This window comes from Rosa rugosa, chromosome 1, assembly GCF_958449725.1.
Source record: "Rosa rugosa chromosome 1, drRosRugo1.1, whole genome shotgun sequence".
Classification (NCBI taxonomy): Eukaryota; Viridiplantae; Streptophyta; class Magnoliopsida; order Rosales; family Rosaceae; genus Rosa; species Rosa rugosa.
Window position 1 is genome coordinate 54255968 of NC_084820.1, and position 71658 is coordinate 54327625.

The 71658-nt window shown below is 39.4% G+C and overlaps 5 protein-coding genes and 3 long non-coding RNA genes across 9 annotated transcripts; 6 read left to right on the forward strand and 2 right to left on the reverse strand.

Annotated features, from left to right (window-relative positions):
* The first annotated feature begins 21359 nt into the window (after positions 1–21359).
* On the forward strand, positions 21360–24944 carry LOC133730652 (putative inactive disease susceptibility protein LOV1). Its single transcript, XM_062158206.1, has one exon. It carries the CDS (start codon positions 21360–21362, stop codon positions 24942–24944), a length of 3585 nt encoding a protein of 1194 aa, XP_062014190.1.
* Positions 24945–33499: 8555 nt separating this feature from the next.
* LOC133725485 (uncharacterized) lies at positions 33500–42509 on the reverse strand. 2 transcript variants are annotated; one of them, XR_009854477.1, is made up of 3 exons: positions 42159–42509; positions 41934–42048; positions 33500–33837 (listed from the first exon to the last, which is right to left on the reverse strand). It is a non-coding gene; the product is annotated as an uncharacterized LOC133725485 (long non-coding RNA). The 2 variants fall into 2 exon arrangements; XR_009854478.1 differs by lacking the exon at positions 33500–33837 and having other exon boundaries at positions 41852–42048.
* On the forward strand, positions 34312–37186 carry LOC133725484 (uncharacterized). The gene has a single exon (XM_062152764.1). The coding sequence runs from the start codon at positions 34423–34425 to the stop codon at positions 36445–36447; it is 2025 nt and encodes a 674-aa protein (XP_062008748.1). The 5' UTR covers positions 34312–34422; the 3' UTR covers positions 36448–37186.
* On the forward strand, positions 37892–41693 carry LOC133725483 (putative inactive disease susceptibility protein LOV1). Its single transcript, XM_062152763.1, has 2 exons — positions 37892–41421; positions 41590–41693. The coding sequence occupies exon 1, from the start codon at positions 37907–37909 to the stop codon at positions 41339–41341; it is 3435 nt and encodes a 1144-aa protein (XP_062008747.1). The 5' UTR covers positions 37892–37906; the 3' UTR covers positions 41342–41421; positions 41590–41693.
* A 1438-nt stretch (positions 42510–43947) lies between the features above and the next one.
* Positions 43948–46627, forward strand: LOC133741416 (uncharacterized). The gene is made up of 3 exons (XR_009861906.1): positions 43948–44814; positions 45478–45553; positions 46586–46627. It is a non-coding gene; the product is annotated as an uncharacterized LOC133741416 (long non-coding RNA).
* Positions 46628–51213: 4586 nt separating this feature from the next.
* LOC133741423 (uncharacterized) lies at positions 51214–53887 on the forward strand. Its single transcript, XR_009861914.1, has 3 exons — positions 51214–52080; positions 52744–52819; positions 53852–53887. It is a non-coding gene; the product is annotated as an uncharacterized LOC133741423 (long non-coding RNA).
* Positions 53888–61928: 8041 nt separating this feature from the next.
* Positions 61929–64294, forward strand: LOC133741430 (protein NODULATION SIGNALING PATHWAY 1). The gene is made up of 2 exons (XM_062169328.1): positions 61929–63708; positions 64021–64294. The coding sequence occupies exons 1-2, from the start codon at positions 62065–62067 to the stop codon at positions 64021–64023; spliced, it is 1647 nt and encodes a 548-aa protein (XP_062025312.1). The 5' UTR covers positions 61929–62064; the 3' UTR covers positions 64024–64294.
* Positions 64295–65642: 1348 nt separating this feature from the next.
* Positions 65643–68483, reverse strand: LOC133741441 (E3 ubiquitin-protein ligase SPL2). The gene is made up of 6 exons (XM_062169336.1): positions 67933–68483; positions 67740–67841; positions 67487–67648; positions 67266–67387; positions 66732–66851; positions 65643–66155 (listed from the first exon to the last, which is right to left on the reverse strand). The coding sequence occupies exons 1-6, from the start codon at positions 68305–68307 to the stop codon at positions 65861–65863; spliced, it is 1176 nt and encodes a 391-aa protein (XP_062025320.1). The 5' UTR covers positions 68308–68483; the 3' UTR covers positions 65643–65860.
* Between the last annotated feature and the right edge of the window lie 3175 nt (positions 68484–71658).

Genomic DNA, 71658 nt, shown 5'->3' on the forward strand with positions numbered 1-71658 from the left:
GGAAAACAAATATTATTCATCATCGGACTCCTAGAAGGAAAGAGTCCAGCCTCCAATTACCTTTCTTTTAGGAAAGTGGTCTTGGCCCATGAAATTTATTATGCCTTTCTCATCTTTTGGTTTCACAAGACATCTATCTTTCTCCTCAGAAGTCAATTTTTTAATTTTGAGGGAAAGGAGCTTGTCTTCCTTCAGAGTCTTTTGATATGAGAAATCATGTTCACGACCTCCTTATTTTCTTGCAGAATAGATTGATTGCTTCAAGCATGTGGTAGATTAATTCTAGGCTTCCTGGTTAGATTATGTGCCTGAGAGAAAGGAATGGAATGAAGATTGCTCTATAGGCTTGCTGGGTCGAACTCTCTATTGCTTGGTATAGGCATCTCCTTCCTCTGCTATCTCTATCTTTCTCCCTTTTTCTATTTTAGCAATGACAATAGCTGTGTTATAGCGTATTTTGGTTCTTGCGTTATCAATTTGCTACTGTGATTACTTGTTGCTTCAGCGACATTGATTTGTTGTTGTGATTGATTTGCTGCGTTTCTCGTATTTTGGTTTTTGCATCAATTTGCTACTGTGATTGTTTGTTGCTTCAGCGCCATTGATTTGTTGCTGTGATTGATTTGCTACGTTTCGCGTATTTTGGTTTTTGCGTCAATTTGCTGCCGTGATTGCTTGCTGCTTCAGCGATATTGATTTGCTGCTGTGATGTGAAATGCTCAATAATGTCAGCAACTGACTGAATGAGAATAACTCTTGATACTGCATTTAAATTTCTTGTCATCAAGCCCTACCACTTAAATATACCATCTTGGAAACAAAACTGTGAACTGGTTAGCTGGAAATCCAGAAATTTTATGCTTCCTCTAACACTTTGTTGATTCACTTCACTCTTACATATGGTTGAATTGCTTGACTTTGATTATAGGCATCACTTTGTATAGTATGCTTTGCTGTGGCTGGTATTTTTTAATGCCATGCTTGCAATAAAGCATGATGCAGCATAGTATTAAATTGGCTTGGTTTACCCTGTAAATTGTGTTGCTTAGCTTGGCTTGGCCATGGTAATTTAATGGTTTTAGTTTTGCTTGGTTCTTTGCTTGAAGTATGAATGGCATGTAGCTTGGCATGTATAAAAATCATATTTGATTATCATTGACTTTGTTTAGCAATACCGATGATGAATTGCTTGACTTGCTCGGCCTATAGCTTTAGCCTTGATATAAGTCTGTCCTTAGCTTCTGCCGTAACCAGACAACAATTTTTTTTTTTAATATAGCTTCAAGTTAGCATGTAAAATTTTTCTTTGCATGGCTTTGATTTTTGTTTTTAGTTTTGCTTGCTTAGAGGCATGTAGTAGCTTTGCTTGGGTGTGTGCTTTGGTAGCTTGAGCTTGTGGTCATCTTAAGTATTTTTAGAGGGAGTCAGTATTAAAAAGAATGAGCTTGGTTGCTTGGCATGGCCCTCATATGTTCTATGATAGATGCACGACCTTAAGAGAGGAGCTTGGCATGGCTTGTGTATGCATATCTGATGCTTGTATGCTTAAATTACTTTTGCTTGGCATAAGCTTGTTTAAGTATTGGCATGTTTCTCTTGGTCGTGGATCTGCTTGGCTTGAGCATGAGCAAGTGCTTGGCATGATGTTTGAGTGGCATGAGCACATGCTTGGCATTAGCATGGACTTCGCATGATATATTTGTTCATAGAGTTAGACTAATATGCCATGTATTAAGCATGAAATTTCTCGTGATTGCTACCTTACATAGGGTTTAGACATATTTGAGCTCAGATTTCATTGATTTCTGTTGTGAAATTTTAATTAAAACTCGCAAGCGCACGAATCGTCGTTAGTATAGTGTGCAAGTACGAGGTCGTTCCAACTGAGGATTGATAATCAATTTAAATCCTAACCTAATTAATCCAAACACAAAATCACATAAACAATCAAGCAAAAGAAGATATGGTTTTAAGATTTTTCGAATAAAGAAATAATGTGAAACAAACAAACAAACAAAATAAAGTTTATAAGTTGAAAAGCAAAGATGATAAAACCTAGGGTTTCGGAATCAACCACTAACAATCCTATTTATGTTTCGATGTAATTAACAGATTCTTTTGTTCATTTGATGACAATTCCCGTATCTAAGTCCAGGTACGGCACTTAGACCATAGTTTTCCTTGAGTGTATGATTCTCTCCAGGTACGGCAGAGGTCGTATATCCTAACATGCAGTTTATCCAGGTACGGCATAAATTTAACACTTAGGACTCATTACGTTCTAGAAAACAAGAGAATCATACAAGCCATTACTTCAGGTACGACAATAATGTAATTCACAACTCTTAATCACAATAAGCTAATTTGAATTATATTGCAGGTACGCCTCAAATTCATCTTCTAATTACTAGATGCAAAGCCCTAAGGTGATCAATCAAAGAACTTAAACATAAAGCATCAATTCAAATAGTGACTAAGAATTCATCATAAAGAAACTATAAATCCATCAATAAATCATCAAAGTACATAAACAATCATGATAGAGCATCATCTTAACCCTAGAAAAAGGTTTAGCAAAAGATAACTAAATAAAACATAGGAAAGACATAAAAAGAATGGAAGGGAAAAGATGGGAAAGATGGATGAGTCGTCTCCGCTCCTTAGGCGTCTACATTGTGCTCCGAGACTCTCCTCTCATGTAAATTCGTGCTCCCTTATATAGGGAAGATTTCTGCTCATCTTTGGCATGAAGTTTCCTTGTAAGACTTGGATTTGGATTCCTTTCTTCATTTGGAATGGGAAAACCTTGAAATATCTCTTGTAGAAGTAGGAATAAGTTCATCATTGAATCCTCATCTGAATTAACTTCCTTGAAACATTAGGATTGATGATCTTGTGCCGCGAAACTTGAGTTCTCCACGAATGGTTGTAAATTCCCGAGCAGATTTCCTGTCCGACCTATCTTCACTCAAACAATCATAATTTTCTCCAGAAGTATTGAAATCAAGATCCGTAAAATTCTACAGAAAATAGACATCCGTAGCTTTCCAATGATATAAGGCACATTGTCTGATTCGATCTGGATAACTCCCAGTAATTCGGCGAAGTCGGGTGTCCTGCACAGACAGATTCTGGGACCTGGGCGTCTTTCAATCCTAGTTAGCTCCTTTTAGCTTCTTTTCTTCTCTTTATGAGACAAACCTACAAAAACACTAAAACAACATAAATGACTCGAAATAAGGAGGACTAAGAATAAATACTAAGATTAAGAGGCAAAGAAATATAGGAAAATATGAGCACATCAATTTCTTGTTTGCATCTACACCTTATAGATCCATCTCAGCAATGATTTTTCTTCTAGAAAATCAGGTATGATTTTCTTTGTGATGCTTCAAGAGAGAAATTAATAGCTTGGGTTCAAGATTTTGGGCTTTTAATTAGAACTTGATATATACAGGACATTTAAATGGTAATACTTAATGTGAAGAATGGGCACTAAATTTGGTGAGAGATTGGATATGTAGATGCTTGATGCTAAAGTATGGCTGTAGATGCTTATGTAGAGTACTGATGGCTTAGAGTATGACTTTAGTTGTTGAAGTTTGTATGGGTAGCAATATTTGGATCTGTATATGTATTGGTGTTAGAGCAAAAATCTATGGCAGGTTGGAACTTGAGTTAAAAGTATGCCTAATGTTGAAATCATAGCATGTAAAAGTTTGTATAATGCTTGCTGGATCGTAAATGCTTGCGCTTATGACTTCTCCACATTTTTTTTTTGGGCTAAATACTGTTTACCACCCTGTGGTATGGACCTCACATCAATTCAGTCCCTCGACTTTCAATTTCATCAAAAACACCCCCACACTATCATTTTCTCGTCCAATAGGTCCATCCGTTATGATTCCGTTAATTTCTGCCATTAGTTGCTGATGTGGCGATCCAACTCAGCACAGGTGGGCCCCACATGGAAGTGAAATTCCTAAAATGACTCTGGCCAATCTGAAATGAAAAAATCCAAAATAAATCAACACTTTGCGTTTGGGGAGACTCGAACCCACGCAAGTGGGTGTGATAGTGAAAGGCCCAACCAACAGAACACATGCATGGTTCTGATATATACCAACAAATTTAATATATATTTGTATACCCAACCGGATATGAATTAAATCCAAAATAAATCAACACTTTGCGTTTGGGGAGACTCGAACCCACGCAAGTGGGTGTGAAAGTGAAAGACCCAACCACCGGACCACATGCATGGTTTAGATATTTCCCCACAAAATTAATATATATTTGCATACCCAACCGGATATGGATTAAATCCAAAATAGTCTCCCCAAACGCAAATATATATTAATTTTGTGGTATACAAATATATATTAATTTTGTGGTGAAATATTAGAACCGTGCATGTGGTCCGGTGGTTGGGGCTTTCACTTTCACAAGCACTTGCGTGGGTTCGAGTCTCTCCAAACACAAATTGTTGATTTATTTTGGATTTAATCCATATCCGGTTGGATATACAAATATATATTAATTTTGTGGGAATACATCTAAACCATGCATGTGGTCCGGTGGTTGGGTCTTTCACTTTCACACCCACTTGCGTGGGTTCGAGTCTCCCGAAACGCAAGGTGTTGATTTATTTTGGATTTAATCCATATCCGGTTGGGTATACAAATATATATTAATTTTGTGGAAATATATCAAAACCATGCATGTGGTCCGGTGGTTGGGTCTTTCACTTTGACACCCATTTGTGTGGGTTCGAGTCTCCCCAAACGCAAAGTGTTGATTTATTTTGGATTTAATCCATATCCGGTTGGGTATACAAATATATATTAAATTTGTTGGTATATATCAGAACCATGCATGTGTTCTGTTGGTTGGGCCTTTCACTATCACACTCACTTGCGTGGGTTCGAGTTTCCCCAAACGCAAAGTGTTGATTTATTTTGGATTTTTTCATTTTAGATTGGCCAGGGTCATTATAGGAATTTCACTTCCATGTGGGCCCACCTGTGCTGAGTTGGATCGCCACATCAGCAGCTAACGGCAGAAATTAACGGAATCATAACGGATGGACCTATTGGACGAGAAAATGATAGTGTGGGGGTGTTTTTGATGAAATTGAAAGTCGAGGAACTGAATTGATGTGAGTTCCATACCACAGGGTGGTAAACAGTATTTAACCCTTTTTTTTTTGCTTCAGATGAGATACTCTGTGATTAAGCTCTGACTTGATAAAATTGATTACGGCAGTTTTTGTTAGTAGAGGCCAATGACACAGGATATGAGAGTATCAATTCCAATGATAAACTAGATGTAAGTAAATGGTGGAAGCTTTGAATACAGCAATGAAGTGAATTTTAACTTGATCACGGTAACTGAAATTTTTTTTTTCTTGAATTGTTTAGCTTGCTTTTCCTTCATTGTCATGGATTTGCATTAGCATATCTGAGTCATATACATTTTTTTTTGCTGTATCGTGCTTGGTATTATCTTCTGGATCAATAGATGCTTTCATGTAGAATTTTCATTTGTATAGAATTTCTTTGTGGCTTGGATTTGGCTTGCTTACTTATTTGAGCATGCTCTCTGTGGATTTGTATGACTTATGGTAGCTGTGGTAACGCATTGACCACACACAACCTTGACTTTATTGCGGTGGTGCTAGCTTTGTCGTTGCTTTGATTGGCTGCTGGAAATTAGCATACTGGGCTAAATCGCTGCATTATGGTTCGTCATGATATCTAGGTGAGCATAAATACAAGAATCTTCTCATGAGATATGCTTGCATTTGATGTTTAAAGTTTTACTCTCAAATACAATTGAAACATCTGTTGATCTTTCTCCTGGTGGTGAACTGTTTAAGCTTACTGCTGGGATTTGAATTTGCTCAATAATCACAACGATTGATTGACAGTATACAATATAGATATTGCTTGTCAAGAATTGAATTTAGCAGTGATATAATATGAATTTGCATGGCATGTTTTGCTGTGGCTTGTTTTAATTCTTGCAGTTATCACATAACATACTTTGCTTTATTGCTGGGATTGTGATGTAACCTAGCTTTGTGAGCTCTTTTTTGCAAGCCGTTTGTGAGCCTTTTCTATTTTACTGCTATAATTGTGAAAATGATATAGCATGGCATTGCTTGGCTTGGCATATATGTCTTGATTAATTTGTTGTCATGTAAGGAATTTGGCTTGATAAGAGCATGAGCTTGTATGATGTCCGCCTTGCTTGTTTCGGTTTGAATAGATTCAATTAGTGACCATTATGCTTGGGCACATCGTAGGCATGTGCTTGATGTTATAAACTTGTGACTTCCTCAAGCTTCTTTAATGGTCAAATGAGAGTGCATTAGTGTTGGAAAGCATGAGCTTGGATGTATTAGCTTGGTGTGACTCTCATTTGTTTTTCGATGCATATACGATCTTGCAAGATAAGAGCTTGGAGTGACTTGCATTCTTATGCTTCTTGTTAGTTCTTTAATGGATGCACGACCTTAGAGAGAAGCTTGGCATGATTGGTGTTTGTATGATTATATGCTTAAGAATATTTTTTGGTTGGCGTAAGCTTCTTTAAGTATGGCTTGTTACTCTTGGCCGTGGATCTGCTTGACTTGAGCATGAGCTTGGCATGATGTATGAGTGGCATGAGCATGAGTTTGGCACTGTGTAGATGAATTTTTGATAATTCGAACATCATAAGAACTTAAATTTTTTTTTTTCAAAGTCATGATGCCTTGAATGAGCAGAAAAGTGAATAGAACTGATCCAGCAGTAGTGTGCTTTGGAAGCCTTAAATTCTAGTTCGTATTTTCCAGTGAATCAATAGACCATGGGCCTATGCTTTTCATCATGAATCATCTTTCACCAAGCCCCCAAGTATACCTTACTTCAAGCAAAACCAATCTTTTGCATGTAACACGGCAGTGACACAATACCACATATATGCATGCATTAAAGCTGTCATGTTTGCTCGCAAGTCGTGATTCTTGCTTGAGTTAAATAATAGAGATTTAAGCTCAGGTCTATAGCTAGCATGTTAGGGCTGTATTCTCATGTCTATCGATTACTTGTCGACTAATCACTAGCTTGGCATGGCTTGAAATTGTTGAATTAGGATTTAGTAGGAATTGCAGTTGCTGTATGAACTTCTGCTGGAATTGCTTTAGTACAAGCTTTAATGACATGTATGTATGCTCGGTTGATTATGATGATGAGCTATTTTGGCTTAGAGGGAATAAAGACAACAGGTAATGAAAAATGGTTAGAAGTGTTTATTTTTTTCATCTAGAAAATGAAAGAGGATGACATTAGATGTCTGATTATAAGAATGGATGGCATTTTGAGTAAAAGGGGGTAGACTTAGATATTGAAAGTATTATGGTGTAAAGTTTGGTTTGAAGTGTATGCTAAAAGTTCAGTGTCACGCCCCTGATTTTACACACATGAAAATCGATATATATAACCCCATAATTATATATCGATTTTCATGTGTGTAAAATCAGGGGCGTGACAGTTTGGTATCAGAGCGTAAGGTACATATTTGGTGATAATCAGTACTATCCGAGTGATGGCCCGTCTGCAGCGGATCCCCATCTGATGCTCTTCAGTATTGATATAATCATTGGGTATGTAGGAGTGTTGGTTGTGAGTTAGAGTGTAGAATTGTCAGAGCATTGGTTTGCTCTGTTAGTGAAGTTGTGAACCTAGGTGTTGGTTCTTTGAGTTGCAGTCATTTGAGGAATGAGCACCTTTAGATTTAACTCGGGATTGACGTAGGGGATAGAATTGTATCTTCTGACGTAGTGTTGCGGTTAATTTAGTCATAACGTTGACTTATACTTGTGATTGGGAGGAAATGAGCGTGGTTTGGGATTCTCCGTAGGGCGTTAGAATGGCATCAAACATTGCTTGAGGAAGTCTTGTTTGATTTAATTTGTGTAATGGAACGCTAGTTGAGAATCTAAGCATGAGGCTGTAGTCACCAGTCGACTTATGTAGGCACGATATGGAAGATTATGGAATTGATGGCCGTAGGTGTGAGCTATGTGTATATCGTGTCTAGGTTGAGGTGACTGATCACAGATGGTGATATATTGAGTCACAGATGGTGACTGATCACAGATGGTGATATATTGAGTCACAGATGGTGACTGATCACAAATGGTGATATATTGAGTCACATATGGTGACTGATCACAGATGGTGATATATTGAGTCACAGATGGTGACTGATCACAGATTGTGATATATTGAGTCACAGATGGTGACTGATCACAGATGGTGATATATTGAGTCACAGATGGTGATATATTGAGTCACAGATGGTGACTGATCACAGATGGTGATATATTGAGTCACATATAGTGACTGATCACAGATAGTGATATATTGAGTCATAGACGGTGACTGATCACAGATTGTGATATATTGAGTCACAGATGGTGACTGATCACAGATGGTGATATATTGAGTCACAGATGGTGATATATTGAGTCACAGATGGTGACTGATCGCAGATGGTGATATATTGAGTCACAGATGGTGACTGATCACAGATGGTGATATATTGAGTCACATATAGTGACTGATCACAGATGGTGATATATTGAGTCATAGACGGTGACTGATCACAGATAGTGATATATTGAGTCATAGACGGTGACTGATCACAGATTGTGATATATTGAGTCACAGATGGTGACTGATCACAGATGGTGATATATTGAGTCACAGATGGTGACTGATCACAGATGGTGATATATTGAGTCACATATAGTGACTGATCACAGATAGTGATATATTGAGTCATAGACGGTGACTGATCACAGATGGTGATGTATTGAGTCATAGATGGTGACTGATCTCAGATGGTGATCGAGATTGAATCACAGATGATCACAAATGGTGACAAAGGCACGTTATCGGTAATCACGTCCTTGGCCGGACGAGTGGTTACAATGTCAGTCAGAGTTCTTGTCTGTCTGCCATAATAGTTATGGGAGTAACGGTTGAGGTTGCTGGAGACTCATAGGTATGTAGTTTATAGGAGAATTCCGAGAGTATTCTTCCTTTATTGTCTGGATGAGACTTGAATTGCTACTTGATGGTTAAGTTAGCAAATAGAACATTGTCACCGCGGTGACTTATGTTGTCCTTTCGGTGGAAAGGATATGGAGAGTTAGAAGGTACCTTATCTATTTCTACTTGGGTTGCTAGAATGATGTGTGATAGTTGTGTACTTCTTTCCTTGTGTTGGGTTTTCCCTGTTGTCTAAAGTTAGACTTTGAGTGTGGTTTGTGGTGTGAGGCGTCCTTCATTGTTGTAGTAGTAGAGGTCACTTTGATTGTGATTACAATGACAGGTGATGATGTGTGTGCGGGTTAGGCGAGGCCAGACCTTAGCTTGATTTTGTGTTCCCAGGTTGGGTAGACACTTATTAAGTTGTAATGCATAGTTCGAGGTGAGTTGAAATGAAGGTTTCATTTTCAATTCTTGTAATGCAAGGTTTGCATTATTGATGATATGATGCAGATACTGTTGTGATAACAGGATTCTGGACTCTTGTGTGATCTGTGTGTAGCGCTGCAGTCACAGAATCTTTGTTGGATAGTGTCCGAGGATGAGATCCATGAAATGATTGGGTTACCACCGAGCGGTGTGGTAAAGATTCCTAGAATTGTGATACTAGGTAGGGTACCTGTATCCGTTATTGATCTAGGTATGTTGTACGAGGAGACAAGAACAGGTTGTTGAGGAATGAGAATTGGATGTGGAAATGATTTATCCGTACTTGTTGGAGTGGTACGTTTAAATTTCGGGACGAAATTTCTTTAAGGGGGGTAGAATGTGATGCCCCGGAAATTCGTATTTATTTTCCGAGGATTTTCCGGAATTTAGATTGTGGTTATTGGACGGTTTCGTGGCTCGTGGATGGAGCGGAAGTGTTTCGGGCGAATAATTATTCGAAAAGTATGACTTTAGGGGGGTTGCTAAGGTTGACTTTTGATACGTTGGGATTCTCCGAAAACTTCCTTCACGAAAGTTGTAGAGCGCGTCGATACGAGTTCGCGGACATGTGAAACGCGTCAATCGGAAGAAGTTTCCGTTTTAGTATAAATATGGAAAATCAGAATTTTATTTCATTTTCCTCATTTCCATTTCCGGAAATAATTTTCCTCTCTCTCTTCTCTCTCGTCCGCGCCTTCAGAAACGAAAATCTTCGACTGACCCGACCCGAACCCGATCGATCCGACCCGACTTTTCCGGCGAGCTCCGGCCATCTCCGGCGACGAGACTTTCCAGATCAGTTCGCCTCCTCCGTGCGCTCCTCCCTGTGGTGTTCTCTAGCGCCGATTCTCGGTGGTGACGGCGATAGAAGGCGGTGCAGATTGGAGTTTTCGGACCCGGTCGGAAATCCTTGTTCCGACGTCGGCAAGGCTTCGAGTTTTCTTGGTTGAGCTCAGAGCAGCCTCGCCGATCGATCCTTGGTGTTTGTTTGGATCGATTCACGTGAAACTTCGATCAACTCAGTTGGGATTACTGTTCACGGCTTGTGAGGTAGTTTTCGATCCCTTAAGCTTGTTTTCTGACTTCGAGCTAGTTATGAGAATCCACAAGCATGCTTAGATGAAGCTTTTTGATGTTGGGAGTTTTGTGAAATAATGAGTTTTGGCCGGTGGCGGTGCTCCACCGTCTGTGGTGGTGTTCTGGCGGTGTTCCGGCCACTTAAGGAACTGTTTGTGGTATTATATATGTTCTACTCGTTGATACGAGCGTTTCGATATATAATATGCAAATTTTGGAGTTCGTATGGAATTGTTATGATTTTTGCAGTTTCATACCGATCGATTTATTCGATCCGTGAGGATTCGAGCGTCCGGTCGACATGTGGTTTGGTCACATCGATCATGGACGTATTCCGGAGACTTTGGGAGGTCTTGGATGTGGTTTTGCCTCGATTGGCACCACTTTGGGGATTTTAGTTCAAAACAGGGGTTTCGGACTTAAATCGTTTGTGAATCGTTACTGATTTGAGGTCATTGGTGATTAGGTGCTTCTAAAGGTGAATTGGACGAGTTGTTGGTGATAGTTTTGGTTCGGTTCTGTATAGAAGACGCAGCGGGAGTTTCGAGGTGAGTAATCTCACAAGGTTCATTTTGGAACGGAACACCTTATCGTTTTGTGAGTTATTGATTTAACTGCAAATTATATGTTTTAGTGGGTTGTGGATTTATGAAAACAATAGGCATGAATGATGCGTTTTATTGTTTTGGGTTGTGGCTTTTGGAAAACAAATGACTTGGAATTGTTGATTCGATTTGTTTTGAAAAGCGTTGAGATTTGTGTATGAAAACAATATGCATGAAATGATGTTTTTTTTATTGTTTTGTGGCTTTTCGGAAAACAATGATTTTGGAAATGTCGATTTCGATTGTTTTGAAAAGCGTAAGATATGTGTAATGTTTTTGAGTCTTGTGCGACTGTTTTAATGATTTGCTCCAAGGGACAGTGCGGCCCGAGGATCGAAGGTCTATGACCTTGGGCAGAATATCAGGTAATCACGTCTTTGGCCGGACGAGTGGTTACGTTCAGTTAGAGCTCTAGTCTGTCTGCCATCTAGGTAATTCATGGGGTAACGGGAATTGGTTATTGATAACTCATGACATTACGTGTTTTTAGGGAATAAAGTGTGAGTTGCTTCCTTATTAACGGTTTTTAAGGAGATAAGGTGTAAGTTGTTTTCCTTATTAACGACTTGGTACGTTTTGGTACGTTATGGTACGATTGATAGAAATCAAGGTGTGAGTTGCTTTTTATGTTATTTTGATAGAAATCAAGGTGTGAGTTGCTTTCTATGTTATTTTGATAGAAATCAAGGTGTGAGTTGCTTTCTATGTTATTTTGATAGAAATCAAGGTGTGAGTTGCTTTCTATGTTATTTTGATAGAATTCAAGTGTGAGTTGTTTTCTATGGTACGTTATGGTACGATTGATAGAAATCAAGGTGTGAGTTGCTTTCTATGTTATTTTGATAGAATTCAAGTGTGAGTTGTTTTGAGAGTAATATTTAAATTGAGATTGTTTGTTTTAATGTAATCTCCTGAACTAAATTTCTATGCAGGGATTACTATGATTTTATCGATTGTTTTAATGTAATCTCCTGAACTAAGTTATATGCAGGGATTACTGCTTTTTGGATTGTTGTTTTAATGTAATCTCCTGAACTAAGTTATATGCAGGGATTACTGCTTTTTGGATTTTTGTTTTGATGTGATCTCCTGAACTAAGTTATATGCAGGGATTACTGCTTTTTGGATTGTTGTTTTTGATGTGATCTCCTGAACTAAGTTTAAATGCAGGGATTATTGATTTTACTTAACTTGATTTTAAGTGTGGTTGTGGTTGTGATTTGGTGTGAGTTGTTTCGAGTTACTCATACGGGCTTGCAAAAGCTTACCGGGTTTGTTGTGTGACAACCCGGTGCACCATTCCAACGGTGTAGGGGTTAATCCTGCAGGTTAGGATAATCGTGCTAAAGCTGAGGTAGCGCCTTTGCAGCCTTACGGTAGGAAGCAAATTTTGTGACTTTATCGTTATTTGGACTTCCGTTGTAGTGAGCTCTGAGGAGCATTTACGTTTATCTTGTTGTTGACAATTTAATTCGTAAGCTTGTGTAATATATAACTCTTTGGAGTGAGTGTATATTAACTTTGAGGGTTCAGGGCATCAATATGTGTGTAAGATTAAGGGAAAAAGATTTCAGGTATTTTGTATTGATGACTGGACGTTCACGCATATATAATTATGGGGTTATATATATCGATTTTCATGTGTGTAAAATCAGGGGCGTGACATTCAGTTTCTTCGTGGATGTATTTGAACGTCATCTTTATTCCCAGCAATAAAATGGGTCTAGTTGTTGATCTCAGAGCTTTAGGCCTGCAAGGAAGTGAATACCATGATATCGGCACTAGAACAGCTTAGAATATTTGAGTTACTTTGGGCATAATGGCTTGTTTTTGTTTTCGAGCTCCTTTTAGCATGGTGGTGAATTGTGACTTGCATGATTTACTAGTGACTTGACATGAATGGGGAATGTTGTAGTCTTGGCTTTGTTACAGCAGTGAACTTTTCTTTTCGTTTTAAGTTGTCTATGCATCAAAGCAGCTTGAAATGCTTAAATTGCTTGGGACGTTGCTTGAGTTGCATGATGCTCAGTCCATTTTGCTTGGTTACTCCCGTCTTCATACATGAACTCTTTTCTTTTCTTTTTTCCAACATAGTGAATGTTGTGCTTGAAGTTTCTTTTCACTTCTTCTTTATGCTTGAAAGACTTATTCTCAAATTAAAATTGTAAATTTTGCATGTGTGTGCTTGATATGAATATGCTCGAGATCTGTCAGTAATCTAATAGTTCTTCTTTTCTTCAAAATTGCTTGTTGCTGGTCCACTTTGGTGTGTGGATCTGGAAGGGTACTCTTGAGTGATGCAATAGATATGGTAAAAGCCTGATTATAAGAGTGCAAATGCTTGATGTATTGATTCTGGTTTAAATCAATACGCTTGAGTTATGCAATAGATCAAAATGGTATAGTATGATTGATTATGGAAAGTGGATTTGCTTGAGGTGTTTTCAAGATTTGGATTTTTACATCAATATAATTTGGTGCTGGTTATGGCACGTAAAGGGAATGATTTTGCCTGATTTGAATATTTTTTTTGCTTTCAGATGAGATCGGCTCGATGCATGGATATGAGGCTCAAAAGTTTGGGTGAATGAGCTGCTGTTAAAGGTAATTAACATAAACCAAATCATTAGCCTCCAAATGCAGTAGCTTGATTAAAAGTACAAGATTTGTCTTTGCTCACATGTTTTCCGATAATGAATATCACTTGAAAAGTGAGAGAAGCTTGTCTTTATGACCACTGCTGTGAAAATACTTGGGTTTTAGATAAGAAAATATATGCATGTTGGTTTTGCGAGAGTAATTTCTCTAAAATCATAGCTTCACGTTTCTGTTATCTAGACATATAGATTGATATAGGTATAAGCTATGTAGAATATCATTACTGCCTGGTATAAGCATCAACAACAAAGATGTTATCTTTTATGCTTCCTGGTAAGGTTCAGTGAAAGGGTATCTTCAAATACGCTTGAATGCTCAAGAAGTGGCTAAACAATAGTAAGATTGTTATGTAGCTTTAATGGTTGTAATGCTTGCAGGGGTGTTAATAAACTGCTTCCAGCAATGATTGTAAAGATTAAGAACAGAGATTAGCTTAATATATGTTGCAACAAGGGGGAAGCTAGCTCCTGGAATCATAGTGTAGTCCTTAGGTAAAAGGTTCAACCTTGTAAGGACATGATTTGAGATAAAAAGATAAATATTTTCAGGAAAGAGCTAGTCTCAGACTATGAGAGGAAGAGGAAAAATATGACTTCTTCAATTTTTCAATAGCTAGATTTTGGCTTTTGAGGAGAAAAATAAAACATGTGTTCATTGATATCCTAATCTAGTGTAAATCAGAGGTTCACAGAGGGTAAGAGACCATGAAATTGAATATGGGGTTTTTAAAAGTGAGGAACAAAAAAAAGTCTTTTCTTACTAAGCTTGTTTGCATCACTTTGAACTTTGTTGATGTTTTGCTTGACTGTATCTGGTAGTGTTGTGACAGCAAAAGCATGGATGTTTTGAATAGAATTATGATCCTGCCATGGAACAAGAGCATGATTTTTTTTAAACCATAGAGCATTGCTGTGAAATTGAGGGAGCTGTGGTGAAATCACAACATGTTTTGAACTTCATTAAGCAAAGCCCCCAAGTATTCTTGCATGATGCTTGAAATTACTTTTGCAAAAAAGGATAGCTTTGAGATTTAGTATACTAAGCTGATTTAGGCATGGTATTAGCACAAATAAAGACTAATATTTTGTCTTCCATGGTGTTGGTAAGGTTTATGAAAAATCTAGTAAATAGGCTCAAAATGCTTGAAAAGTGGCTAAACAAAGGTAGGATAGTTTTGTGGTGCTAACGGTTGTGATGCTCGCAGGGTGTTTATATGTTGCTCCCAGCAGTGGTAGTCAAGATTAGCATGACATATGCTTAGCAAGGAAGAAGTTAGCCGCTGGAATCATGGCCTAATTCCCAGGCAGAAGGTTCAAACCTTATCAGATCTGGAAGAAATGCATCAACTAGTGATGAGGTTGTTTGTGTTGGTTTTGTTAAAGCCTCAAGGTGAGATAGCTTTTTGAGTAATAGGACTCTTAATTTGTTCACTCAATATTGAAGCTTGAATAATGAGCGAATAAATTTGATTTTGACAGCTTTCATGACTCATGTTACAAAAACTCATGGATTGAAGTCTCATAGTCAATTTAATAAGAAATAAGCTTGTGTTGCAATGAGTATTGGCATGTTCATCAAGAGAGCTCCCCTTGATTGCATCTAATAGATATTGTCAGTGGTAAAGCATCAGTGGTTTGAAGCGACCATGGAAAATTTTTGGAGTGAAGAATGCTGTTGTTAAGGAAGCTGAGGTGGAAACACAGCCTAGTCCCCAGTGAAGTCGCCAAAAATGTAAGGGCACTTTTAATTGATCGGAGTTGTATGACAATGGATATTCATGGGTAAGGACCCAAAACTTTGCCCCTTTGTCTAAGTTAGCGAAAACTAGGCCCAACAAACTTCGAAGGACCTGAGAATCCTAGGAAGCTTGCTGTTGTGTTCTTCCTGGCAATTCCTAGCCTTGTATATGCACGGCAGTGAATTGATCATTTCAAAAGAGGCTTGGCAAGATGCATGTAGTGTGGGAGCTAGAAAAGCATGATTTGTAGTGAAGAAGAGAGATTTGCAGCAGCCATGAAAGCTTGGATTCGGATTATGGTTGATGAGTTTTTGGATTGGAAATGGGTTTTTAGGATAGGTGTTGGAGGAAACTGCTTGGTTTTGTTTCTATGTTTGCCTACACGTTTTTGGGATAAGTATTGGGGAATTGCTTGGGTTTGCTTTGCATGTGGGTTTCTTTGGGGTTGTTTCTGAATGCTCCTTTTTGTAGCAGCAAGAACTCTAAATTTATAGGAGTTGAGTCATGATGCCTCATTACTCTTGCTGCTTTTGGTGTATGGTTGTGATCATAATCCCTAAGATCTGCTGCTGGGATTGCTATCCAGGATTTCTGCCGTGAAATCTGCTGCTGGGATTACTATTGCAGGATTCCCGCTACTTAAATATGCTCGTAAGATTGCAATCCCAGAATTTCTGCTGTGCTGCTGGGATTATGTTCCTCTATGAGATTATGTACGTTATGCGGCTGGGATCAAGAATCCTATGTTTAGCATTTACTGTTTTGTTTGGTTATAAAGGATTTGGGCTTGGGCTTTTGGGCTCTCTCTCTCTTCTTCACTTACCCATGTTAGGATTAGACTACTAGGCTTGAATTTTGGTTCCCAAGTCCAAAATTACTAGTGTCTAAAACTAACGATGGGTTCATACTTTTCCGTAACCTTCCACACCACATCCATTCTTGTAAGCCCCAAGTGCATGAATGTGGCTTGGGTCCACGTGCATGGCGTGATGGTTGCGGGTGTAATTCGCCTTGAAATATGAATTGGGCTTGTTAACTAGATTTTTGGGTGTCAACAACGTTATAATGGAGAGCCACTTAGAAGTCTGGTGCAGCTGCTAAACTAAACATGCTCTCCAAAATAACTAAGAAGTCAAAATAGAGAGTTTTCTAAAGATACTCTAACAACAGAACGACCAAAGCTGGAACCGTTTTCGTCTCACTCAAGATTTTACCAGATAGAAAAAATTATCCTCGAGTTTTTTGAGAGTCTAATACTAATTAACAAAAATATAGGAGTGTTAGACATTAGAGCATGAAATTTCTATTGATCTCAACCATTATCTCCAAATTAATTTCTTACAATACATAATTCAGAGTCATAAACCATGATTATTCGGGTCGGTCAGTTTTGACTCCCCAGGTTCTGCCCACCCCTAGTTGAAATCCATAAGTTTGGTTGCACATCCTAAGACTCTTTTGCCGGGTGTGAACAACACACTAACTTCTAGATATCTAATTTGATTCATTTACCAGATAATTGTATACTGTGTTAAGCATTGTTTAGTACATATTAGAATTAAACTATACATTTTCCTCGCATATATATAGTAATATAGGTGATTAGCAAGAACCTCGATCTGGGTTTTGTTTGTTTAATTACTTTTTGTTCCGAGTAATCTTCAGTACGTAGTTTAATAATGAAACAAAGCCAAGCTATTAGTTCTGTATGGTTTTTTTGTTTTTGTTTTTTTGGGTCTAAAGTTCTGTAATGGTTTACATTTAATAATTAAGCAAACTATGATCGAGAAGAGATCGAGGGAGGACAAATTAAGTATATCTTAGACAAGACGGGAACTTAGCTGGATGTGTGAACTCCTAGACTTCAGATGCAGACTCTGAATATTCTTTCAACTAAAATGGGACTTAGCTGGATGTGTACGAACTACGAAGTGTGAAGTGGGAACTCCTAGACTCCAGCTCATAAAAAATCCGACTTAGCTGGATATGTGAACTCTAAATCGGATTTTTTAATTATTAGATTATCTTGAGTATTAGCGCTAATAGCTCATGTAATTTTCAATATACTGTTCACATTTCAAGCATTGAGACTAAAATAAATTGTTCAGTTTTATTTAATCAAGTGACATTAATTATTAGGGAATTATTAGTCTCTTTTTTATAAATAAAGGATTTTGAGTTCAACTCGCAGATTAGTCATTGTATATTTGTCAATTGTTACGTACTCTAATATATATAAAACATTAGATTAAAAATTTGGAGAAATGGCTTGCTTTGGTCCTAGGTGGACTAACCCAATGAGTCCTAAAATTTTTATATAAAAGGTTGCTAACGACAGGCATGCAGACGCTAGCTACCTAATCTCTCGATCACAAACAAATCACATTGCCATAACCATCTAATCTACTGGAATAACTCTTACGTCCAATACATGAATCCAGCACTAAACATAGACCAGTGCGCCTTGATTTCAATAAGTTTTAGACCAAAAAAATAGAGAGTAAGTTTTAGAACATCTCTAGTCCTAGTTAGATGTATAGTTTGCAAATCTTCATAGGCCATCGATCTCTAGTACGTCTTGGATCCCTACGTTAGCGTCAACTGTAACATTAACTTCTACAGATCTTGAGTCGTGCATTATGATATGATTTTGCCCCAAGTCATTGTTTAGTGTTACATTTCCATATATATAGGATCAAGGTAATTGCAAACTCTCCTGTGGAAGATGCAGCAATTATAAAAACAAAGTAGACATATAATGCATTAAGAGCCGATCGATAATATAGTTATCATTATCCATCTGGGGAAAGTTGCTGCAAACTCATTGACTATCCATTGTTATAGTTTAAGCAACGAGTCCTTTCTTGTTATGCATGTGATATTGTGATCAATGCCGACTTGTCTATGAATTTCGATTCCAGATTTCCAGGAATTTCTCTGATCTATAACCGACATGTGGTTTGTTTATTTTGCATACGAATAATATATAATAATCTTTTTGGATCAAGTGGTCTTTAAATAATGTGTATAATTAAATTAATGATCAAACAAAGACTTTCTATTACTTGACTACTTGTGAGAGTCGGATTCTTTAATTAATTGAGAAAACATTGTCGGGTAAAATCTCCGATCGCGAACCATGACAGGGAACGCAGAAACAAGAACGTTGTGAAACAAAGACTTGATTAAATATGAAGACTTTTTTGTTTTCATGACAAAATATGGACAATTTTTAGGTTCACCCCTAAGGTAAACGAGCATATTCACTCCCGTTGTCGATTAATATATTTTTACTTAATAAATTTATAATTCAATGGTCTATATCCTAAATTATCCTTTAAAGATCATCTCTGTAACAAAAACAATCGAATCGAAAATCGTTTAATCATCTAATTAAATCAAACAAATAGATGGTTCTAACAACACTTACTACTACTATGATGAACCGTCCATGTATTTCATAGAAATGAATAACTAAAAGGTCTTCAATTTGATTGATTTTTTATAGAGCTAATTTTTGTATTATATTATACAACATGAATGGTTGGATTAGAAAATTATAAAGTTATTATGCGTTAATCGCAAGAGATGGTGAATATGTTCATTCACCCTAAAATATCTTCTTTCTGATACACTAATATGACACTAACCATACTACGTACCTCGTTTTTCTTCACATATAATGAATATGAAAGAATTCCAACAACTATTTGATCACATTATCTTTGATCTTCTAGAGATATTAAGTTCTCATTTTCTACATGCTTATTGACTTATTGTCAAGTTAATATTGTGGCCGGCTTAAAAATATTTAATTTTTACGTATTTCCAATATTTTAGTTGAGAGGCTATACCTCCATCATTCATTTTGGATGTAATCTCAAGGGAGTCTTCTCCTCAAGTTTAATAAGAACAGTCATTTTCCTCCAAAAAAAAAAAATTAACTAAACTAGATGAGAAATAGAAATTGCAGCGAATAATCACCTATTAATTTTATTTTCGGACGTGGTATGAATTGTTGGTCCTAGTGGCTTTTGTGGTTCATCCGACTGAAAACTTCATTTATATGTCATCTGCCATTCAGTTGTTAGTTTCTATGGGTATTTAGGATCTGATTCTAAGCTACTCTATAACTTTAAGAGTTGATTTACTGTTGTAAAAAATTAGTTTACTTTTAGTGTTTCGATAAGTTAATATATTGTAAATTTGTTCGACTTTCTATACGTTGTCTTTAGGAATTAATTAGGATTTTGGTTGAGGGTTGCTCATGGTGTGAATGTGATGGATGATGCTGAAAGTTAGAAAATGTTTTTTGAATGTATCGATCAGTAGCCAAAAGAGAAAAAGAGAGAGACAGTTTTACCATTTAAGAATAAATAGATAACCAATACATCAATCCATCGGATTTGTTACTCAAAGCTTGTCATTGACGCTTTAAGAGGAACTATCAATCTACTTTGGAGACTAATCAAAATTATCAAGGAAATAAAGAGGACCGCTACTTATTTCCATTCAATTTCGTTTAAACATGTCCGCATGGAAGCAAACTTTCGTAGCAGATGCAATAGCAAACTTTCGTCACACTACCATTAGTGATGTTTCTTGGACCAATAGAGTTCCTTTGGAGGCCTCAAAAGTCTTGTCGTTTGACACTGTAAACTCTTGTTGCCCCAGAGATTTTAGTATTTAATTTATTTATTTTTTTCAGAAAAAAAATTCATGAGATTTGTTGCAGTGGGTGCCCGTCTTTCAGCAATTCGAAACTCACATAGAGAGACATGAACTCGGGATGCCCTGAATTACTTTGTTAGCATTACCTACATCCAAGCCCCCAATTTGTATACTAGGTTGAACAAGCAAATTTATATCCAAAACCAGATCTCCTTCACCTACATGTAAGGGAACTGGCATGGCCGGTGCTAAGACTCGTCCAAGACCTACCTGGATACTTGAGAGTTGAGACATGAAAACTAGTAAACATGTTTATGTCGACTAGTGATGATCATATGGTCACTATATGATTTAGAATTTTGTATCACTCACCCTTAAATTTAATTTCAAGAGTTGAAATTAATACACTTAAAATTTATCTTCTTAAACTCAACCCTATATATTAAATCTAAAAATAAGTGACCACAAAATCCTAAATCAGTACTTATGAACATGTGAACCTTGTGTGTGGACAAATCTTCTTGATGGCTGTTTATTTTATTTTTATCATCAGTTGAACAAATTTCATTGCAGATGGTTCAATACTACATCAAACACTTGGGCAAAGAGTTCTAGCAAATCTAATAAAGTTGGACTGTATGAACAATGAATATCATAATGCTTTTTTTTTTTTTTTCCCGGAAATCAAACAATGTGATTTGTTTGAGGAAATCAAACAATTCCCCATTTTTGCGATAAAGTTCAATTTAATTTCGGCAACAGGAACCAAATTCTCAATGGAAAACGAAAATGTCCCAACTTCTGCTAATAAAACTTAAACAACTCATATAGTCATATTCCCTAGCATCAATTGATCCTGTTCTTCCGAGTTCAGAGTTTCAGACCCCAAAAAGAAGCACTGTCCAAAAAAAAAAAAAAAAAAAAAAAAACCCAAAAAGAGGAAATACTTGATCAGGGATGAATGCTGGTGGTGACTGGGCTGGCCGGCTGGGTTATCTATCTTCATTCGTAAACAACTCTTTATAATTGCTGAATTTGCAGTTGCAATTTGGCAATTGCAGAAGAGGAGACCGAGCACCCATGGTGGATCACACATTTGCCATCTTTTGCATCCTGTTTGTCATTGTCGTTATTCTTTACCTTGTCGCAAGTGAAGGTGCTTTCAGATACTCGGACGGGAAGTACGAGTTGGTTAGAAGAGAACTGAGGCTAATGCATGCTCTGTTAAAAGATTGCGAGAAAGTTTCCAGGTCAGCCGACCTAGTAACTCGAACAGCCAGTCAGTTTTCGGATTCCGATCAAATCCAAGATGGAACGAGTGCACAAGTACTAAATGAGAGCGAGAAAGGCTGGATAAAGAAAGCAAGAGAATCAGTTGTTGATGCAACTCCGTGCCTCCAAAACTTTAAAAATTTGAGGAACAGAAGAAATGCCAAATGGTTGCTCTCCATCGTGCTTGATATCGCACCGAGGTTTGATGCTGCCCTTAAGATGAAGCGGTTCGACGAAACCATAAATGATAACCTTGGAGTGGATCAGAGCGGGAAGAAAGTTTGTGCCAGTGAAATCAATAAATCAGTGGAGCAGTCAAGATCCAAGATCAGAAGCCTGCTAGACAGATCTAGTATACATGAGGTTGAATCTGCCAAGTTCAGACCACCTGTTGGCGCAATAAAAGCTGATGAATTAACTTCGTCTCTGAAGACTTTGAGCACTAGACACCCATATTTGATGCAGGGCCAGCTTGAGGAGCACGTAAAATCCACCATGATGCATTTACGGCTACTTCATGCTTTCATGGAAGATGTACACAGCCTCGAAGTGCTGGAAAGTGAAATGGAAAACACCTGGGTGATGGAAGCGAACGACACCATTATTCAAGAGAAGGATGTGATTGACACCATAAATGCCACAGAAAACAAGAGAGGATGGATTTCAGAACCGAATAATTGGATTCGTAGGTGGAAGCATAGGGAGGACATAGTGTCTGTTGGCACCCGGATCTCTGGCCTCCTCACAACAAAGGAAAGATTTGGTGTCAATTTCATCAAATTTATTGAGTCATCAAAATCTGCCCACCACTCTCCTCAGCACCAAGCCTTTCAGCATCCAACTGAACCTGATATTGGCTTGTTGGATGCAGTCAACAACATCCGTAACTTGCTTGATCAACTGCCAAAGACGAGCACCAAGTTAGTATTTCAAGTCAGCAAAGTGAATGAGGAGTTGGATAAACTTTTCGAATATACAAAGGAAACTGAAGAGTATGCTGTGAATCTGAGAAATGCTTCCTGGAAGCTGTTGAAGAAAACAGCTTCAGAAGCAAACGAGCAGTACCAGAAAACCGCTTCGAAGTTTCTATCAAAAACAATAATTGTTCGCATCAAGAATGCTGTCAATGTTCTTGAGAGATGCCTGAAAGCATATTCCATTGACGCAAGGGAGGAGTCATGCTCAGTAGTTGGTTTGGACGAAGACATACACGAACTGGTCTCGAGACTCACTACTAATAGTGAACCTGCTAGTTCTATCATACCCATTGTGGGGATGAAGGGCATAGGTAAGACCACTCTAGCCAAGCAAGTTTACTACCATGCTAACATTGTGGAGCACTTTCCAGTCCGTCGTTGGGTATCCCTACCTCCATACCAAAACTCTGATGAATTTGCATTTTTAAGAAGTGTTGGGATCCAGGTCCGGGAGACCAAAGAGAAATATTCGAATGCATACGAATCAAAAGCCTACTGGATCAACAGAGTGCGCAATTTCTTGAACATGAACATGTTCCTTTTAGTATTGGACAATGTCGTGTCCATGGAAGTATGGGATTCTCTCAAACAAGCACTGCCAGAAGGGACTAATGGGAGCAAGATTGTGCTGATCACACGCAACAAGGCAATTGCTTTAAATGCTGACCGAGATAGCATTCCTCACCAACTGCGGCTAAGAACTCAAGAAGAGAGCTGGGAGCTTTTCTCTCAGATAGTGCTAGTGCAGTACAATGATCCCGAGAAAAAGGAAACCAATCGTGTGAAGGAAGTTGTAGGAAGCAGCTTTGGAGGCTTACCACTTGACATTATAGGCTCTGGCAGTTTACTTTGGGGGAAACAAATCACAACCGAAGAAATTTTGAGGGTTCTTGGACGTAGCACTACTCTAGGACAGGACCAAAATCCTTGGTCACTGAACAAGGCAGTAAATGAAGACGACTTGCAAGAGAATCAGAGTTTTAGGCACTGTTTGTCTTACTTCCAGCTCTTCCCGCCGGACTTTGAAATCCCTGTCAGGAGAATAGTGGCTTGGTGGGTTGCAAGAGAGCTGGAAGGAATCAATGAGAATCATATTCCTGAAAACTGGGTTACTCAACGGTTGAGACGAGTTAATGAGATTCGTATTCCTGAAACTCTTGCGAATGAGTATCTACAAGAGTTGATCGGCCGTAACATGATTCAAGTAGTCAAGAAAAAGCCTGATGGGAAGGCCAAGACATGTCGATTGCCTAGTTCTATGGGAGCTCTGTTGTTGCAAGGCCAAGGCGTTAATAGCAGCGAAACTGATCCCTCTGAATCATCTCCTGATCAAGATCATGGTCCTACCGGAACAAATACACAGCAGAATGAAAGCGAACACAAGTCCATTATCTTCTTCGAGACTGTAGAGCGAAATAAACCGAATCAAGAAATATGTGACTTCCTACGCAAAGGCATTGCTGATGGTTTCTTGGGACAACTTCAATTTCTTGACCTTGAACGTGTATTCCAACCACTGTTGCCGAAGGCCATCGGAAATTTAAAGCGGCTGGTATATCTGGGCTTAAGGTGGACTTACCTTGAGTCGATTCCAAAATCTATAGGCAAGTTGGTCGAACTCCAGACCCTTGATTTGAAGCATACTTACATTCAGCACAATCTTCCTAGTTCAATCTGGAAACTGAAGAAACTTCGGTATCTCTACTTAAATCACAACTGTCAATTGCCACAACTGACTCGGTTGATATTATTGCCTCGATCAAGTACCATTGGCATGAAAGATCTGCAGAAATTGTCTGGTGTGTTTGTGGATAATGTAAATCTGGTTAAGGATGGGCTTGGAAAGTTGATCAACCTTAGAAAATTGGAGTTGGCATTCCAGCTTGACACTTCGGACGAGCAAGATGTAGTGGAAAGTTGGATTGCGAAGCTCAAGTTCTTAGAGTCATTGAAGTTGAAATCAATTGACAAGAAGAAGAAACTTCGGGATCTGAAATTACAGTTTCTCCCAACCCTTGAGCAACTGTCCCGGTTACATTTGTTTGGAAAGCTTGTAAATCGACAAATCATCAACCAAGTTCCACAAAGCCTAACTCATCTTACCCTCTCTGCCTCTGAAATTGAAGACGATCCAATGCCGGTGCTAGGCACGCTTCCGAATCTCATATCGCTATCTTTCTACTCTGGTTCTTATCTTGGAAGACGCATGGTTTGCCGCATGAACGGGTTTCCGAAGCTTGTAGTTCTGAAGCTTTGTAAGCTTGATGCCCTGGAAATATTGGATTTGCAAGAAGCAATGCCAAAGCTAAGCAATTTAGTGATTAAATACTCCAAGAAGCCCAAAGTGGCTGTTGTTGGATTGACGCGTTTAACCACCGTCCAGGAATTTGAACAATCAGCTGCAGCCGAGGAATAATATGATCAGGGGATAATCCTATTCGTTTCAACTAGGCGATATGCCAAATGTAATTCTGGTGGCTTTGATCATATTTTGTTATTGATCACTTCTGTATTTGCTTTGATTTGCTCTGTTTCCAGCACTATTCAAGTTTTAATAACGCACAGAGCATGGCGCAACATATTACAGTTTCATTTCACTACTTGATGCTACCTTTTTGACAAAACAGTACCGAGGGGAAGTCTGTGCATTGTGATGGACTGATTTATCTCTCCAAGTACCAACTTTTCTACTTTTCTGTATTGCTTCTTTCCGGTGTGCTCCATCTGTTTTTGTAATGCACCATGTATCAAATGCTCTGTTTCATGTATTGCTTCTTTTTAGTTTTTCCCGATGTCCTGTTATGTGAAAGACTAGAATAAATCAATCAATTTCTTTGTTTTCTAATTGCCTTGTTATTTACTTCTTTACCCATTTCTTTTATGAAATGACAGAGACAGTGGAAGATCATTTGAATTCAGATCTATATTTGCGGTGGGTTATATTGCTCGATCTGTAATCTGTAATCTAAACCAAAATCTTTATTGGGATTGTTACGAAGACATGAAGATCTGATGCAGATAATATTGCAATAAAATTTTCACGGCACAATGGGATAGAGACTAAATGAAGTCTTTTTTTTTTTTTTATCAAGACTTTTGGTTTTTTAGATTTATTATGGTTTAAATGTTTTTTTTTTTCTTTTGAAGGAAAGGAGTGTCGATCTATTGACAGTAAAATGTGGCAAACATCACATCATGATTCATGACTCATCCTCTGAAAGCTACATCAATGTTGAGTCATGTTTAAGCTACCTAAGTGATGTCATTATAGTATCATTAGTATGAAGTATTAAAGTAACCAAGGAACCGGCTAAATTTTAGGATTAAAACCAAAGTTCTAACCATAACTAATTGAAGAAAAAAAAAACTCTAAGACCTCCCTAGGAGACTCACTAAGCCTGCCAAAGCCTCATCAGAGGTAAGAAGCAGCTCTCGCAGCCGCTAACTTCTACGGTTGACATCCTCCATCTTTGTTTTGTTTTGAGCCCACTGACCCTGTGGTTCAGTGGTAAATGCATTTTACTTCTGCTGAAAGACCCAGGTTCGATTCCTTTCCTTTTTTTAGCCCTTTTTTCGTTCTCTTTGGTATTTGACCCCTTTTTTTTTGATACAATGGTATTTGACACCTTTAATACATTATTATTCATTTTATTTTTATTTTTTTTACACATACTTTTTAATCTATAAGCACAACAAAAAACAAAAGAGCCAAATCTTCGATATTCTATATTTATATGCTTTTTTATTTTCTAGTTATTGTTTTCAATCTTGCAATAAAATTTATATGTGTTTAAGGACAAGCAAAATTGACAGAGAGAGAGAGGGAATAGAGATTCAAGTGTCTTTCATTTCATTCAATAGGAGGTATTTATAGGGATACATTTGAAGTAAATAATGATACAACTTGATGGCATCTTCATTTGTAGCCTTCCATTGTGGCATCTCCATTTGCAGCTCCACATTGTGGTTTGTGATGATGATTGCCACACTTGTTCCCCATTGGCATAAAGCTTGACTCACAAGTCACTATACCTATGCTATTCACTCAAATACTTATCTTTATACATGACATAGACATTTTATACAATGAACAATACAACATGTTTCATATATACTACAACACTCCCCCTTGGATATTTCATGTCGATAGTATTTGTCTAAGCCGTGCGCTTCGAAATTGCCTCGTTAAAAACCTTGCCAAGTAATAAAACCCTGTGGGAAAAAACAACCTTGGTCGAAGGAGAAAAAGAGTGCAACGCGCATTAAGTGTGGAGTATGTTTCTAGATACTCCCCCGGATTTATTCTCCCCCTGAAGATCATGGGAGTTCGGATAACCTTCTTAATCCGATGCTCTTCACATGCTTCTCGAAAGGGGTTTTTGGTAGCGACTTAGTAAATAAGTCCGCTACATTATCCTCTGATCGGATTTGATTTACTTCAATGTTTAGAAGTGTTTGCTGTTGCTGATTGTAGAAGAATTTCGGTGATATATGTTTAGTATTGTCACCCTTGATGAAACCTAATTTCATTTGCTCAATACAAGCTGCATTATCTTCGTAAATGCATGTAGGTTTATCTGTGGTAAACTTCAAACCACAAGTTCCTCGAATGTGTCTATTTATAGACCTTAGCCATATGCATTCACGCACAGCTTCATGTAGAGCAATAATCTCTGCATGATTTGAGGAAGTAGCGACAAGGGTCTGTTTTGTAGATCTCCAAGATATCGCCGTGCTTCCCATGGTAAAGACATAACCTGTTTGGGAGCGACCTTTATGGGGGTCAGAGAGATACCCCGCATCAGCAAATCCCATCAAAACATTATTTTTATTTTGATGGAGGGGAGGAGGAGAACGTCGGTCACCATTGATGGTGTCGCCGGCGTCTACATTACGGAAGGTGGCTTTTTGCCTCATGGGGTCTGATCTCATGCTTCCGTCTTTTCTTTTCTCTTTGTAGGGATAAAACAAGCCCATATCAATCGTACCCTTTAAGTATCGAAAGATTGTCTTTATGCCAATCCAATGGCGGCGTGTTGGCGCAGAACTATGTCGAGCTAACAAGTTCACTGCGAATGAGATATCCGGTCTTGTGCATTGAGCTAAATACAATAATGCGCCTATCGCACTTAGATAGGATACTTCAGCCTCTAATAATTCTTCGTCCTCAACCCTTGGACTAAACGGATCTTTTGTGGGCTCAAGACTTCGGCCGATCATGGGAGTACTTACAGGCTTTGCTTTATCTTCATTAAAGCGCCTTAGTAATTTTTGAGTATATGCTGACTGATGGATCATAATCCCATCACTACGGTGCTCGAGCTCTATTCCGAGGCAAAACCGTGTTTTCCCAAGATCTTTCATCTCAAACTCGGATTCCAAATATTTAGCAGTTTCTTTTAACTCATCTAGAGTTCCAATTAGGTTCATGTCATCGACATAAACTGCTACAATTGCAAATCCGGAACTTGTTCTTTTAATGAACACGCAAGGGCATATTTCATTGTTAACATATCCCTTTCCAATCAAGTAGTCACTTAGACGGTTATACCACATCCGTCCGGATTGTTTCAATCCATATAGTGAGCGTCTTAATTTTATTGAAAACGCGCTCCGTGGTTTAGAGCCACTTGATTTTGGTAATTGAAGTCCATCAGGAACCTTCATATATATCTCTGAATCTAGATCCCCATAGAGATATGCTGTAACCACATCCATAAGCTGCATGTCAAGTTTTTCGGAAACTACCAAACTGACAAGGTAGCGGAACGTTATAACGTCCATTACGGGAGAGTATGTCTCCTCGTAGTCGATTCCAGGGCGTTGTGAGAAACCTTGTGCCACAAGGCGGGCTTTATATCTCATCACCTCATTTTTCTCATTACGCTTTCTAACAAAGACCCATTCATGGCCAACAGGCTTTATATTTGGTGGTGTCAGCATTATAGACCCAAATACCTGTCTCTTTGTTAGTGAATCCAATTCAGTCTGGATCGCATTTTTCCATTTAGACCAATCCGCTCTTCGTTGACATTCTTCAACAGAGCGAGGCTGGATATCATCATATTGTATGATTCCTTTTGCAACATGATATGCAAACGCATCATCAATTGCCATAGAATTTCTATCCATCATCTCATGTACACTATTGTAATTTATGGAGATTTCTCTATTCTCTGGAGTTGGTTCTGACATTGGAGCGTCCCCCAATGATGTCTCTTGGACATAACCATAATCCGGAATATTCTCGTGAGATGGATTATTCATATCTATGATTAATGGATTATTTTGTGCCAAACTCGCTTTCTTTCTTGGGCGAGAATCCATCGAACCTATAGGTCTCCCGCGCTTCCTGGTAGGAGCCATGGGCCTAGCCAATGTGTCACCCATAGAGGGAACGTTGGCGCCATTCTCATGTATTTTTGAGATGGCATTATGTCTTTTAGGGACATCAATCCTTGCAGGTATATTTGCAGCAGGTATGTGTGATCTCGTCACTTTAGCGATATCAGAAAACGCATCAGGCATCGATTCTGCTACGTTCTGAAGATCGAGAATTCTCTGCACTTCTTTTTCAGATTGTGCGGTTCGGGGATCAAGATGGGACAAAGTGGGGACAAACCACGACAATTCCTGTCCTTTTTGATGAACATTAGTGTTCATGTCTCCCCCTAAAGGCGGGAAGACTGTCTCATCAAAGTGACAATCCGCAAATCTAGCGGTAAATAGATCACCTGTCAAGGGTTCTATGTAGCGGATTATGGTTGGAGAGTCATAGCCAACATAAAGGCCTAATCGTCTTTGAGGACCCATTTTAGTGCGCTGTGGTGGCGCAATTGGCACATAGACTGCACACCCAAATATGCGTAAATGTGAGATATTAGGCTCATACCCAGTTACCATCTGGGACGCAGAAAAAGGTTGGGTGGCAGTGGGCCTTAGACGAATAAGCACAGCTGCGTGTAATATTGCATAGCCCCAAGCAGAAATAGGGAGATTGGTGCGCATAACCAATGCCCTAGCAATCATTTGAAGTCTTTTAATGGCAGCTTCTGCGAGACCATTTTGGGTATGTACATGAGGGACAGGATATTCAACCTCGATCCCAATGGACATGCAATAATCATCAAAAGTTTTTGATGTAAATTCCCCAGCATTGTCAAGACGAATTGACTTAATAGGATGATCAGGGTGGTGAGCCCTTAACTTAATGATTTGTGCTAGGAGTTTAGCAAATGCAGCATTTCTTGTGGATAAGAGCATGACATGTGACCAACGTGTCGATGCATCAACCAACACCATAAAATATCTAAATGGTCCGCAAGTTGGATGTATAGGTCCACAGATATCACCTTGTATTCTTTGCAAGAATGGTATGTTTTCTTTAATGTCTTTTGCATAGGATGGTCTCGATCCTACTTTTGCTAAAGAGCAAGCTTTGCAAAACGAATGATATGCTTCAGAAGTAATTCTTTGAACCTTTCTTTGGTTCGTACTTTCTTTTGTTTTAAAGAATGGATGTCCGTGTGAAGTTTTTAATATACGGAGCATCATATCTCGACCTGGGTGTCCCAAACGGTCGTGCCAAAGTTTGTATGTGTCGGAATCCCATAAATTTTCATTCATGACATGGTTGGATTCAATGACTCTAATAGTGGTTGCGTACAATCCACTAGAGCGACACATGAGTTTCTCTAATACTCGTGTATTTCCGTAGTTATTAGAGGTGATGTAAAGGAACTCTTGTCCATTCTCACAATGTGTTTTCACATGAAAATCATTGGCTCTTATATCTTTAAAACTTAATAGGGTTCTTCCAGCCCTTGGAGCATATAAAGCTTCGGCGACATTAATATTTGTGCCATTCGGCAATAGAAATTGAGCTGGTCCACGACCATGAATCAATTGAGATGGTCCTGCCATCGTGGTCACTGAAGATTGACTAGGCGTCATCCATAAGAATAATTGCCTATGTCGTAATATAGTATGTGTGGTGCCACTATCAAGAAGACATTCCAATTCTCCCGAAGACATACTGAAAAAATAAAGTTCGGAATATTAACACATGTCAATGACATTGATAATGCGATACTTTATTAATAGGGAAAATAGTCAATGATTACATCAAATTTTCCAAAGTTTATTCCAATATAAAATCAAACTTTATACAAATTGTAATTGCTCAATCCGTTTGGTAATTCCAATAAAATATGACCAGGTAAGTAGAGAGATGTTGGTGGAGCGAGGCTCGCTTAAGTACCCCGATCTCAATTACTTGCCTAGACATCATACTTCATTGGGTACGCCACATGAGAAAGAGTCAATTCAATTGTTATTTGACTAAGGCACATTTGTCGTTTTATTGGAAAATAGAAAAGACTATTTTAATCAAAGTCTGCGGCATCCTCGTGCTTTTCATTTTCAGCTTTGAAGTCTTTTATGGTGAGAATAACATCTTCACCATCTTCTTCTTCAGCAAGGTGAGCTTCTTGCTCCCTCATTTCCCTGTACTCCTTGTAGCGTGCAGCTAGTTGAGTACTTGCTTGGCATTGCTTAAACCAATGCTAGATTGATCCACACCTATGACACACGTCATTGTGGTTGACTTTCTTTATTTGAGGTGCACGTTGTGGATATTCCCTAGGAGGGTTGTTGCTGCTACTACCACAGCGTATTATGCGACCTCCACGGCCCACAGTGTTACGGCCCATGGTGTTGTTATATTCTCTTTTCCCACGTGTGGAATTGCCACCACGTGTGCCCGCTCCAAAGTTGCGGTTTCCTTCCTTATTGGGGCGGTTGTATGGACCCATTCGTCCGTCATGTCCCCTGTTATTAGGGTATACATGCCCCTTATTAGTAGGGTACCGCTCCTTGCGCCCTTTCTTGGGTGCATTATAATTTGCCTCATGAACGCTTTTGGTTCCTACGGGCCTTGAATTATAATTCTTCACAAGGATATTGTCGTGCTTCTCAAACACCGACAAAATATTGATAAGCTCATTGAACTTCGTAAGTCGTCCAGCATTAAATTCAGTGCGATATTGCTTTGATAGTATAATTGCTGCGACGGGGAAGGTGGAGAGAGTCTTCTCAATTAGCTCTTCTTCTGTGAGAGGTTTTCCACAGAACTTCAGCATGGCTTTTAGCCGAAGAGCTTCTGAATTGTATTCAGCAACAGACTTGAAGTCGGAGAAGCGTATATTGTTCCATTGAACCTTCAAGTCAGGGAGGAGGGAATCTTGGATATTATCAAAGCGCTCTTCTAGCGCTACCTATAGGTCCCTTGCATCTTTGATGGACATATACTCTAATCTGAGTGCTTTGTCCATATGGCGTCGCATCAAGATAATTGCTTGTGCATGCTTTATGGGTGTTCGTTGGAACACAAGGCCCGCGTTTGGTTCCTGGATTATGGGCAATATCCCTTTTGATGTGAGATGGTTCTCAACGTCAGTTTTCCAACTATGGTAATCCGAACCAGTTGAGTCAAGGATTTGAAATTCGAGTCTAGGTTCATTCGACATCCTTGAAATATAAGAAGAAAAAAGATGTATTAGTTTCGGAGTTTAAAACTTCCACGAAAAACTAAAACAATAAGATTTCCGAGCTATGCTACCAAGAAATCAATTTCCAAGAATATTTGGATTAGACCGAAACAATGATGTTTAATAGGGTCATAAGTCGATGCTTGCGGACGCTCTTAGTCCGAATATTATGAACACTCTTAGTTCATTGACTACGAACGCTCTTAGTTCGTTTAGCGTGAATTTCTATAATTCCGCTTTTTAATTGTAAGTTCCCAAAAAGAAAAAGGAGGAGAAAAAAAAAAAAAAAAAAAACTCAAAAGCGGGAACTTTTAGTAAAGAATACCTTGAAATAGTGTTGTCGGAAATGACCGAAAAAGTTGCCCTAAAGTTGCCGGAAAAGTCACCGGAAAATGGCCGGAAAAGTCGCCGGAAAAGTTGTAGAAAAGTCGCCGGAAAAGTTGTCGAAAAGTCGCCGGAAAAGTGTCCGGAAAAGTTGCCGGAGAAGTGGCCGGAAAGTGGCCGGAGAGTTGCCGGAAAGTTACTCGACAGATCTGTCGACAGCTGCTCGGCAGATGGCTCGGCAGCTGCTGCGCAGGTCCTCGGCAGGTGCTCGGCAGCTGCTGCGCAGGGGCTTCGGCAGGACTCGGCAGGTGCTGTCGGCAGGTCTCTGCAGGACTCGGCAGGGGCTTCGGCAGGTGCTGCGCAGGGGCCTCGGCAGATCTCGGCAGCTGCTGTGCAGGGGTCTCGGCAGGTCTCGGCAGCTGCTCGGCAGCACTTCGGCAGGGGCTCGACAGGACTCGGCAGCACTTCGGCAGGACTCGACAGCGGTCCGGCAGCGGTTCAGTTTTTCCGGTGGCCGGTTCAGGCGGTTTCCGGCCGGTTTTGGAGGTTCTAAAACCGGTTCTGGGCTTCTTGGATCAAGGGCTTTGATATGAGCTAGGGTTTGGAGGTTTTCTGTTGGTTTGGAAAAATGACTTCGATCGGATTTTGAACTCCCTCTACTCTTTTCAATTTCGATTCTAATTCTAGAGCAATTTCGTGCTGATAACGTGTTTAAGGACAAGCAAAATTGACAGAGAGAGAGAGGGAATAGAGATTCAAGTGTCTTTCATTTCATTCAATAGGAGGTATTTATAGGGATACATTTGAAGTAAATAATGATACAACTTGATGACATCTTCATTTGTAGCCTTCCATTGTGGCATCTCCATTTGCAGCTCCACATTGTGGTTTGTGATGATGATTGCCACACTTGTTCCCCATTGGCATAAAGCTTGACTCACAAGTCACTATACCTATGCTATTCACTCAAATACTTATCTTTATACATGACATAGACATTTTATACAATGAACAATACAACATGTTTCATATATACTACAACAATATGTAGTTATTTGAAGAAAAAAAATCAAGTAAAAAACTATCTCCTAGCCACATTTCTATTGTTCGCCTCAGACCCTCAAAATGTCAGGGCCGGCCCTGTTTGAGCCCCAGCGAGCCTTCTAGCCTTACGCTTCTTTGGAGGGACACCGCAAGGGCACCCACATTCTGGGGGAAAGCTAGGTAAGCTCAAAATCTAGAGTAATAGGCAAAGAAGGCTCCCCTGTCTGTTTAGGCTGCTTGCTATACGTCACTAGCACCATAGGTGCATCTTTCTTCACACCAGAAATAGTAGGTAAGTCCACCGCCATCCCTTGCCTTGACGAAGTAACTGCTGGCATCGGTGGTGGAGAAAGAAACTGACCGAGTTGCGCCACAAGCTTCTGCATAGAGAACCTGGTAACAAGATCATGAAGTAAGCAGGCTTCGTCGAAAACAGGTAAGGACACTGTGCTTGAGCAAGTAACTATTGACCCAACAAGGTGTCACTTAACCTATCACTATAGGGGCACAATGCAACTTGCATTGGGCACCAAAACATTTCAATATGCAAAGATATTGAATGATATTTTGCATGGTACCCGTTGTCAATTGGCTAGTTGCTTGAATATGACCAGAAATAAGCTGCAAATAGTATCGACTGAAAATACTCTACCTTCATATCTGATTTTTTTTTCTAATGTGTCATACAAACCACAATATTTAAGTGAAACAAATCCACCATAAGTTATGACAGGTACAAAAGAGTTCATACACGAATAAGAAAAAATAAATAAAGAAATCTTAAATACTTCGGCAACATAATATGCAAAAGTTCACTCTTTTTTTTTTTTTTTTAGGGAAGAAAATCATTGATAAAAGTAAAATAATCAAGGGATTACAATGCGGACTAGCTTCTTTATTATTCTATTCATATCGTTTCAATGACATATCCATTTTGAGGTTTTGCCAGTTCACCATCTGCACCAAAACGAGGGAGTGATGCAGATTTTCCCAGAAAACCTGAGCATATTATGGAACTTGTGGGAAATCCGTGTTATGGTGCTATCAAGCCTCATGTTACAGGCCATTCTCATGCTGTTCGGCAACTGGAGAAAGTTCTGCACCAGCAAATGGCTCAAGTTACTGTGGCTTGCCTACTTGTCTGCAGATTGGGTTGCAACAGTCTCGCTCAGCATACTCTCCAGTTCCAGCAATTCTAAGGAGAATGGAATCAAATCTGTAGACCCTAACCAGGTTCTCTCGGCATTCTGGGCTCCTTTTCTGCTGCTTCACCTTGGTGGCCAAGACACCATTACCGCATACTCATTGGAAGACAATGAGTTGTGGTGGAGGCACCTATTAGTACTAGTGGTTCAGGTGACTATAGCTTTTTATGTCATTTTAAGAGCTTGGTCTGATCATGCGCTTAACTATCTAGCTATTCCAATCTTTGCCTCCGGGATTATCAAATTTGCGGAACGAACTTGGGTTTTCAGGTCTGCAAGCAGTAAGCACTTCAGAGAGTCTATGTTTGCTGATCCTGACCCTGGGCCGAACTACTCCAAATTCATGGATGAATACCTATCCAAAAAGAATCAAGGATTGGAGGTTAACTTAGGGAGAGTGATTGAAGTTCCCACCGGAGCTGATTATTCCTTCACCCCTACAGCTCACAACATCATTTCAAATGCAGCCAATTTGCGACATGCCCATCATTTCTTCGAGGCTCAGTTTTTCAAGCGACTATTTGCTGATCTCGTACTCGGCATCTCTGAAATTTTTTACAGCCAATCCTTCTTCAAGAACAGATCCTCTGATGAAGCTTTCAGAGTTATTGAGATTGAGCTCGGTTTTATGTATGATTTGTTTTATACCAAGGCAGTTCTTTATAATGCCAAGGGTGCCTTCCTGCGGTTTATCAGTTCAGTCACAGTCATTTCTGTTTCTGTGGCCTTCTTGATCATCATCGACACGCATGATTACAAAAGGGAAAACATGATCATCACGTACATATTGCTGGCCGGAGCTGTCATTTTAGAAGTCTCTGCTGGAATTAAATTACTTTGCTCAGATTGGGCAATGCTATGGCTGAGCAAGTTCTGGGAGGTGGGTTTCTTGTATCCAGTTATTTCACCTCTCTTGTCTTCCTCTGCTCAGAGAAAAAGGTGGTCTAATATGTTTACACGTTACAATTTACTGAGACCTTTTCTTGAGGAGAAGCCTGTGAAGATCCCTTGGAGATCCAAAATGTCCAAGAATTCAGAGGAGGTTCCTGGAGAGTTGAAAGAACTAATATTTCAGCAGCTTTTGAAGAAATCAAAGAGTGCGACGGAATTTGGTGCTTGCAAGGAACTATGTGCTCGTAGGGGTGATTGGGTTCTTATTAATGAGGATCTTCATGAGAAACTTGGCTGGAGCATTGAAGAAGAATTCGATAAGAGCATTCTTCTTTGGCATATTGCGACAGACGTCTGCTATTATGATGATATGAAGAAGTACTCAAACAAGTTCCATGACTCGAATTGTGAAGACAGCAAGATGTTATCAGAGTATATGTTCTATCTCCTAGTCAAGCGTCCCTTTATGCTTCCCAATGGGATTGCAAAAATCAGGTTGAAAGACACATGTGCTGAAGCCAATAAGTTCTTTGAACAAAGAAATTGCACAAGAAACTACGAGCTGGCTTGCGAGAATTTACTTGAGGTGAGCACTGTAATTCGTCCGGCTGAAATAAAAGGAGACAAAAGCAAGTCGGTGCTATTTGATGCATGCAGACTTGCTAAAGCTTTGCAATCGCTGGAAAAGAAGGAAAAATGGGAGAATACAAAGAAGTGGGAGTTAATGAGTCATGTATGGGTGGAAATGCTATGTTATGCAGCCAGTCAATGTCGATGGAATCATCATGGTCAGCAACTCAGGCGAGGTGGAGAGCTGCTCACTCATGTCTGGTTTCTTATGGCACATCTTGGAATAACTGAACAGCGTGAAAAGGGTCATTCTAGAGCTTTGTTTAATGTTTGGTGAAAAGAATAGGCTGGCAAGCAAAATAACAACATGCTGGGAAAAATATTTCGACAGCAGAAGCGTACTAATTCCTATGTAGCTAGTCACCTAATCAACATGATTCTTCTCCTTTGCATTTAGTTTGCTCCCTTTTGCCTTTCATCAGTGCCTTAATGAGTAGGCTGGTAGCCTTGTGCTTCTGTATATCTATCTATATATGTATGTGTTAATGTATGCAATAAAAAGCCATGTCCATTAATATGAATTCTTATTGCATTTTCAATGGGGGTGATGGTTTTATCCTGCCCATCTTGAGACTGTTTGTTCTTGTGAAGTTGATGTCATATAACAATTTGGTATCTACAGAAATTGCTCAATTTAGGCATAGTTACTATAGTTTGATGGTCTTTTTAGCTTTTATAATACACATGAGTAAAACTTGTTATAGGCTAAAATGAGATTTTCTTTGAGCTATTTCATGAAAATTTAGTTTTCTTCCATCCGATATTCTATGTTAACTAGTACTAATACCAAGTGCTAATCACTTCGTCCGGAGGGTCTTGCTTCTTTACTTTCCGGTCTGTAAATAATCATAGGCATACTCAGATATTAGGCCCTGATGAAGTTTTCTATGTAAACAACCTCAAAATGTTAAATTTTTTCTTGAAAAATCAGTATAGTCGTCAATAACAACTGTGACGATTACAAAATAAAATAAGTAATAAGTAATCATATAGTTCCCATTTTCCTCCTACTTTATTTTTTCTGCAATAACACATGCATAAGATTGCTAGTATCAGTTGAGATACTATTGAGTTTGAAAACTTTTATTTTATTAATAACTGAGAAAAAACTAACTGAGATACTATTCAAGTCTCACAACTTCATAATTTCATCTTAACTATTACACTTATAGCCTTATAGGTACTAAAAGTCGTCCATTGATTTTTAAGTACCAATTTGTCGGTACAGTGTGTGATAACGTGAGGCTGTAATCACAATTACAGAAGGAAAAAAAGGACAAAATTAGAATAGAAAGAAATATTAAAACAACTTAACAACATGACAAGTTGAGCGGGGCTGTATTAAAGAATATGACATTAATTTTCAATTGTGATAGAGTCTTCTACCTTCTCGATGTAGCTGGAGGGTCAATAATCCAACGCTTGAATAGTTGACCCATCTCAAAATGAAATGTGATTCATGGGTGACAACTTGGGGGTGTGTTGCAGTTATTGAATTAAATTTAAAAAAAAAACTATATTCAAAGACAACTGGAGATTAAGTTTTAAATGCAGAATCAGAATTCCAATTTCTAGCTGCCATTAATGCTTACAGATTCAAGTCCAGAATTTATTAAATCTAATCCAGTCACACCCCCATTCTTGCATTAATCCAATTTTTCACATCGACATTGCCACTGTATCTGATTCAAGTTGCAGCTACATTTTGGAGGAGAAGCACCCCCCCCCCCCCCCCCATGGCCGGAGTATTCGACCTCTGTTGCATTTTCCTTGGGTTTTACGTCCTTTGTGTCGTCGCAAGCGAACTTGCTTACAGATACTCAAAGGGGAAGTACAAGTGGATTAAAAGAGAACTGAAGTTTTTGAGTGCTCTTCTTAAAGATTTTGACGAGGTTACCATGTCAGGGAATCAAATAACACAGGAAATTGGAGTGACTATGCAAGTAATGAAGGAGAGGGAGGAAAACTGGAAGAAGAGAGCAAGAACTGTTGCTGATGAAGCAACCTTGGCCCTTCAAAGCTTTGCAAAACTGACGAAGAGAAGAAGTTATCACAAGCGGCTTCTTTACGTCATTCTTGATCCGGTAGCGGTGGTTGATGCTGTCCTTGCAATGAACATGTTCGAGCAGAGGATAAATAATATTGTTGGGATGAATCGGAAAGGAGTGAAGCAGACCACAGGTGCCAGTGACATTAATGTATCACTGGAGCAGTCAAGGTCCAAGATCAGAAGCCTTATGAATAGATTCAGTGTTGATGAGATTGAGTCGGTCAGGTCCAGACCACCAAGAGCTGATGAATTGACTTTATATCCAAAGTACGTGACGACTGGACACCTAGATTTGTTGTGTGGCATTCATCATGAGCAAATAAAGTCCGCCGCGATGCATTTACAGCTACTGCATGCTTTCATGGAAGATTTACAGCGGCTCAAAGTGGTGGAAAGTGATATGGAAAGGTGCTGGATGACAGAAGCAATTGAAACCATTGAGGAAGCAAAGGCTGTCATCAACAGAAATCAGAGAATGTGGCTTTCAGAATTCAGTGATGGGATGGCCAGGCGGAAGCTTAAGAAGGGTATAATGCACATTGGCGCCCGCATCTCTGACCTTCAGGAAACAAAAGAAAAATATGGTATCAAATTCATCCGGCGACAATCATCAAAATCTGCCAACAGGTTTCCTCAACAGCATGCCTCTCAATACCTTCCAACTACAGATGATACTTGTTTGTCATCTCCGGTCAGGAACATTCGTAATTGGCTCAGTCAAGTGCAAGAAACAAGCACCAACTCAGTACAAGATGAATTGGAGCAGGTTCATAAACTCTTGCAACATACAAAAGGAACTGAAGATTATGGTGCTGTTAATTTAAGAAATACTTGCTGGGAGCTACTGAAAAAAAAAGCATCCGAAGCAGACCAGCAATTGATGTCAAACATTCCCTCAAGAATGATATTAACCCGAATTAAGAATACTCTTAGTCTTCTTCTGAGATGCCTACAAGTATATTCAATTGAGGTAAGGGTGGATTCATGCTCGGTAGTTGGTTTGGAAGAAGACATACATGCACTGGTCTCAACTCTCACTACTGAGAGTGGATCTGCTAGTTCTATCATATCCATTGTGGGGATGAAAGGCATCGGTAAGACCACACTGGCCAAGAAAGTATATGACCATGATGCCATTCGAAGCCATTTTAAAGTCCGTCGTTGGGTATCTATACCTCAACAGTATGATGATGAAAACGCACTTTTCAGTAGTGCGGGAAACCAGGTGCTGGAGACGCAAAATAAGGGGTACGAAAAACAACTGTTGATGAAATCAATGCAGGATTTCTTCAAGGAACTTGGTATGAAAAACTCCAGGTGCCTCTTAATTTTTGACAATGTCTCGTCAAACAAAGAAATGTATGCTCTCAAGACAGCATTTTCCCCAGGGAGAAATGGGAGTATTGTTCTAATCACACGCAACAAGACCGTTGGTTCAAATGCTGATCAAAATAGCATTCCCCACCAAGTTCGGCTACGAACTAAAGAAGAGAGCTGGGAGCTTTTTAGCCAAATGGTGGAGTTCTCTGCTGAAGAAATGACTAGTGCAAAGGAAGTTGTAGGATGGAAACTTGGAGGCCTCCCACTTGACATCATGACTGTTGGCTTTCTACTGTGGGGGAAGAAAGTCACATCCGAGGAAGTTTTCAGGGCGGTTGACCGTATCACTCAAGGACAGAACCAAAGTCCATGGTCAGAGAATCTGGCAATGATTGAAGAAGAGTTGCAGTTCCATATGATTCTGAGAAAATGTTTTTCTTATTTCAAACTCTTCCCTAGAGAATCTGAAATCCCCATTAGAAGAATTCTGGCTTCCTTAGTTGCACAAGGGTTTGTACAATTAAGCAGAGATCAGAAAATAAATCTAGAAAGTGTAGCATTGGAGTATTTATCAGAGTTGATTGGCCGGAGTATGATTCAAGTAGTTCAAAGGAAGCCTAATGGAATGTTCAAGACATGTCGCATGCCTCCTGCTGTGCATGATCTCTTGTTTGAAGACAAAGCCAAACAATCATTCTCATACGCAACTACAGGTTTTGAAGGGCAACTTGCCTTTCAGTTTGATGATAATGGTACTGGTGCCAGTTTCCTTCCCATTCATGGTCTCAACACAAGTTTGCCAAATGCTTTGAGGAAAGAAAGAATTCTAGTTTTTGAGAATGGAGAAGGAAACAAACCAAGAATGGAAGGTGAATTTCTTGGCAGACGCATTATGGCTGGTGCCTTCTCGCAGCTACTGGTTCTAGACTTTGAATGTGTAAGCGTCTCTCAATTGCCGACAATCCTTGGAAAACTAAAGCAGCTGGCATATCTTGGCTTAAGACGGACTGAGCTGGAGACGATTCCAGCATCTATAGGGAACTTGGTGAATCTTCAAACCCTGGATTTGAAGCATACTCATGTTCACACTCTCCCTGGTTCAATTTGGAAACTGAAGAATCTTCGGCATCTATACATGCACCAGAGATGTCGAATCAAATTTATGGCTTTACCAACGGCCATTTCAATGAGGAATCTGCAGACACTATCAGGTATATTCTTGGGTAAGATTAACCTTGTAAAGGACCGGCTTGACAAGTTGATCCACCTTCGAAAACTGGAATTGGCATTCCAGCTGAAACCAACAGAGCAAAAGGTGTTGGAAAAGTGGATTGTGAAGCTAACATGTTTACAGTCTTTAAAGTTGAAATCATTTAGTGCAAATGGTGAACTTCCAAAGCTAGAGCGTATCTCAGACCTTAAGAACCTGCACAGCCTATATTTATTTGGAAAGCTTGAATACTCATTCATCACTCGACTGCCTGAAAGCCTCACTCATCTTACCTTAGCAGCTTCTAGCCTCAGAAAAGATCCAATGCCAGAGTTAGGGAAGCTTCCAAAGCTGAAATCACTTTCTCTGAAGTCTGGTTCTTATCAAGGAACAGGAATGGTATGCTCTACTGATTATTTTCCCCTGCTTTTTGTTCTCAAACTTTGGAATCTAGATACTCTGGGGAAATTGGATTTGCATGAAGGAGCAATGCAAAATCTTAGGGAGTTTGAGATTAAATTTTGCAACAACTTTACAAGCACTACTGGATTGGAACATTTAAAGAACCTCCAGAAATATAGAGTGAACTGATGTGCCTAAGGAATACAGGTGACATTCAGAATGACTTTGCAGCAGCTGGGAGCCTGGGACTCCTCTGATCACATTTTTAGGTATGTCCTGTTTGTCCTGTTTAGTCTTGGTTTCTCCCTGGACATACATTTATATATACAAAAACTAGTTTGTTCTGTTTGGTCTGGTGTTATTATATTTATCTTACTTGAATGTTGTTCTAGTTTTACATACATACTATTCATTATAGTGGTTTTTTGCAACTCCAGGTAACAAACATGCACCTGAAGCATAAAGGATCGGATCACCACCTTATGTCTGGTCGCGATAACTTAGCATGAAAGGGTATTTGGAATATTTGGTTAGGTATAGCGTGAAAGGTTACACCTTATTTCGTGCAAATAGTATTCGGTTTAAAATAAATTGTATGTTATCCGGAATTTAAGATTTGTTTTAGTGCTTGGTTATTTAGCTTTGCCAAGTTTTATGATGTTATTTTAAACCAAGGACTTCATAAGTAATAGTAATTCATGATCAGAATCTACTTCAGCATTTGAATTGAACCAAAATAAACTTCCAAATGGCACATTTATCAAATAAGTTGAAGTCGAACCTTGTGAGTATGCCGCCTATGAGACAATATCTGCTGATTCTGCTGTCGATGAAAGTATCCTTTTGGAGTTTCCAACCACTCTCAGCCGACTTTCATGACAAATAGTCCTCAAAATCTGCATTTGATTTCCTTGTTAACTGGTAGAATCTGTAGTAAATCAAAGCATATTCTAAACAAAGATTTCCATCTAGAGAAAGAAAAGTTGTATTCTTTTTTGTGGCTAACCTTTCGAGCAGGCTGTATTGCATTGTTCTCTATCTTCTATCACTTTCAATTTGTACCAGAAGCTCCAAGTCTCCAACAACCTCTCTCTGTGTCATTTTATCGAACATGTTAACTGCATAAAGATCTTCAGAGGAAAATCCGTCGATCGTAGTATTTCAGGTCCCGGGTTGGACATGATTAATTGCTTGGAAGTGAGAGAGGTTTAGGTTAAAATTAAGAAAACCTAATGAGACGATGATTTCTTTTTCGGATTTACATGCAACTTCGGCGCTCTCAGATTTCAAACAAATGCTTGAGGTTTGGATATAAAAATGGATCATCGTACCATGTTTCTAAAGTGGGTCTGATTCAAACACGAGCTTGGGCTATATTTTTCAGACATAGTCCAACTTCAATTTGCAGGCCCCTTTTTTTTTTTTCTTTTTTTTTTTGGCTGATATATCACCTGTTAGGCTGTTAATAAAGTAACATTAGGTAAGCATCCTGCGTGATGCCACGGATTCCTTGAATTTTATAATCATAATATAAAGGGTTAAATACTGTTTAGTCCATGTACTTTGCCTCTTTCATCGTTTCAGTCCCTGACATTCTAATTTAATCTAAAAAACTCCATGATCTCACAATTTCCCTCTAATAAATCTCTTCCGCATCAAATTAGGAGTTGGCCTTGGGTGAAATGTCCAATATATCCCTCTGTTATTTCTTTTTCCTTTTTAATTTCTTTTTTTCCTTTTTTTTTCTTTTTCCTTTTTAGTTTCTTTTTTTCCTATTTAATTTCTTTTTTTTCTTTTTTCTTTTTCCTTTTTAATTTCTTTTTTCCTTTTTTTTTTATTTTTCTTTTTTCCTTTTTAATTTCTTTTTTCCTTTTTTTTTTCTTTTTCCTTTTTTCTTTTTAATGACTATCATATCCTGCTGCATCAGTAGCGCCACGTCAGCGAACCAATCCAGATCGACCCGAAACCCCAATTATTGTTCTCCACGCCGGCGGTCATTTTTCTTTTCCATCACTATTCTTCTTCTTCACTTCTGGTTTTGGTCAACTTGGCCATCAAAAACCACCATTTCAACCAGACCCAAAATCCAAATCACCATTTTGAGCAAGACCCAAAAACCTCAGAGTCTGAAAAAATGGTAGTTTTCAGTGAAAAGTTTCCAAATTGAGGCCTGATGTGGAGAGAGAAAGTGGGATTTGAGTGGGAGAGAGAGAAGTAGGCTGTGAAAACAAGAGGGGAGTGGTTGAGCGGCGAATTTCCGAGCTGAGTGGGATCTGCTTATGTTTGAGAGATGGCGTCGGCGACGATGGAGACGAGGGCGGATCCGCTAAAAGAAAACGGAGGGAGATGGCTTTAGAGAAGGTGAAGAAGTGATCGATCAGCTCCTAGCCTCTTGCTTTTGCTCGATGTCCATCTATACACCGCCAAGCTAGGTCTTTGCTGGGTTTGGTTTCAATTTGGGGAGAGAAACAGATGGGTCGTGGAGTTTGATCGGAATGTGATTGGTGGGTTGAGGAATGAGAAAGTAGGCAGAACGAAAAGAAAAGAAAAAAGGAAAAAAGAAATTAAAAAGGAACAAGAAAAAAAGAAGAAAAAGCAAAAAAGACATTAAAAAGGAAAAAAAAATAACAGAGGGGTATATTGAACATTTCACCCAATGCCAACTCCTAATTTGACGCGGAATGGACCTATTGGAGGGAAATTGTGAGGTCAGAGAGTTTTTAGATTAAATTAGAATGTCATGGACTGAAACGATGAGAGAGGCAAAGTACAGGGTGTAATAACCGGTTTTTCTTTTAACCAAAACAGTTGGTGGCAAACACCTTTGTTAAAAGGAAGGGTGTTCCTTGATTCAAGGCCGGTGTCTTAATCATCATTCATGATTATGCATAATTGAATAATCATTCAATCATACCAGACAACTCTCTCTCACTCTCTCTGTCTCACGTCCGAAAACCATCCAAGAAACAGAGCAATCTTCATCAACTCATCTCTCCCTCCACCGACCACCAATCAAGACCAGACCAGTTCCTATAGTTCCACCTCGTTCTTGCGCAGCTACCAGTGGCAACCTTGCACCGCAACACGGCCGGCAGTGGCGGCGGAGGACACGGTTCCGTTTTGAGCTCGATTTGGTTCTATCTCGATATCTTGAGCTACAGGCCGCCAATTCTCTTGATTCTTGTCTCATTGGATTCGCCTCAACTTTCTGAACAAGCACCAAGAAGGACCAGACCTGGGTAGAACGATTTCACGTTCATCGGAGCTCGACTGGTTTAGATCGACAAACAACCCTTCGATCCGTGTATCTCGAGTTACAGACCACCTCTTTATGTGATTCTTGGCTTAGTGAGTTCGTCTTGAAGTTCTGAACAACTCTCCAGAAGGAATAGAAGCGTTTCGTTGAAGTTTTTACGTCGAAACTCAAGCTCGCCGGATTCTGGAATTTTTCCGACCACCGAAGCTTTCGATCGGTATATCTCGAGCTACAGACCATATTTTTCTGTGATTCTTGAACCAATGAGTTCACCTTGAGTTTCTTAACAACTCTCTAGAAGGGATCAAAGCCTGAAATTGAAGTTTTGACGTCGAAATCAAGCCTTGCCGGATTCTGCAAATTTCGCCGGATTCTGGAAATTTTCCGGCCACCTCGACTGTTTTAGGTAATTTCAACCACTTCCGGTTATTTTCAGCTTACATGGTAGTTATGAAAGTTGTTAAGCATGATGAGAGGAAGAGGAGCAGCCCGGCCCCGACACCATTGGCGGTGGTCGGCGGCGGCTCTGCCACTAATTCCGGCGGCCCTTTCCGGCCACCTCCGGGGGTCAAAAATATAGTTTCTGTGCATTTTTAGATTCTATATTTCAATACGATCATCTTGATATATTATATGCAATTTTTGGATATCGTATGATTAAGTTATGAATTTTTAAGTTTCGATCGTTAGATTTGTGATATGTGAAGTTAGGACCGTCAGATGGACTTGTAGTTTTGATATGATGATCTTATGACTGTCCCAGTGACTTTGTGTGGTCATGGGCGAAGATCCGACCGTTGGATCTTCGTATAAATGCAAAACAGTGATTAGGGAGGCGATTCGTGAGAATCCGTCCGTCGGATTTTCGTATAAAATTGTGAAGATGTTAGTAAGGACGATTCAGGAAGATCCGACCGTTGGATCTTCGTGATGATTTTTGGAGGGTGATCCTAAGGGCGATCCGTGAGGATCCGACCGTTGGATCATCATTTAATTTCGATCCGACCGTTGGATTGTCGTTTGAATATGTTTTTGAGTTATTGGCTAAGTTAAGGTCATGTGTGATTAGGTGATTGACGGTCTCCCTTGGGTGAGCGATTTCGGTGTGTATTGTGTTAAACTGAAGACGCAGCGGGAATATCGAGGTGAGTAAAATCGCACATGGTTCCTTCATGAACCGAAATTTAGTGATTTATATTGAATTATAAAGGTGTGGAAAATTGTTTTAAGAAAATAAAGATTTGTTTTGAAATAATATGAACTTGATCGACTACGGTTCATAAGGCTACTACTCACAGGTAAGGAAAATGAATTTAAGTATAAAAATGAATTTCTTGTTTTTATTGCATGTGAACTATAGATGGTATTAGTAGTCACTCTTGTGTAGGTGATTACGTATATATATATATATATTTACGTGAAATATATATTGAAAGTTATGACATTGTGTGATGTATTGAGTTGTTCGTGATAAAGAGTAGTTGAGTAAAGTGCGATAGTTGAAATGTGTAGACGAATTATATGTTAGTGTCAAGTGTTCTCATCGTGTGTCGATGATGGTGTCAAGTATTCTCATCGTGTGTCGATGATTGTGGCAAGTGTTCTCATCGTGTGTCGATGAAAGTGGCAAGTGTTCTCATCGTGTGTCGATGAAAGTGCCAAGTATTTTCATCGTGTGTCGATGATTGTGGCAAGTGTTTTCATCGTGCGTCGATGATAGTGGCAAGTGTTTTCATCGTGCGTCGATGATAGTGGCAGGTGTCTTCATCGTGTGTCGATGATTATGACACGTATTATCGTAAGATTGAACCTTGGCCAAGGTGACAGGTTACGATTCAGTTAGAGCTCTAGTCTGTCTGCCATCATACTGTTTGAGGGATAACCTCAAGTTTTTATGTGTCTTTGAGTATGACATGCTGCGTGGAGGGGTTTTTATAACTATCATATACCTTTGAGTATATACTGGAAAGGGAAAGTTTAGTTGTTTGGATGGTCATGGTGAGATGTGAGTTGATTGATGTTTGAAGTGACGTTGTGCACTTCAATTTTTATACTAAGAATCACTTAAATTGATTTGTTCTTTAAAGTCGTGCAATTCCTTGTTTACTCATACGGGCTGTCAAAAGCTTACCGGGTTTGTGTTGTTGCAATCCCGGTACACTATTCAAATTGTGTAGCGGGTAATCCTACAGGTCAAGAGAATCAGGACGGAGATCGAGCTGCGTAGAGTAGCTGCAATTGTATCAATCTGAATTGCTTTGTGAGCCGGTGAGGTGTGTTATGCTCATTTAGAGCTTTACAATATTTCTTGTGAGAGTGAATTGTAATAATGAACTCGAGGTTTCGAAATTTGAAGTTTGTGTATCGTGTGGTGAGGTTGTTTTGAGAAAAAAATTCAGAACGTTTATTTGATTAAGTGGTTTAATTCATGTTTCGGATTTGAACTTATTATTCAAAATTCGGGGCGTGACAGTTTGGTATCAGAGCGTAAGGTGCATATTCGGTGATGTGTCAATACTTTCCGAGTGATGGCCCGTCTGCAGCGGATCCCCATCGTGTGCTCTTCGGTATTGGCTAAGTCATTGGGTATGCGTGAGTGTTGAGAGTTGTTTAGGCCGCTAGGTCGTTTTAGGAACGTGAATACCTTCCCTGTAGTATCGACTTGGTTAATATGGACTTATATTGACTTATACTGCGTTTTAAGTGTTATACGTGTATTAGCCAAGCATACTATACTTCATAGGGATGGATATTCGAAAGGGGTAGTACTTAGAACCGTAGAGTTGTCTTCTAAGTTCGTATTAGAATAAGTTTAGTTTCCGCAGGTTGTAATCTTCGAGGAATAGAGACCTCTAGATTTAACTCTGATGAGTCGGTGAGATTTGTTTTATGGAAGTGAGGTCCTTTTGGATGTTGAAGTGTTTGGTTGAAGGCATGATGTTAACCTATGCACGTACCTAGTGTGGATACGAGTATGAATTGTTATAAATTTTGTCTTCTTAAGTTGGACGTACAGATGTTTGGATGGGATGTACGTATCAAGGATTAAATATCTTGTTTTGTAATGAGATGTCCTTGTGGAGTTTGTTAGTAGGGTTGAGGTTAGGGAAGAAATTATTGTGGTTACTTCTTCCTTGTACTTGTAAGTTGTTAAGCAGGGTTTAAGGTGCGAGACAAGAGTTTTATTTTGTGCTCGATGGTTAGAGATGAGAGACCATTGTTTTGGGTTGTCGTTGAGTACTATAATTCCTTCAGAATCAGGATTGTTGGTAGAATTGGAATTAGTAGTAGTTTTGGTGATTCGGAATTTGAATTGAGTTCGCGAGATGTGTCTTATATACGTGGTTGATGTTGCTTGCATCATTTTGGAACGATACGTTACGATTCACAAGGAAAACTGGATTTGAAGTTTATTCATTTGAACACCATGGGTTGATGACCTGACCGTGACTTGTGAATATAGTTTTGTTCAAGTGAATGAAATTGAATTTTGTGTGCCTTTGGTGATTGATTTTAGGTGATATAGTTAAACGCAATTTCGGATATTGATTTTAGTGACTTTGTTAGGTATCCATAGTGGTTCAAGTGAATTACTATGTGATATGGAGTTTGATTCGATTTCTGAATCGCTAAATGTTAGGGATTGAATTGTGGTGAGTTTTTGTTGAAGCAATTGATAGATGGAATTATCGAGATTCTATAAGAGTAACTCTAAAGACGTGGGTTTTTCCTAGCTAACTCAGGATGTGTTTAGCTTTATAAATCCCTAATCCTATCGATGAAATTGTTTGTGTTTGGTTTGACTCAGAGGATACTAGCTAGACCTCGATGCGACTTAATTGATTGTTGGATTCTTTTTAAGTGATTGTTTTTATTGCATCATTATGAAAGATGTGTGCAGTAGAGTTGTTTATGGTTTTGAAAATAGTATTGGGTGACCAAGGTTCGATCCTTGGTGTTGTTGTTGGTTAAACAAAAAGAAAAGAAAACATGCACACCATCTTATTGATTTAATACTACAAAAAGGAAATTGGAACTACGCTATACTAAGCCTAATCAGTAGCTCCGGATGGGTTGAGGCTGAGCTCAAGAGAAATTGGAGATCCACGGTTGTAACCGCCTGAGCCACCGAAATAGTAATCATATGCGCTACCTTCCTCGGAAGTAGTCTTCGGGTTACCATAGACGTCCTCGCCGTGCACGGGGAACAGAGGAAGAGTTTCAAACTCCTGGCGAACTCCTCCTCGTTGTTCCATGGAAGATTGTCCTCCTGTTGTGCCAAAAGAGTTGTACTGGTATTAGTATTGAAGGGTGAGGAAAATTATGAAACAAAATTTAAGTAAATAAATCCTTCATTACCAGTAGAAGCAGTGGAACCAAAATTGAGATCAATGGATCCACCAGCACCAGTAGAACTAGTGGACCCAAAATTGATGTCAATGGATCCACCAGCTGGCCCAAAATTGATGTCGATGGATCCACCAGCACCAGTAGAACCAGTGGACCCAAAATTGAGATCAATAGATCCACCAGTACCAGGAGAACTAGTTCCCATGGGCACTTGAGTAGCCTGATTGCACCTCTTCATCTGCTTCTCTCGAGCCCTGACATTCTGGAACCAAAAATAAATATTCTTGCCCTCAACCTGTCCATACTGTTGCAGCTGGAGACAGATCTCGTGAATATGCTCTGTAGTTGGGGTCTTAACTCCCTTGTCGTAGTAAAGATCCTTGAGGATTCTTATTTGATCTGGAGTAGGAATCCACCTGGTACGGCTTCGCCAGAAATCCGTGTTGGCACTACTCCCGGCTGCTTGGTTGTTTCCTCCATCCTCGATTTGTTGCTGGGTTTGTAGCTCCATTAGTTGCAGAGTTCGTGGTTCCATGGTGATGAGTTGAGAGGAAGTGAAAATTGAAGAACGATGATGTTGAGAGTGGTGTTGGAGATCTGAACTTCTCAGATGAAAGAAGGGCTGAAGATCTGAGAGAGAAGGATTGAAGATTGGTGAGGGAAGGACTGGAAATTTGAGAAAAGAAAGGCTGAAGAGTTTGAGAGAGAAAGGCTAAAACTCTGGAGAAATTTCTTTTCTTTGGTGTGAACAGTTTTTCTCCAGAATGCACCTATTTATAGAACAAGGTGATCAGATCTCCACCGTTGGATGGACGATTCCTGTGATTCATTCTACGCGTTGGATTAAAGTCGCCCTGAAACCCGGAAAAGTTGTTGGCGCGTGGAGAGCGTGTAAGGGGACCGAGGGAATCTCGAGGCGCTGTGGCAGACAGCTGTAGCCGAAAGCAGATTTGACTGCCGTAAATCACGGAAGGGATAAGCCGTGACACAAGTGGGCCGTATTTGGGCCTGTCTCGGATCAAGGCATCACTGTAGCTGTGGGTGGAGGCCTGATGGGCCGAGTTTCAGAAACAGTTTTGGACATGATGGGCCGAGTTTCTGAAACAGTTTTGGATGAGTTGGGCCGGATTTCTGAAACAGTTTTGGATACGTTGGGCTGGGTTTCTGCAACAGTCTTGGATGTTTTGGGCCGAATTGTTGAAACAGTTGGTTTAAATAAAAGGATTGGTATGGATAATAACGTGAGCAGCCGTGCTCGAGTGGTTGAGTGTAAAGTTCGTGTACAAGAGGTCTGAGGTTCGAACCTCGCCTCTCGTTTATTTTTATTATGTTCGTTTATGACATAATAAGTATAAAATTTGTACACATTATATTAAGCACAGCTTGTGCTCCAGTGGTTGGGGACAAAGGTTTCGTGCAGCAGGTTGAGGTTTCGAACCTTGCCTCCCCCGTTATTTTATTTATGTCGCTTATGACATAATAAATATAACATGTGAGCATATATTAATGAAGGCAGCTCTTGCTTCAGTGGTTGGGAGCAAAACCTTCGTGTTCGAGGTCGGGAGTTCGAACCTTGCCTCCTACAAATTTTTTTGGATCTCGTATATGCTTGATATACGGACGCATATACGGTATGTACGGTATGCATACATATATACGGTTTGTACGGTATGCATACGTATATACGGTTTGTACGGTATACATATGTATATACGGTCTATACGGTATGCATACATATATACGGTATACCTACGGTATGTACAATTTCATACCGTAGTCGAGCTGAAAGTTGGTGGGCCGATTGGTAGGCCCAAATAGTAAGCCCAATTGTTCGGCCCGAATGGTAGGCCTAAATGTTAAACCCAAATTGGTTCGGGCCGGTTCGAAATGTGGATGGTTCGGTTTCTTCGGCCCAATTGGCCAGCCCTAATGCTTAGCCCAAGGATTGAGCAAGCCCAAGTCATCATCACTGGGTGACATGTTTTATTGGCGTGCTTTTGAGAATGATTTGTTTTGAGTGATGCTAATTGAGTAGCGAAACGCTTTGTGGGAGTGTTTACTGTGCTTGTATGCCAGTACAGGATGACGATCTGTGTGAAAACAGCTATATGTGCAATGTCACGTGGTGATTTGAGTGTGGGTTGCTTGAGGCAATTGTTGTGTTGAAAATTTGAGAAATGATGCGGTGAAGGAATGTCATGTTGATGACTTAAGTGGGAATGAGGATTTCATCTGTGAATTCTTGTTGTGTGAGTTTACGTTTGTGATGAAAGGATTTAGTGGCCATAGGAATGTATTTTTATACAAAGGGCTGTGGCTTTGTAGATTACTACAGTTTTGGGAAAGATGGAGATTCGATGGTTAGGTTAACCGTAATCGAGAGCAATTAACTTGCACTTAAATTTCGGGACGAAATTTATTTAAGGAGGGTAGATTGTAATAACCGGTTTTTCTTTTAACCAAAACAGTTGGTGGCAAACACCTTTGTTAAAAGGAAGGGTGTTCCTTGATTCAAGGCCGGTGTCTTAATCATCATTCATGATTATGCATAATTGAATAATCATTCAATCATACCAGACAACTCTCTCTCACTCTCTCTGTCTCACGTCCGAAAACCATCCAAGAAACAGAGCAATCTTCATCAACTCATCTCTCCCTCCACCGACCACCAATCAAGACCAGACCAGTTCCTATAGTTCCACCTCGTTCTTGCGCAGCTACCAGTGGCAACCTTGCACCGCAACACGGCCGGCAGTGGCGGCGGAGGACACGGTTCCGTTTTGAGCTCGATTTGGTTCTATCTCGATATCTTGAGCTACAGGCCGCCAATTCTCTTGATTCTTGTCTCATTGGATTCGCCTCAACTTTCTGAACAAGCACCAAGAAGGACCAGACCTGGGTAGAACGATTTCACGTTCATCGGAGCTCGACTGGTTTAGATCGACAAACAACCCTTCGATCCGTGTATCTCGAGTTACAGACCACCTCTTTATGTGATTCTTGGCTTAGTGAGTTCGTCTTGAAGTTCTGAACAACTCTCCAGAAGGAATAGAAGCGTTTCGTTGAAGTTTTTACGTCGAAACTCAAGCTCGCCGGATTCTGGAATTTTTCCGACCACCGAAGCTTTCGATCGGTATATCTCGAGCTACAGACCATATTTTTCTGTGATTCTTGAACCAATGAGTTCACCTTGAGTTTCTTAACAACTCTCTAGAAGGGATCAAAGCCTGAAATTGAAGTTTTGACGTCGAAATCAAGCCTTGCCGGATTCTGCAAATTTCGCCGGATTCTGGAAATTTTCCGGCCACCTCGACTGTTTTAGGTAATTTCAACCACTTCCGGTTATTTTCAGCTTACATGGTAGTTATGAAAGTTGTTAAGCATGATGAGAGGAAGAGGAGCAGCCCGGCCCCGACACCATTGGCGGTGGTCGGCGGCGGCTCTGCCACTAATTCCGGCGGCCCTTTCCGGCCACCTCCGGGGGTCAAAAATATAGTTTCTGTGCATTTTTAGATTCTATATTTCAATACGATCATCTTGATATATTATATGCAATTTTTGGATATCGTATGATTAAGTTATGAATTTTTAAGTTTCGATCGTTAGATTTGTGATATGTGAAGTTAGGACCGTCAGATGGACTTGTAGTTTTGATATGATGATCTTATGACTGTCCCAGTGACTTTGTGTGGTCATGGGCGAAGATCCGACCGTTGGATCTTCGTATAAATGCAAAACAGTGATTAGGGAGGCGATTCGTGAGAATCCGTCCGTCGGATTTTCGTATAAAATTGTGAAGATGTTAGTAAGGACGATTCAGGAAGATCCGACCGTTGGATCTTCGTGATGATTTTTGGAGGGTGATCCTAAGGGCGATCCGTGAGGATCCGACCGTTGGATCATCATTTAATTTCGATCCGACCGTTGGATTGTCGTTTGAATATGTTTTTGAGTTATTGGCTAAGTTAAGGTCATGTGTGATTAGGTGATTGACGGTCTCCCTTGGGTGAGCGATTTCGGTGTGTATTGTGTTAAACTGAAGACGCAGCGGGAATATCGAGGTGAGTAAAATCGCACATGGTTCCTTCATGAACCGAAATTTAGTGATTTATATTGAATTATAAAGGTGTGGAAAATTGTTTTAAGAAAATAAAGATTTGTTTTGAAATAATATGAACTTGATCGACTACGGTTCATAAGGCTACTACTCACAGGTAAGGAAAATGAATTTAAGTATAAAAATGAATTTCTTGTTTTTATTGCATGTGAACTATAGATGGTATTAGTAGTCACTCTTGTGTAGGTGATTACGTATATATATATATATATTTACGTGAAATATATATTGAAAGTTATGACATTGTGTGATGTATTGAGTTGTTCGTGATAAAGAGTAGTTGAGTAAAGTGCGATAGTTGAAATGTGTAGACGAATTATATGTTAGTGTCAAGTGTTCTCATCGTGTGTCGATGATGGTGTCAAGTATTCTCATCGTGTGTCGATGATTGTGGCAAGTGTTCTCATCGTGTGTCGATGAAAGTGGCAAGTGTTCTCATCGTGTGTCGATGAAAGTGCCAAGTATTTTCATCGTGTGTCGATGATTGTGGCAAGTGTTTTCATCGTGCGTCGATGATAGTGGCAAGTGTTTTCATCGTGCGTCGATGATAGTGGCAGGTGTCTTCATCGTGTGTCGATGATTATGACACGTATTATCGTAAGATTGAACCTTGGCCAAGGTGACAGGTTACGATTCAGTTAGAGCTCTAGTCTGTCTGCCATCATACTGTTTGAGGGATAACCTCAAGTTTTTATGTGTCTTTGAGTATGACATGCTGCGTGGAGGGGTTTTTATAACTATCATATACCCTTGAGTATATACTGGAAAGGGAAAGTTTAGTTGTTTGGATGGTCATGGTGAGATGTGAGTTGATTGATGTTTGAAGTGACGTTGTGCACTTCAATTTTTATACTAAGAATCACTTAAATTGATTTGTTCTTTAAAGTCGTGCAATTCCTTGTTTACTCATACGGGCTGTCAAAAGCTTACCGGGTTTGTGTTGTTGCAATCCCGGTACACTATTCAAATTGTGTAGCGGGTAATCCTACAGGTCAAGAGAATCAGGACGGAGATCAAGCTGCGTAGAGTAGCTGCAATTGTGTCAATCTGAATTGCTTTGTGAGCCGGTGAGGTGTGTTATGCTCATTTAGAGCTTTACAATATTTCTTGTGAGAGTGAATTGTAATAATGAACTCGAGGTTTCGAAATTTGAAGTTTGTGTATCGTGTGGTGAGGTTGTTTTGAGAAAAAAATTCAGAACGTTTATTTGATTAAGTGGTTTAATTCATGTTTCGGATTTGAACTTATTATTCAAAATTCGGGGCGTGACACAGGGACTAAACAGTATTTAACCCTAATATAAAATATGTTAACTAAAGATGTTATTATGTTAGATATTATAAAATTGGGCCAATGATAAAAGAGGTCATTTTAAAGTGTCTTATTATAATTCAGAACACACAAATGTCCCTATGATAATTAAGGTCACCTCTTTACAACTTACCACTAGAGTTAAATTTAATTACAAAAGCTGCCACTGGCAGCTCTCTCTCTCCCCCCTCCGGTTATCCAAGCCCCTCTGAACCCTTATCTGAACCAAAATATATATCTCTCTCTCTCTCCAATGGCGTCCAGTACGTCTCCGACCTCTACATTGTCACCGCTGGGGCCACGACGAGTCCACATGCTCAACTTGCCACAGAGGAATGTCTCTCTCTTCCGCAAGATCATCCCTCCACTCACCAAGTACTCGCCGGAGACCATTTTGCTGATTGTGTCGAATCTGGTACTTTGCTGAGGTGATAATCCAACCGATCGTCCATCGGTTCGATTCGCAACCATGTTCGAAGCACATGTAAGGCTCTTTCTGATTTTTGCTCTTTCAATTTTGATGGTTTAGCGATGAATTTGACTATCTGTGGTGCTTTGATTATTGAAATTTGATGAAAGCCCCTTCGGCACTGTCCTTGCTTGATTGTTATTGTTTATGTGATATCTCTCACAAATCTCACTCTTTCGCTTTACGAAGATCAAGTCGGCCTCGTCGATTGGTAAATTTCAATCTCGTATAGCTTAAGCGATTTTGAGGCTGGGGCTTCCCTTTTTGGAGGCTGCTGCAGAACAACTACGAATACCAGCAGGGTAACATGCCAATATCTAGGGCTCTTGCTAACAAGTCTTCTGCAGTTAACGATGTTTAGTTTAATCCCGAAACTGAGATGTAAGTAAGAATAAGGGCATGTGTCGTTTTCATTTCCTTGTTTTGTAACCCAAGAGGAAGTAGCAAAACTGCTTCTGCTGTATGGTCACTGGTGAGGTTGTTTCAGATGAAATAATTAATAGTGCTTATTACCTTTCGGAGAATTTCATTAGGAATCTCTACTGTGTACAAAACAAGTTTTTAAAATTAGATCGGCATCCTTCTTGTTGTGTTAATAGTTGGATTTGCACGGAGGTATAATTTGCATCATATATGGACAGCATCAATTTGGTGTTACCCTTCACAAGATGTACTGGCACCTTAAAAGGGGAGCAAGGACTTCTAATTATATTGGGAAAGAACTTTGATGTTAATAAAGACTGCCTGAACTGATGGCAACTTCAAGGTTACAAGCAAACATATTGTACCTTAACAGCGGCGAGACTTTTGATAGTCAGAGGAAGCTGGGGTGAGTCCCCTGCTATATGTGATGTGTATATATATGGTTACATACTGTTCCCCTGTTCTTCCAACACCTTTCCTCCCAATTTAGAATATTCTTTGCTCAGTACTTCTGGCACATTAGAAAATGAGGATGATGGAAATTTTGATTTCTCAGAGGTTCATGGAAATGGTCGGCTTCATGTCTTTTCCACTGCAGGGATCACGTAGGGTGTTGATGAAATGTCTGCAGCAGATATAGCCACTGGCGAGTGACATAATGCCGGGGTTTCCCTATTTAGAGACTCCAAATATCAGCAGGCCCATATCTGATCTATATATAAGTACTTGTAAGTTACAATCATATAAGGTATGTATATTCTTTTCCTTGTAACTAGAGGAAGTATTAAAACCATAACCAAGTCATAAGGTGCTGTTCGACCAAAGAAAAATGTAATCTGGTGCTGGTGTTGTTTCTTCTAGACTCATTGGCTTTGGCATGAAAACTCATAAAGAACGTTTCAAAGTTTCCAGGTTCTTGAAGTAATGAACTACTGTTGCTGATTTGAAATTTTTATAATTATGTTATTTGATGTTTCATGCCTTTTTCATGGTTGGAATGTGATATTTAATAGATTATATTGCATTGACATTCTATTGAATTGGCTTTGTGTTTGGTCTTATACACCGTAATGCAGTTTTTGTCAAGTGGTTTTGTTGTGATGCTTTTTCATTATGATGGTAACGTTGATGAGTAGAAGCAATTTCAATGGAATGATCTTGTCATTTATGTGTCTGCAGTCAATCAAACAAAATGGTACACAGGACTTATCTTCATGCCTTCAATCATTTCATTTGTATTAGAAGTTGGCTTATTTTAGATGAGTTTATGAGTGATAGCTTTCTTGATGCCTAGGTGGTTCGCAAAGCGTTTCTTACATATTGATATAGTTGATCAATATAGTCGCATTCTTCTACGGGATGAGGACCTTGGAGTTGACAATTTCAATCCTCAACGGTACTGTAGCTGCATTTCCTTTTAGCAAAGTTAGGATGCTTGCTTGCATTTGAACTACTGTAAAACTCTGTTGCTCAAACTCTATATTGTTCTTCTTCTACAACACTTCTAGGTATGTGTCCATTATTCGAAAGGAAGGGCTTGAAATATCACAACCGGCACTTGATTTTTCCAAGACAGAGGTGAACTACATGGAGAAACTTTTGAAAGAGGAAGGGATTCAGAAGAAACTCAGCAAGGATATTTTGCAATATAAAGCTCATATAATCAAGATATTTGTGGAACATAGGCACAATTGGATCTTTGCAGATTTAGAGTTTTAGAAATTTGCCTAGGGCTTAGGATGCAAGTCACTGGTGAATTGTAAACTCCAGTTTATTAAATAAATTAACTTTTTGTATCTTTTTATGATGTCACTGTTATGTTTAGTTTTCCTTAATAAAACATTACTTTTATAGATATTTTACAGCACATTCTAATTTGTGACTTGGCTACTGACAGTTACTCTGTCAGTGACATGATCAGTTACTTAGTTAGTGACATGTGATTAACAGTGACTTGGCTATTAACTTGTGACTTGGCTACTGACAGTTACTCTGTTAGTGACATGGTCAGTTACTTAGTTAGTGACATGTGATTAACAGTGATCTGGCTATTAACTTGTGACTTGGCTACTGACAATTACTTGGTTAGTGACATTTTCAGTGACATGTAATGTGACATGATCAGTTACTTAGTTAGTGACATGTGATTAACAGTGACTTGGCTACTGACAGTTACTTGGTTAATGACATGATCAGTTACTTAGTTAGTGACATGTGATTAACAGTGACTTGGCTACTGACAGTTACTTGGTCAATGACATGGTCAGTTACTTAGTTAGTGACATGTGATTAACAGTGACTTGGCTATTAACTTATGACTTGGCTACTGACAGTTACTTGGTTAGTGACATGGTCAGTTACTTAGTTAGTGACATGTGATTAACAGTGACTTGGCTATTAACTTGTGACTTGGCTACTGACAGTTACTTGGTTAGTGACATGGTCAGTTACTTAGTTAGTGACATGTGATTAACAGTGACTTGGCTATTAACTTGTGACTTGGCTACTGATAGTTACTTGGTTAGTGACATTGTCAGTGACATGTAATGTGACATGGTCAGTTACTTAGTTAGTGACATGTGATTAACAATGACTTGGCTATTAACTTGTGACTTGGCTACTGACAGTTACTCTATTAGTGACATGGTCAGTGACATGATCAGTTACTTAGTTAGTGACATGTGATTAACAGTGACTTGACTATTAACTTGTGACTTAGCTACTGATAGTTACTTGGTCAGTGACATGGTCAGTTACTTAGTTAGTGGCATGTGATTAACAGTGACTTGGCTATTAACTTGTGACTTGGCTACTGACAGTTACTTGGTTAGTGACATTGTCAGTGACATGTAATGTGACATGGTCAGTTACTTAGTTAGTGACATGTGATTAATAGTGACTTGGCTACTGACAGTTACTTGGTTAGTGACATGGTCAGTTACTTAGTTAGTGACATGTGATTAACAGTGACTTGGCTATTAACTTATGACTTGGCTACTGACAGTTACTTGGTCATTGACATGGTCAGTTACTTAGTTACTGACATGTGATTAACACTGACTTCATTCTAAATTCAGCTGGAACCTTGTTTAGTGATGCAAACATGTGGCACTTAGGAGTGTTGGTAATGGCGTCAGATATTTAAACTTCTTGGACTACCAATTATAAAATTTTTGGTGCTTAGTCCATTGAAGATTGGTTAATGCCATGTTCTTTCTTTCTCGATATTTCAAGCAGCCAAGAATAGTACGTGCATCTGGTAACTTAGCATCTAGAGGCCATAACAGCCCTAAAGTCCCCAACTTTTGCTAGGACATGTTGACCTTGAAGATAATTGATGGGATACTGGTACTGATATGAGAGCGGAACAAAACCAATTTTGCTGAACTTACTAGTTTAAGATCTTTTGGTACCGTAATCAAACATCTTCTAGCATTCCTTCTTGAAAAAGTTCAGTCACCTGAACATACTAGTTTCAAAACCTGAAACCAGTCTCTTACAAGATAGATGCATGGCTTGCTTGAAGAATATTCTGAAACTCAACAAACTAGTTTGAAACAACTGCTTTGCAACCGTATCTTAACTTGCATAAACACTCATAGAAACTTACCTCTTCAATGACTAACCCTATGGCTTCTGTCAGAGTAAATATAAGAAAATTTACTTCTCAGACTTTCAGAAGAACAAAAGAGGTTCCCGTGCCCATTCAATTCATTCAAATTTTGAATACTTGATCAGTACAAAGGTGAAGCGGAATTTTGAACTTAATTCTGTAGGGCGCACCAAACTACCCTACCAAATTATAGTTTGGCTTCGACGAACCTGAAACAGATAAACAAAAATATCATAAAGCCACAGAAAAGCTGGTGAACATTATTAAGATGGTGAACAGGCAACTCATCCAAAACTTTAGTTCAACCATATATCTCTCATTGTTTACTAAAGCCAAACATTATTAAGAAGATACCAGAGATTGAATCAGTAAATGGAGTCTTGAAACAAATTTGACCTTTTCCTTGGGACAATAAGAACAAACTGTTACTAAAAACTTAGAAAGCACCAAAAACACATTTCAACTTCTCCTTTAAGAGATAAGAACTCATTTGTTACTAAATACTTAAGACTGGGGGCTTTCTTGAGACAGTAACAAAGTTGCAAGAAGATATCAAGCTTGATCAGAATTCATATCTCCTTGGTCACTAAACCACTCCTTTAGATGTGATAGAATTGTGTTAGGTAAGGCAAAAGACATGATGAAAGTTAGATTTACTTCCAACTCAGCCTCTGCAAGGCAGTTGGTGATGAGGGACTCCAGTTTTACTAGTTTCCAACCTCAGTAAATGAAACCTTGAATAACCATCTGACCCAAGAACGAGACAATTGCCCCAACACATGAAAGATCAATAATAGAAACATGAGCAGGTATTAGAACAATTTTCAATTATATAATACACATTTTAAATCTCTTAGGAAACTGCAATATCTAGCTAGCTAAAACTACAGTTCAAGAACCAGAATCAAACATAATCTAATCACTTATATATAAAGTGTGGATATTAGTACTTGCAAAATTGAACACCGTCTTTACTCACATTTTTTTCCAAAATATATGAGGGCTAGAGAGTCAAAATCAGGACCCCAACAAATTGAAAGATGCTTGACAGTAACTTATACAGCTCAACCTGAAACCGAGAGTCAAGACTTTATATACATCCAATAGACAACTATGTCATTATTTCCAGAAAACAAGCTCCACAAGAAGATAAACAGTAACCACAATACACAAAGTGCCCCAAAACTACCAGAAACAATATCTACTTCACTAGTAATTTCTGTTTGATGGAAGACTATACTTTGAGCACAGTAACAACCATTCATGTAATTCACCAAAATTGAAAATCAGCTGATCATGATCAATACACAAATCAAATTCAACTTTTCTCAGAAACCCAAAACAGAGAGCATGCTCAGAATCAAAATAGCTACCGTTGAGCTCTTACTTAGATCCCTCTTCAGTCAAAACACGAACAGAGAACAGAACCCTGCTCTATTTAACCCAGTCCGATACTTTCTGCTACCTAACACTCAACTGGCACTAATCAAACTCCATCGATCCCCAAAACGCCAGAGAGCTCCGTCCGGCTGACGACAACGTAGCCATGAGCGAAGCGCCACTGCCTTGGTTTTGTAGGCAATAGAATCGGATCTGTAACGGCAAAAACATAAAATTGAATCATTTTTCGAGAGGAATCTTTTTTTTTTTAATTAATCCGTTAACTAATTACTGGAAAAATTGACTGACCATTCCGAGAGTGTAGCTCCGGTGGGGGGTAGGAAAGCGCTTATGAAGGTCGGAGAGGAAGATCCGAGCTTGAGTTCGGGTTTTCGGATCCTTGAGACGCTCCAACACTGATCTCAGAGCAGAGTAGGCGGAATCGCCGGATTGTTGGCACCGCTTCAAGAACTCGTCCACCGATTTCAACGACGCGTTGTTCTTCGCCATTCACACACACTCTCTCTCTCTCTCTCTCGGTCTGTGTGTGTGGAGGAGAAGAAGAATGAAGATAGAGGGAGATGGCTTTAAGGGCAGAATGGGAATCAGAAAACTTAAAAACTGACCTTTTTTAACATCACCTCATTATTCAGAAGTACTAAATTAGTATTACTAACAATTTATAATGGACTTTTTTATCAAGTGGGAAACTAGGTGACTTTTTTATCATTTCACACTCTAATGTGACCTTTTCCATCATTACCCTTATAAAAATTTGTGTTTTATCCGGACTATACATATTTTAAAAAAGATGAAGTTTTGAGCAGAAGCCGGTATCTTAACCAAGCCGTTTCAAAAAAATTGACATTCTAACTAAAGATGTTTATATACAAAGTACAAAGCTCTTACAAAAATATCATACATTCTAAGTTAGAACCAAAATCCATTATAGTTAATCTAATAGAATACACTTTAACAATAATCAGGTAAGCGAGAAATATCAATCATTTTCTTGAGTATTGAGTTATTGACCCTGAACAATTTTTCTCAAACCAAATTTGGACATATTGATCCATCTTTCCCTTTCAAATAAAACACTGAAGCATGGGAATAGACTTCCAAGGTCAAAAGAATACAGAATCAAATAAGTAACTTAGTTCAAAAGGATCCACTTTACATTTCAAAGTTAACACTGAACTACTGAAGCATATCCAATACCTTTAAAGTTCAAAAACGGATGCAAAATTATACCAGGCATGCAGATCTGAAAATAAATAGCTATATGTCATATTTGATTGATATTGAATTGAAATCATACATTGTGACGAAAATTAACATAAATAACAATATGGTTAAGATCATAAGTCAATGTCACTGGTTATAATGAGTATAAGATTGAATACAAAGCTTTCAATTCAAAAAATGGTGCAGCTGCCTTACAATGTGACATGAATGAGGATTTGGTTTCCAGTGAAGCAAAGCTATCAAATTCTTTAATTAGTCCTCTCGTACACTACAAGATCATACCACACTAACATTGTATTAAAATTCCTAGTACCAGGGGAGAAACATAATGCATTAAAAAAATGATCCAACTGGCTATTAAGACAAAACCAAACACATTCAGAGCCTCTCTAACATCACGAAGCAGTAACAAACAAACGACTTCCAATTTCTTTATTCACAAAACCAGAATCTGCCGTCTGGAGAAGAAGACCATTCAAAATATCTCAACCCAGCTCCTCACCATTTTCAAACAACGACATGCCAAAGAATAAGTTAACCACTCAAAACACATAAGAGTTGCTTAATAAAACATCACATCCTCCAAATTAACAGCACACCAACATTAACAAAATGCCCTAATTTGTCTCTTCCAAGAAACTACTATTGCCATTTGGTCAATGATCAAACTTTGTCACCCTCCCTCAAACCCTCTTCATCTTCTTCCTCATTTTCTCAAACTCATCCTTCATATTTTGCATCCCTCACAATGACCACTAATGAAGTCCCACAGCCGAACCCTACTTCGGAACAGATCCTCGACTGGCTTGAGGACTCGGTTTCTTTCTTCCCATCTTTCTTGGACGATCCTTACAACTCGAATGGTTATCAATGGTGGGATGAAACCCAAGATCTCATTCATGCCAACACCAATTCTCTCGCCAACAACGCTAACATTGCCGTAGCAGAAAATCCAGTCAGCCCTGTTACTCAGCTGCCATCATCGGATTCATCCAAGAAGCGAAAATCCCCGGACGGCCCGGTTTCGGAAACGTCCTCACACATTGACCGGAAGGCGAAAACCGGCCGGCCGGTCAACAAGGACGAAAACGATGTCAAGAAAGCATCCGATGAAGTGGCCACACCGCCGGTTAAGAGAGCAAATGGTAACAAAAAAGGAACAGGGAAAGGTACTGGAAATAACTGTAATAACGGTAATAGCAAGGAAGGGAGGTGGGCAGAGCAGTTGCTCAACCCTTGTGCATCAGCCATCACTGGTGGGAATCTGACACGTGTCCAGCACCTCCTCTACGTCCTCCACGAGCTCGCCTCCCTCACCGGCGACGCCAACCACCGCTTGGCAGCTCACGGTCTCCGAGCGCTGACTCACCACCTGTCATCCAATTCTTCCTCCTCTGCTCCCAATGCCTCCGCCTCAGTAGGACCTGTTGTCACGTTTTCTTCAACAGAACCAAGATTTTTTCAAAAGTCTCTGCTGAAATTCTACGAGGTGAGTCCATGGTTTGCTTTCCCTAACAACATAGCCAACTCTTCAATACTACAAGTACTCGCCGGTGAGCCTAATCGAGCTAGTACTCTTCACATTGTTGACATCGGGGTTTCTCACGGGATGCAATGGCCGACTCTGCTTGAAGCCTTGACTCGCCGTCCAGGTGGGCCTCCTCCATTGGTGAAAATCACAGTCATTGCACCTTCCACAGTCGAGAATGATCAAAACTCTGAAGCACCATTTTCTATTGGTCCTCCTGGTGACAATTTCTCTGCTAGACTTCTCGGTTTCGCAAAATCCATGAACATCAATTTACAGATCAACCGTCTCGACAATCAGCCATTGCAGACACTAAACTCTCAAGTCATTGATGCCTCTAGTGATGAGACATTGATTGTTTGCTTGCAATTTAGGCTGCATCAATTGAACCACAATACTCCTCCGAATGAAAGAACCGAATTCTTGAATGTTCTAAGGAACATGGAGCCAAATGGGGTGATATTAAGCGAGAACAACATGGAATGCAGCTGCAACAGCTGTGGGGATTTCGCAACAGGGTTCTCACGGCAAGTGGAGTACCTCTGGAGGTTTCTAGACTCCACTAGCGCCGCGTTCAAAGGGCGTGAGAGCGAGGAGAGGAGGGTGATGGAAGGGGAGGCAGCAAAGGCATTGACCAACCGCGGCGAGATGAATGAAGGGAAGGAGAAGTGGTGTGAGAGAATGAAGGGAGTGGGGTTCGTGGGGGAGGTTTTTGGTGAGGATGCCATTGATGGAGGGAGAGCCTTGTTGAGGAAATATGATAGCAATTGGGAAATGAGAGTGGATGAAAAAGATGGGTGTGCAGGATTGTGGTGGAAGGGTCAGCCTGTTTCATTTTGTTCATTGTGGAAGAATGGATACCAAGTAAGTTATGATCAGTAGTACTGTTGTGTATCCTTTATCATATGAACTTAATTTCAAAGAGTGTAAGAGTTTGTATACTTCTAGTTTCTCGTTGGTTTAATTTAACTGGTCTTTGTGATTTGCCAATTCCATATAGAGTGATGAAGCTTATTGTCTATTCAAACTAGCTGATGATTAAGGCTAGGGCTAGTTGTAGCTTACATAGTATAACCACAGATGGAATCTGGTTTTTGTTGGCTTGGTTTGGGTTCGTTTTGCTTGGATAAACCGAGAAGTATATATGACATTTTTTTTTCTTTTTTTGATCGGGAGTGAGGTAGCAAGTCACCTCGGTTACGTTAGCGAATTAGTAACACACTCATCCAGTCAGTATTCGGACCAATGTCCACGAGGGTATCCAGCAAAGCCAGACTAATTCCCCACCGCAGGTGCACGAACTCGAAGACCCCTCAAACTTGCTAGTCACAAACTGGTGGAAGTTAAGACTCGTACTCTAGACATGGGGGTTCCATGCTAGGCAGCTCGACCAACCTTACCACATCATGTGGTTAACATATTTTGGCTCAAGTATGAAAATAATTTTACTTTCAAAAAGAGAAAACAATTTCAAGGGTGTTGAATTGTTTCGATTGGTGTTTTCCGATTGAAGATGAAAACAACTTAAACTCTCATAAAGGCAAAATGAATTCAGGGGAGTGAAATTGTTTCAATTACTTCTAGACAAATAATGGTATTCCAACATACATTTTCGGATCAAAATCTTCAATTCTCTTAAAGCTACTACAATGACGTTGTTAAGAGTCATATGAATATTTTCAAAGAAGATTTTAAATCTTCCAATCTCCTATTTACTATTGTTGAAATTTCTGGTACAAAAGAGAGAGAAAACAATATTACACCAAATTACCACCACTGAAGCATTGTTTCAATTACTTCCGAATAATGATAGACGCTGTCAATGGGTCAGGACGTATCGAGGTCGTGTTAAGGTATTAAACGTGTAACAATAGATAAACTCAAACTCAACTCATTTAATAATAGTATCAAATATACAAACTCAAACTCAACATATTTATTAAACGGGTGATCCACAATGACCTAACCCATTTAATAACAAGTCTTGTGCGGTTGAATTCGATAACCTATTTAAACAATATAAACGGGTCACCACTAGACTCATTTAAGATATTTAATTGAAAAATGCATGAAATCTTGAAATAATATTACATTACTTCACCACTTAATTCATTTAAGACGTTAACCCTTAGATAGTTAAGAGATTACTTAGTCTTGTATATGAAAATTTCATACAATCGGACTCGATCCTTTTAATGAACAGGTTACTTGGATTGATTTCTTATTAGTGGGTTGACATACAAATGATTCTCTTTTTAACTGTTCGGGTTCAACCCGCTTTATTTCATGCAGATTTTGAGTCGTGTCACAATTTCTGGATCAAAATCTCACTTCAATTAAAAAATAAATAAAAAATTATTTCTGCCGACCTCCTATGCAATATAGTTGCAATTTCTGACACAACCGAGAATTCATGAGGGCTTGGGCCTACTAAAAAAAAATTTCCACCACCGAAGCATAAGCCCCGTTCAGTTAGTCCAATGGACCAAGCGAATAACTGTACAAATCGGCCAAGATACTCTGGGTTGAAGCCCATAAGGCTCCACACATGTCTCAGCCTCATCGCATTACACGATAGGACTCCAACACAGCAGAGTTTACCTGTTTCCAGGCCTGCATCTCTGCAGATAGTGGCCCGGGGACTTTCCTGGGCCTGATTCCTATACAAGAATCGCAGCCCAATCGCTTTGTCCAGTGGTGTTACAAATTATTGAGTTACCTGTGCTTATAAGAGCAAAGAGGATAGTCCTCATGCTCGATGTGGGACTTTAATTTTGGTGATCACTCCATCAGCCATCGAGTTCTCAATGCTTCCAATTATGATTCCCATAAGCTTCAGAAGACAAAATGAACAGGATTCTAATCCAAATGTTATACACGTAACATGCAGCTTTACTCCATGAAAAATCCTTCAAAATCTACAGTTAAACTCATGTGAGGAAACTACTCCATGTCAACTATCCACAATCACTTTACACGCAACTTCCTCGTATATCCTAATACTAGAAAACTACAACTAAGAGTCATATATGCGCATTGCAGTGCGGATCTCCTGCCTGCAGACCGGGCACTTGGGTGACGTGCTCTGCTCAATGGATATGCAGCAGAGATGGCAACACACGAGATGCCCGCACGGAATGAAGGCAGATCGTCTTCTCCTCATCAGACAGATGACGCATAACTGCCCATCAGGTACTTCCCCTACTTCCTCATCTTCTGCTTCAATTTGAGGATCAGCAATGGTTCCAGCTGCATCGCTTGCTTGCTGTGGCTGCCTTCGTTGCCTCCATTCTCTAAATTTGTGCCAATTCCTGAAAACGATATTTGCCAAATTCATTTATTGACACAAACTCCTGATTATTGTGATCATCAATGCAAGAAACAACAAGAGAGAGAGAGAGAGAGAGAAAGGGGGGGGGGGGGGGGGGGGGGGAACAAAAGAAAGCAGGCTGCAGCTTAACCAGCAGTTTTTGTTTCTATGAGCCAATTTTCTCTCACTATTGGACAGTATGAGAGGAAAATCTAGACTGTATTTTATTCACCTGTTTTATAGAGATCTAAGAAATAAGGCAAATAAAGAAATGAATGATTTCCTTCTCTAGTGGGGGAACCAAGACATAGGTTAGGTTAAAAATAAGTCAATTGAGGCTACAACTCCAGCTCATGCAAGACATACCATAGAAATGTCAAAAGAAGCAGAAAATTAGGAACTTGACGCTCAATAAACCCGTAGAAGGAACAATAGGAATTTCAACAGTGAAATCTCCTAACACCATAAAGGTGATTCTTTATACTAGCGTAGGAGATATTTAATAGCTATCGAGATTCAACAGGAATCTGCAAGTACAACGAAATACAAGAATTAACATTTTCATGAGATAGTGTACCTTGCACCAGCATAGCAGAGGATTCCAACTGACAACAAACCAAAACCAACCCCAAACCAGAATAATGTGTTTGTCTTGTGTTCGAGATGTAGAACCAACTCATCCTTATCCATCAAAGACCTGCAAGATACATGATCGATTAATATCTTCATACACATAGACCAACAAAGTATAAACAAGCTAAAACTCATTCAGGACTGTCAACTCTTGAGCAACAATTCACCTTCCGACAACCACATATTACCAATCAGGGCAAGTTATGGAAATAGTAAATAAAATAATCAGAATCTTAAAGAACAAAAAATAAATAAACAAAAAATAGAGCAATAAATAACAAATATTTTTGAAGATGGTAACCCTCATGGTATCAATAGTGAACCGAAGTCTCGAGTCTCAGTTTGACAACAATTAACAGCATCAAGGCCAATTGCCATCATCACAAATCCCCGACAATTCACAAAAGAAGAAGTCACAGATATCCAACTACAATCCACTAAAATACTGAGGAGAACATCTCTAAAATAAAATCCTTACATAAAATAGGGAAGATCACGGCATGACTTGATTTCCGGTATCCCATTTTGGAAACTGCAGATACCAACAGCACTGACTTCGACTCCCAATGGAAGAACCTTTTCTTCATCTTGCAGACCGATCTTCAAAACCACAACACAGAATTCCCATTACGAAATTTGTAACGAAAATGTCAAGTTATAAAACACTACAGCAAATAACCGAAAGTGCACAGCACTCACTGGGTAATCATGACCAAAAATTTTCTGCAGGAATGTAAAGGGACTAGGATTAAAGAGCTGCTTTTGCTGATAAACTGTCACAAGAGGCAAGGGATGTCCTAAGCCATCGGAATTCGGAACAACGAAATCGGAATTCCCAGCTTCACCAAGAACAAAAGGAACCTGAACAAAGTAAAATCGAAATTTCCATTTTCAACAACTCTTATATGCACTCCAAACCTAGCAAAATTCACACATAAACGATCTTGATTACCACTTTGATCGTGCTGGATTCTTGTTCTCTCCAAGGCTTCGCCAATTTAGCTCTCAAATCATAAGTCCGCCAAAGAAAACCCTTCCACTCGTTATACAAAAGCTTCACAGAGCAAAATTCCCCAATTCAATTTTACGAAATCAAGAACTGAAACTTGCTTAGCAAGAACGAAAATCAAAAACGCTAAACGCACCCGTTGCGTCCTCTGAACGATGACGGCGTCGATGGTGGTGTTCTCGTTATTATCGGGGTTGATGATCGGGCTGGACTTGAGGCTCTTGTAGGTTCCGTCGGCGTCGGGTGTGGCTTGGACGCGGCCGCGGAGGACGACGAGCTTGGAGGCACCGGACGGCTGCGGTTGGTCGGAGTCTTCGTGGATTAGGGAGCGGAGATCGGAGACTTTGACGGAGGGGGCTTGGCGGATCTTGCGGAGGGCGGAGGTGGTGGATTTGAAGTTGAGGAAGGAATCGACGGCGGCGAAGGCGACGATGGTGCCCAAAACGGCGCCGTCTAAGGAGAGGACGAGCTGGGAGATTAGGGAGGCTATGGTATGCTCGTTCGACGACATTGGGGGTGGTGGTTTCTACATGTGGCGATGAGAGTGGCGGTGGTTTAGAGGTTACTGGCGGGCGGAGAATAAAGTGTGGGAATCGGGATGGTGGTTCTTTTGTAGTTTCACTCAAAAACCATGGGTGGTTTAGTACTTTCTTCCTTCGACAAACAATTTGGAGCTATTGGAATGGTACTCTGCAACTCAGTCAGGTTAAGCCTAGCCCAATGTTTTGGGGATTTGCTATGGACCTATGGTAAAGAGAAACCGAGACGATGGACATCTTAGACAAAAAAAAAAAAAAAGATTTTTTTCCCACACCCTATTAAGTGTTTTTAATTCTCTTTTACCCAAAATACTTTAATGAAGTCCTTCCCTAATATCCCATTTTAAATTTTTTATTTTTTAGACTATTTTACCCCTACCCCTTTCACCCTTTGTTACTTAGAGAGAGAGAGAGAAACTATATGAGACTTCGCCGGAGCCCCGTCATCGGTCCCCGGATTTCAGTCACCGATAGCCGGATTTCGGCTAACTTTCACGCGGATTCCGGCCAACTTTCGCCGGATTCCTTGACCGACTGCCGCCCACCGGACTTTTCTGAAAATCACGTCGGAGGTCCCTAAAGAGGTCGTCGGAGATCTCATAAGTCTCGGGAAAGGTTTATTGCCCCCAATAGACGTCTATAGAGGGCAATAAATAGTCTATTGCCCCCCAAAAGACGTCTATTACCCCCCAATAGAACTTTTGGCCACCGAAATGAGAACTAATTTTCCTAAAATTAGACAAATAAAACTTGGATTAAAGAAAAAAAAAATGAGGAGATTACATCAATTCAAAAAGTTTATTGCCCCCTAATAGACTTTTAATAAACATGTATTGCCCCCTAATAGGTCTTTATTGCCCTGCAATAGAACTTCTTTTTTCTTTTCTTTTTTCTGAGCCTTTTTGCCCCATTTTATGAAAAAAAAAATGATTTGGCACCCAGAAAAACCATTTTACCCTAAAATAAAATAAAATACAGCCTGAATGACAGCGCCCGGGCCCGACCCGGAGCAAAGCCCGGATGAAACTACTAGCGCGTGGAGCTTCGGATATGGATCCGAATATGGAGACGCAGATCAAAGACACGAGGAGAAATGGAGACGCAGGAGAAAGCTCCGATCTTACGTTGTGTAGTCTCCGTCGAGTCTCTTCGCCACCGGAGAAAAGCTCCGCCGCCTACGACACTAGCTGGAAAGAAAGCTCCAAGCTCCGACGACGGCCATGGTGGGCGGCCCGTTTCGGGTAGTAGGTGCAGTCGGCATCGGCGCTTTGCAGATCAGGAGGAGAGAGAGAGGGAGTTTCAGATCCGGAAGAGAGAGAGAGATCGGGAGGAGAGAGATTGATGTTGATGGCAGTGATTGTAATTCTTTAATTGGTTTGAGGGTAAAATGGTCATTTGTTATTAAATTGTGTATGTGGGAACAAAAATCTGTTGCTGGGATAGGTGAGATAATTTTTCCTTATTTTAGTGCTTTGGTTCAAGGACTCAAAAAAAAAAATTGATGAAACCGGGTGTGGAACTAAACCTAGATAAACTGAGTTTCAAATTCCTTTTAAAAAAAAAAATAACACAACGGTATTCAAGTGAATTGATCTTCCCACCAAAGTCTGAAAAGGCCCTGTGCGTCACAGGTCTACCACCACGAACATGTAAAATTCCCTGGCATGCATTTACACGAATATCCCATATTCTGAAGCTATGGTCCAATGAACCGGACATGAAGCTATTGGTGATAGGTGACATACGAAGAGAAACAATTCTCTCCATATGGGCGCCTTTGAAATATGGAAGGCATCGATTATCATACATTGACAGATACAGCAATGATTCAGATTCTCCGGTAGTAGAATCCAATTGTATCTTGAAGAGCATATTATACATATATCTAAAGCCTGGTTAACTGTTCATCACTGTGCAAAATGAAGTGGCGCTTTTGCCCTTGCTGTCTCCCTCAATTACAAGTTTGCCCTTACTTGGTGTTGTGTTATAATCTCTAGGTTCACACAGAGGAACATTCTAAGGATTTACCCCATAGAAACTTAAAGTTGCCTCCTCAAATTACCAACCACATGTTGGATGGATGCATGGAGCTCAAATGGTTGTGTCTAATGTGCAGGTTAGTTTTCCAGTTTCTGAAACTTATCGAACCTGATATTATGTCAATGACCTTGATCGATAAGAAATATAACCTGATCCCTGCATATAAAATTTTATGACAGGGATATGATAAATCACTATGGTTGATGCATGGGATGTTTACAGCCAATGATGAGGCCCTGCCTTTTTTAGGCACAAGGGCTCAAATGATGAGTTTTTTTTTTATCCTAAAAAGACCTTGATAGTGACAAAGACATTGAAGGTGAGGACAATTTATTTACTTTGAGTTGAATTTTTGGCATATTAGCAATAATATCAGAGGATTGATGTTAATATACAGGTGAAAGCATTTATGGCTAATGGATGTCACTTGGATTTTAATCAAACCCCCTTGATTCATTCTCCCCACAGACTTCTACACAAAAGTTAGTAAGGTCCGTTTTGTTTTTCTGATAATTCGAGAATTTGATTCCTATTTTTAGTTATTGTTGAAATCAGTTATATTCCTATCTTATAACATAGTATACTCACATTGCTAAATATCTCAACACTCATTGCACTATACGTTTCACTTCACATCAGTATTTTGCAGAGCTCTGATCACGTCATATGCAGCTGGTTGTTTATAGGTAACACAATCCATCTCTACATTCCAATGCCTTATTGATTAATGTTTGTGCTTACTCCATACAAAACCATTTCAATGATTTCAATTTACAGAACCAAATAATCACTCTTTCTTATTGATTGACATTATTACTTATGTTTTCCAATTACAACAGCTCAGCTGAAATTTCGGAGCACTTATCATTTTTCGCAAATGACGAATCAGACTTTGTACATAGACACCTACTGTTGTTAGGATATTTAACTTTGAAATCTGGCTAACTTACCAGAATTTTGAACATGTAAAACAATATATAATATATAATGTAGCAATGTAATATAACAATGTTTCTAAATTCAGTAGCATTGAATCAAACAATATTGCTTATATTCCCGCAGCATCGCGCGGGTGCATTTTCTAGTATATAACTGAGGTTGGGTGATGAGTAAAGGCTGTAAAGCATATACGATCTGCTCCATGTTTCTTAAGATATGAGTTCTTTAGCAACTTAGCGGTTGCAATGTCATAGAGTCACGCAGAATCATCCTTGCTTGCTGTAACTAGTAAATCTTGTTTGCTATATATGGAAATCAAGTGACTCTATCCTCCCACCAAAGTC

Bases quoted from the DNA above. Each gene is read 5' to 3' on its own strand.
- LOC133730652 (XM_062158206.1), top strand. From the start codon at position 21,360: ATGGTGGATCACACATTTGCCATCTTTTGCATCCTGTTTGTCATTGTC.
- LOC133725484 (XM_062152764.1), top strand. From the start codon at position 34,423: ATGCAGATTTTCCCAGAAAACCTGAGCATATTATGGAACTTGTGGGAA.
- LOC133725483 (XM_062152763.1), top strand. From the start codon at position 37,907: ATGGCCGGAGTATTCGACCTCTGTTGCATTTTCCTTGGGTTTTACGTC.
- LOC133741430 (XM_062169328.1), top strand. From the start codon at position 62,065: ATGACCACTAATGAAGTCCCACAGCCGAACCCTACTTCGGAACAGATC.
- LOC133741441 (XM_062169336.1), bottom strand. From the start codon at position 68,307: ATGTCGTCGAACGAGCATACCATAGCCTCCCTAATCTCCCAGCTCGTC. The intron at 67,388-67,486 runs GTGAGTGCTGTG...GTGGTTTTGAAG, and splicing joins TTTTTGGTCATGATTACCCA to ATCGGTCTGCAAGATGAAGA. The intron at 66,156-66,731 runs GTACACTATCTC...TATCGTTTTCAG, and splicing joins CTCTGCTATGCTGGTGCAAG to GAATTGGCACAAATTTAGAG.